This window comes from Malus domestica, chromosome 08, assembly GCF_042453785.1.
Source record: "Malus domestica chromosome 08, GDT2T_hap1".
In the NCBI taxonomy this organism is placed as follows: domain Eukaryota; kingdom Viridiplantae; phylum Streptophyta; class Magnoliopsida; order Rosales; family Rosaceae; genus Malus; species Malus domestica.
The window spans coordinates 21560524-21632612 of record NC_091668.1 but is presented as its reverse complement, the minus strand read 5'-3'; the positions used below and the strand labels follow the sequence as shown (position 1 = coordinate 21632612).

Genomic DNA, 72089 nt, shown 5'->3' with positions numbered 1-72089 from the left:
GTGGTGGTGGTGGTGGGCTTGATGGGTTGGATCAACGGCTTATGATGAAGTTGCCTTCACCATCATCAGCATCGCCAAGAAACCACAGAAGAAGTTCTGCTGATTTTGGAGAAACTGCCCACTTCTTGAAGGCTTGTGGTCTCTGCAAACGCCGACTTATTCCCGGCCGCGATATTTACATGTACAGGTATTCTTCTTCTTCATTAGAAATTTACTAGTAATTTTTTCTAGTGATATTTCTACATATTTTGTCTCCATTAATTTTTCGAATTTACCTTTATTGGTCTAGTGATATTTTTATCTATTTTGTTTGACGAAATAAGGTCATGTTCAATTCCTCGCATAATAATCATGAGGTTGCTTTTATGAGAAACTTTTGTGTACCTAACGGCTTTTCCTCATAATTTGCTCTTAGAAGTTTAGAAAGAAATATTTTAGATAATATGCTATTAATTAATTCTCGAAATCCAGTTAATATTTTTTGGACAAATTGAGGGTTTTGTCAACTGTATGCCAGACAAGGTTGACATGGATTTGTTTTCACTTTTCTGTCAAATTAATTATTTTTCATGAACATTTCTTTCTTCTTGCTTTTTTACCATTTTTAGTGTTGATCTAATAATCTCCCCGGATATTTATTTTTCTTGTTTTACTGGGATACGCAGTAAATATGCCCAAATTAGGAAATCGTATTTAATTAATTGTGACTATATATATAATTTTTTTTTCTTTTGCAGAGGTGACACAGCTTTCTGCAGTCTAGAGTGCCGGCAGCAACAGATGAATCTTGATGAGAGGAAGGACAAGTGTTCTTCCATCGCTGGACACCAAGTCTCCGCCAAAGGCGAAACCATGGTCGCCTTGTAGGGTTGTCGACCCGAACACAGAACCATCTTTGCGAGCTTTGCTCGTATGAATATATAAGTATAGGGTTGGTGATGGAGGGGGGAGGGGGGAGGGGGGAGGGGGCATGGGGCGGGGCGGGGGCGGGGGCGGGGGCAGATGTTGGGGGAAGTTGTTAATTAGGTACGTTGCATGAAAATTGGGGAAAGATTTTGAAGCCCTGTAGTCTTGATTATATATATGGATTAACCTCAAGTGTGTACTTATCATCTTCATGGTTTGCTCCCTCTTGTTTTCATATAGGTAGTACCGGAAGAAAATTGAAAATTTACAGGGTTAATTGAATCTTCCATATATTATACATCTTTTTGTTTTATTTATTTACTGGGATTTGGATTCCATTTTCAGTGGCATATATATATATATATATATATATATATATATATATATATAATTGCTATTAACACTTTAAAAATCGTATTTTGTACTTCAAACTTTCTATAAATAAAGAACAAAACATATTTGTGAAGAGTCTATAATGAAATATTTAGAGTGTCAATAACAGTTTCATATATATATATATATATATATATATGTTACTATTTGAGTGGTACCAAAGCCAATTAGTGAGAGAATCGATGCATATCTGGGTCGGGCGAGGCCTAAGTTGGATGGTAATTTTATTTTTGGTAAAGAGTAGAATGGTATTTTACAGTGATGGAAATGTGTTGTGCTCTTATATGACGGCGTGGGCTTGAAATCGATCGGTGGCTAATCTAACATCTAACATTAACTTACTAATACTATCGCTTGACTCAAAAGAAAAATAAAAAAGTAGAATGGTATTGGATTCCAATAGATTCACTTTGTTTTGTAACTTTTGTAATAGTAGTACCCCCTCGATTTTCTAGTTTTTTGTTTTGTTAAGTTTATGTTTTTTGCAAACAAGATAATTACAATAAATTTAACTAAATTACAAAAAGGATATTCGAACTTACCTGCTGAGATGAAACATTCTAGCAAACTTGATTAAGGGGGTGTATTCAATTGAGATTTTGATGGATTTTAATTCTTTTAATGAATCTAGGGGTATTCAATTAGGATTTTAAGTGATTCTCTGAAATTCAAAATGTATTCAATTAGAATTTTAAGAGAGTTTATTAAAATCCTTAGAAATCCGGGGGTATTCAATTAAGATTTTAAAGAAGTTTATAACATTCTAGGTTTATTTAATTAGAAATTGATTTTAAAGAATTTGATAAAGTTGAGGAATTAGAGGGAATTGAAGAGATTTCATAAGGTATTTTAAGCATCCACAAATCTCACATCTTCTCATGAGATTTCGAGGGAATTATATCAAAATTTTATATGAAATCTCTACAAATCAATTACACTCCATAAAAATCCATAGATTTATAAATCCATTAAAGTCACCTAAGTTAAAGAAAAACAGAAAAAGCTTCACAAAATTTCTATTTAATTCATTGAATAAAAAAGGTTAAAAGAAATAGGTAGTCCAACTCAGAATGGAGAACAAATTTAATAAAAAAAACTCAATCAAGTTTATGAATATTTTTTTCTTTAGTCTAATGGTTATTTAAATTATGAATTGGTCAACATGCTAAAATCAGACCGAATGGCTATCGTAATTTGTTGTTGGAGGAAATTTTTCAATGGATACACTAGTTTTCACCACATAACGCACTTCAAAAAGTTAGTCTATGTATGAACTAAACTAATTAAATCAAGACGTGTGTTCGTCGTTATACATAGTTGAATCATTGGAAATTCGACAAAAAAAAAAAGAATCGTTGGAAATTAAGTAATCAAATCCTTTAGTTGCTCTATATGATCTTCATAGAGAGATGAATGATTTCTTACTAACAACAATTTTCATCCAAAAATGATTTTCTCACCACTAACATATGTAGGGTCACATATATAATATCATTGTCGAGTTTTTAGTGGGAATTGTGTGGAGTTGGGTGAAATTTGATCACCCCATTATTCATATTTAAGAAGATTCTGTTGCATGACATAAGAATCCATGATTAGTGCTTACGTACGAGGGGAGGGAACTAGATCCCTTCCTGAGCATGGGAACCGAAGTGTGTTGAGCAACCTATTCAAGTTCTTAAAATGTGATTTCTCTAAAAATTATAATAATTGTAGTTTTTGAATCAAATTTCAATAATTCGAATTGATTGCTCAGGTTCCGATCGCTATGCTCAGGAAAGGATCCCGTGCCTGAGGGGAGGAATCTGTGTCCGAGTCAGCTTTGCATGTGGAACGGCCCCCACTTTACAAAATAATAGAGAATTAACAAACTGAAGGAGAGATTCATTTCGAAATTAATTGGAGACATTGGAAGGTGCACTTCTGCGGCCTGCCCACTGATTTGATCTGCACTCGAGAGAGACCAAAGCCAAGGTGGGACCACCCTGTAAATACAGGTGTCCCCACATCTTTTGTCTCGTGGGCCCTAACTATTGGCTCCACATGATTTCTGATCTAACAACATCAGCCATGTGAGCTGGGTGATCGATCTCCAAACCCTACAGTGGCTGATATCTTGGGTGTTCTACTACCTCTTGCTAAGCACAGAAATGTTTGATCCAGAAAAACAAGCAAAGAAGCAGCATGTATGCGGAATATGAAGAGTAGAAACGAGAGAAGTTTACTTACAACGAAATGTCATTACGATAATATCTCAAATCAATAACATGTTGGAAAAGAAAATAATTCTTGAATAAAATTGAATGAGTGAAATACAATGATATGTTTGATGTGAACAACTTACCCACATTATTTTCTATGGGACCATACACAGCTGTTTTTTGTTCTCCAACTCCCTTATTTTTTTTGTTTAATAGAAGATGGATTACGTGAAAATCAGTAGTTTTGGCATTTTCAGCTGCAACAAGAGGCATTGCTCTCAGGTGTATATTGGCTGATTCAAGGGTTTAAGGTTGTACGTTATAACAAAAAATTAACTCATGTAAAGGCATTTGACAAAAAAAAAATCTCGCTAGTTCAAGGCACTTTACTCAATGAAAAAAAAATTAACAGGACAAACCTGGTCAACACTTAGGTTTTTGTTATAGACTTTGTGTGAAATATACTCAAAGGGCAACTCGTCAGGCAACGTTTTGACGCCAAGCTAAAAAATTGGCACGTAATCAGCTTTTGGATCGTTGTCTGACGAATGATTTCATCAAGTAAAGTGTTGTACTTGTCAGGTAAAGTTCCACTATGGCCTGTAAAAAAACTTTTTGACACATTTTTTGCTCGACAATGTTTTTATTGGAAGCAGGTTGTCTGGTCTCCTATTTGGATGTCTTTTTCATTCTTTTCTATTTTGTGCGATCATGGTTAAGGCACATTAATATTTTATATTAATTTTTTTTATAGAGATAGTAATAAGAATATAAAATGTTGACATAACTTAACTGTAACCACACAAATAAGAGAGGATGAGATGGGCACCAAAATAGGAGGGCAGACAATCTGCCTCTGTTTTTGTCGGGCAAAACCAAATTAATTAAAACAAGGCGTGCAACCTTCTCTTTCTCCTTCTCTTTTCCCTTCTTCCTTCTTGCACACTGCTGCTCTTTGTCCTCTACAATATGCACCTCTCACTTTCCCAACGGAAAAATAGTGTTTCGTCTGGCAATGTGTATATTATGATTTAGGGTTTAGGGTTTAGGATGTTGGAAAATTTAATAATAATATGATTATATTAAATTTATTAATTGAATGGAAATTAGAAGTGAAACATTTTGGTAGAAAGATGTGCCTACTCGAATGAAGAGTTGCAACTTTTGACTTTTCATGAATAGTCATATGTTTTCCAATGAGGTATCTTACATTCTATAAATAGGGAAACCCCTTATAATCACAAATAATTTTTCATTGTTTTACATAGCCATACATAGAGTGTACTAAATATTAGAGAGTCTCATTGAGTCCATATGAGAGAGTTTTCAACACAATCGTGGTTTATGGAGCCTTGTGATTTGGAGTGCTACTATTACAAGGACGTGGTCGTTGTATCTTGGAAGACATGCGCCGATCAACCATGAGCACCGTAATGGGGCGTAAACTTGTCTTAAGGACAAAGTGTTCAACACTTGCCTCGATCGTATTTTCTAGGTTTTTCTAATCCATTATGTCATGTTCATTTAGCATTGGTTACTCATGTACATGCATTAATTTTGATATATAATTGCATGAATTATTTCTTAAATTTTTATGTGATTTAATATAGCAATTAGAACCAATTATTCCAACAATCTTAAGACAAGTTTACGGTTTAGTTTGCTATAATGTTATGTGAAATGGTTTTCTCATTCTGGTCTGATCATTTTCAAGCAAACAGAACTTGATTAGTTTTGTTTTGTAGTTTTGATTCACATATTGACGTATGCCATGTTAAACCCCATGATGCATATAATATTGATGCCCAATTTCTATGTGTGGGATGTCCGATTGTATATTATGAAATATTAGAAACAATTAACGTTGGTTCCATATTGGTGATTTGCATATATGTCTATATAACTGATGAAATGACTCACATATTCATAGAAAACTCGTGTGGTGTGTATACACTTGTTTGTTTCAATTTTATTTTTATATTTTAATGGATCTATTAACTAACTCATGCATTAAGATTTGGACCCTGGCTGACAGTAAGTGATGGTGTTCACACCCTTCTGTGAATGCACAGTCTCATGTTCCTTATTGGCAAGCTAATAGATGCAACGATTCGAAGCATGGAATTGAAGAGATCCTTGGTCCTGCCTGAAGTCAATACTTCTTTCGAGTGGAAAAAAGACGAAATTTCCAAGATTGGATGTAGAGGACCAAAGGACACAACTGACGTTTTTAAATTTGGTAGAAAGACATGATCACTTTGCATGGATCATTTGGTCCTTTTTCAGGCTGCAACTAATCGTTACAAAGATGGTGTTGTTTGGGTAGAGCTCTGTTGTTTCAAAGTTCTGTGAACATCCACTAGAGCAAGCAGTGCAATTAAATATGCAATGATGCATTCCTTACGAACAACCATTTTGTTTTCGAAATGAAAATTAAGTCGCTTTGTTATGCATATGTGTTACTTTAGATCATAGTGCCATCATTTGGCTTTGTTATTTGAGTAGATGCACCATATCTCTAGGTGAAAAGCCATGTGATGTTCGTTGCAGAAACTACAAAGACTTCCCCAAATGTTTGTAGTGGTGCTTCATGCATATTACTGTTTCATGTAAGATGATCAGAGTGATCACCATTTGGTGGTTGATAGCTATCACAAGTTGATGACTTGGCCAATATCACAGGCATATGCAACTCTTGGTAAAAATGTTACAGTGTTAATTGCCCATAAGGAAAGAAGCAGAGGTTGCATCTTTATTATAGACACTGTCTCCAGCAAAGGGAAGTAAGGTAATGACAACTACCTTCGAGAAGGGAAGTACATGGGAGAATAATGTTTTGACTTCAACGTACGACAACTGAAATGGTGTTGTCATTGATCAAGAGAGGTCCTAGCCATTTGAACTCGATAAGTTTATAGGTTAAAGGCAAAGTGCCAAGACATGTTTCTCCAAAAAGGCTATAGTGATACTTTAGGCCATAACAAGTGAAGATAGATAAAAACAAAATATCTTCCTTGATTCCTACTATTAAAAAAAATGATGAATGAGTAATTGATAGCATTAAAAAACAACTACAATGTAAGGGAATTGTGGGGGTGGCTTAGCTATTTTTGAAAAATGATATATACTTAAGAATACTAGAAAAGTAATTTGCTTCTAGAAAGAGATAAAAATTATCTCTTGCAATGGTATTTTAAGGTATTGAAAGGTTATAGAATTTTCGATAAATACCTTAAATGTGGGGGAGTTTACCTAAGCATAGACAAATTACTTAGTAAGTCCCCATATATGTTTGGAAGACTTAACATTGGAAAACAACTACTCTCAAAGGAAATAATTTCCATACATGGATATAAGGTTTGTGATAGCCATATAAGGAGTAGTCAACCTAGTGGTACCAATTTTTAAGGGTTTGACTAGAGAGTAAGTTGTATCATCAAGGGGAATAGGTTAAAAGCCCATGTCTTTAAGAATTGCCATAATGGCAACCCAACCTAGCTGACTGGAGATCCTAAGATCTAGGTTCAAAGTGACAACCGAATTGTAGATGATTCAATGGGAGCACAGGGGAAATTACCTCCTACCCATGTCCTATGATGAAACAGCGTTATCTGCAGCGTATTTAGGATAAGCTTTGCTTTTAATGATTCCTATACTGGGAAATAACAAGTGGGGTATTGCAGGATACTCTTAATCGGAAGTCACCTATCTTAAGTGAGGAATGGGGCCGTTCCTGTAAGAATTTTTTAAGGGCTTAGTTCTTTAAAAGCACTCATGAGAAACCAAGAATTGTTCAGGGCCAAAATGAACACAACCGAGCAACCACGAAGTGTCTAGAAGGGTATTGTGTGATCATTATTGCCTTGGTTTACACAAACGGCTAAGCAGTTTAAGACATTGCATTCACTGATTAGCCAAGTAAATCTGATAGCAATTCACTACAGAAGGTTCAAAGCCAAAAGCCACATATCCCGATAGGGTACTTTTCCTACTGAATTCTCTATGTAGTGTCTGCATTGTCATTTGCATGGTATTGAGTCAACTTCCGCTCATGTGGGGGATTGTTGGAAAATTTAATAATATTATTATTATATTAAATTTATTGATTGAATGGAAATTAGAAGTGAATCATTTTTGGTAGAAAGATGTGCCTACTCGAATGAAGAGTTGCAAATTTTGACTATTCATGAATAGCCATATGCTTTCCAATGAGGTATCTTACATTCTATAAATAGGGAAGCCCCCTATAATCACAAATAATTTTTCATTGTTTTACATAACCATACATTGAGTGTACTAAATATTAGAGAGTCTCATTGAGTCCATATGAGAGAGTTTTCAACACAATCGTAGTTCATGGAGCCTTGTGATTTGGAGTGCTACTATTACAAGGACATGGTCGTTGTATCTTGGGAGACATGTGCCAATCAACCATGAGCACCGTAATGGGGCGTAAACTTGTCTTAAAGACAAAGAGTTCAACACTTGCCTCGATCCATATGTCATGTTCATTTAGCATTGGTTACTCATGTACTTGCATTAATTTTGATATATAATTGCATGGATTATTTCTTAAATTTTTATGTGATTTAATATAGCAATTAGACCCAATTATTCCAACATAGGATTCTCAATTTGTCAGGCAAATTGAACAATTTCGTTGGGCAAAGTAGAATGATATTTTCGCATATTCAATTCCTTCGATGGATTTTGTAGTATGCGAAACTAATTTCAACGATCTAGCTGTCAAACTAGTGTGAATATAGTAAGAGATGAAAGGTTTGATGGTTACAAATGTACCATCACAATTTAACGGTTTTTTTAGTTCCGATTTTGATGATTTTCTTACAACTACACTCCTCAACCCTAGAAGAATACAACAAGCAGAACCAATCATCATTTTTAAACATTTACACTAGTGGCTACCACAAAATCTTATCTTCTACTTAGTAGAAGTATAAAATAAACTAAGTGTTTATTGAATCTATTGTTTTTACAGGATACGCAGACTATGAAACTAACTTCCACTAGTATGAGATCATATACGCCAAAAATCACCAAAAACAAACTTTTAGGGATTACGTAACGGCAATCTTTCGACGGTTAGAAAAGGAAATTCATGATTTAACAGGTATATCACCTTAGATTTTGATACTTATTTCAAGGACGCTAATTGAGGATAAAACTACACACTAAATTGATTTGATCGTCAAATTTTGATGATTTTTCATCGTTTTAAAATAAATAAAAAGAGAAATTAGGTTCTCATCCTTCCTTTTGCTACTCCATTGATTAAAATCTTATTCCTTTTCAAAGGTCCTTGGGTATTAATAACATCATTAATTATTTCAATAATAAAATATTTTTTATTTCTAAATATATTCATTTAATGTTAAAAATGTTACAATTAGTATATTTATATTTATGACAAAATTTTTTATCATATACTTTTAGTTTTAGTTTGTACCCATTTTTAATTTGCAACCCTTTTTTAATTTGTACCAATTTTCTTTTCAGTTTTAATTTATACCCATATATTAATTTCTTTTTGTGCCCATATTTTTTAAAGTTTTATTTGTATTTGTACCCATATTTTTTTTTTAAATTTATTTGTACCCATTTTTTTTGCCAAATGTACCCATGCTAATTATATGTACCCATTCATGTAATTTTTTCAAATTTTTAATCTTAAAATGTACTCATTCTTAAATATATCACATTAATTTCAGGAATTTCGATAAAAATTTGAAAACCAATAAGGTTTCAATCAAAAAATATTCATAGTTAAAGACCACATCCAAAGTCTCCCTAAATAAAATAAGTTGGGAAAAAACCAAGAGACCATTCATTATGTCTAATGGAGAAGGCCTTTTGATTCACTGCAAACCTTTGAACCTCATATGTTCCATCATAAAATTCCTTCTTAGGGCTAGTTCGGGATTGTTGTGCTTTAAAAAAAAAAAAAAATCTTCTGCTATGTTTTAAGAATAATCAGCTGTAAAATAAAGCAGATGAGCATTTGGTACATGGACATAGCCAATGAAGACTCATTGGGGGCAGATACCCCCACTCAAGTAATTCATTTGTTTAGTTGCAGACTACAATTATATAATATACACGGTTATCTTTGAAGAAAATATATGTATCTAATATCCAACATACATTCATTCTACTTATACTCCATATCAAATATTATATGAGCAATAATGGTCTTGTTCTGTCATTCAAACCGAAAAAACCCTCTCCCGCCTATCATGTACTTATATTTTTCTCATCATTTTGCCACTTTCCACTACTATATTGAAATTTTTGTAACATTAGAATTGTGATACATCATTATTTGAAATCATCCTTAATATCATATTGCGTATAACCATATTATAATAAGGTTTTTTTAGTTGTTTTCGGTTGCCCCCACTAAAAGAAATTTCTAGCTATGACATCCCACGTCGACCAACGGAGAGGGGGTGATGTGCCTTATATGTACATGCTCCCCTCCATATAGCACGAGGCCTTTTGGGAACTCACTGGCTTCGAGTTCCATCGGAACTCCAAAGTTAAACGAGTTCGAGTAAGAGCAATCCTATGATGCGTGACCCCCTGGGAAATTCTCCTGTGAGTTCCCAGAAACAAAATTGTGAGGGTGTGGCTGGGGCCCAAAGCAGACAATATCATGCTACGGCGAAGTCGAGACTGGGATGTGACAGAATGGTATCAGAACCACTCTGTTGTGTGGTGCGATTGTGAGGACGTCGGGCTGCTAAGGGGGGTGGATTATAACATCCCACATCGACAAACGGAGAGGAGGTGATATGCCTTATATGTACATGTCCACCTCCTTATTGCACAAGGCTTTTTGGGAGTTCACTGGCTTTAGATTCCATCGGAACTCTGAAGTTAAGCAAGTTTAGGCGAGAATAATCCTAGGATAGGTGACCCACTAGGAAGTTCTCGTCTGAGTTCCCATAAACAAAACTGTGAAGGCGGGGTCAGGGCCCAAAGCAGACAATATCGTGCTATGGCAGAGCCAAGACTAGGATGTGACATAATGGTATTAGAGCCACTCTACCTTGTGGTGCGAGTGTGTCGACGAGGACGTCAGCTCCCCTCCCAATAGCACAAGGCCTTTTGGGAGCTCACTGGCATCAGATTCCATCGGAACTCATAAGTTAAGTGAATTCAGGCTAATGCAATCCTATGATGGGTGATCCATTGGGAAGTTCTCGTTTGAGTTCTCAAAAACAAAACTGTGAGGGCGTGGTTGGGGCCCAAAGAGGACAATATCGTGCTACGGGGGAGTCAAGACTGGGATGTGACAGAATGGTATCAAAGCCACTCTGCCGTGTGGTGCGAGTGTGTCGACGAGGATGTTGGGCCTCTAAAGGGGGTGGATTGTAACATCCTACATCGACCAATGGAGTAGAGGTGATGTGCCTTATATGTACATGCCCACCTCCTATAACACGAGGCCTTTTGGGGACTCACTGACTTTAGATTCCATCAAAACTCTGAAGTTAAGCAAGTTCAGGCGAGAGCATTTATAGGATGGGTGACCTCCTTAGGAAGTTCTTGTGTGAGTTCCTAGAAATAAAACTGTGAAGGCTTGGCCAGGGCACAAAACCGACAATATCGTGCTACGACGGAGCCGAAACTGGGCTATGACATAATGGTATCAGAGCCACTCTGTCGTGTGGTACGAGTGTCTCGACAAGGACGTCGGGCCCCTAAGGGGGTGGATTGTGACATCCTACATCAACCAACGGAGAGGGGGTGATGTGCCTTATATGTACATGCTCCCCTCCATATAGCACAAGGTCTTTTGGAAACTCACTGGCTTCGAGTTCCATCGGAACTTTGACGTTAAGCAAGTTCGGACGAGAGCAATCCTAAGATGGGTGACCCCTTGGGAAGTTCTCGTGTGAGTTCCCAGAAACAAAACCGTGAGGGCGTGGCCAAGGCCCAAAGCTAACAACCTCATACTACGGCGGAGTCAAGACTAGGATGTGACACTGGCTCAGTCCCTGGTTTGGTAAATTGTATTTTAAAAGTGTTGTGAGTAAGAAAAGCAGGTGTAAAAGTGTATGGTAAATTTTAATGTAAAAGTAATATAATTGTATACAATAACAAAATGGATATAGTAGTAGGAGTGGACAATGGTGGTAATGGTGGTGGTGGTGGCAGTTGCGTTGATGGTGGTGATGATAATAGTAATGGTGGAGGTATGGTGGTGGTGTTAATAGCGGGATATGGTGTAGAGGTAACAATGCTGCTAGTGGCGGTGGTAATGTTGATGGTGGCAGTTGTGGTTGTAGCGGCAGTGGTGGCGGTTATGGTTATAGTGGAGGTATGGTTGTGGTGTTAATAGTAGGATGTGGTGGTTGGGGTGTAAAGGTAACAATGGTGCTATGGGCGGTGGTAGTGCTAATGGTGGCGATTGTGGTTGTGGTGGCAAAAATGATGGTGGTGACAATGGTGGTAGTGGCGGTTATGGTTGTGACGGCAGTGGTGGTAGTTGCAGTTAAGATTGTGGTGGTGACAACAATGGTGGTTGTAATGGCATTGATAGTGTAATGTTAGTGTTTGTAGTGGTAGGTCGTAATGATCACTTTATTCTCTAAGGGATAAAATGTGTGTGGAAGGCAACTAATGTCATCTTTAAAGTATTAATGAAGGTATTATAACAACTGAAATATGTATTACCTGCTCAACTCTACTTTTTATTAAAACAATTTTTAAAAGCAACCTACATAATAATTTTAAAAGCTGCTGTCTAGAGGCAATTGCTTTTAAAATAAGCAGCATATTTTACTTTTACCAATCATTTTTTTACTGCTTAACTTTAAAGTGAAACGGTTTTTGGTAAAAAAAATCAAATACCAAATGGGGCCTTGGTCCACTCCAAATTGCATGCACAAGCAAGTTTTAATTGGAGTTAACGTTTCATGATCTCCGGAGCCATAGACATAAGTAACCATCCATTTACTTTCTAATTAATTGTCTTCAAACCACACTTCTCATAGGTAGCATCTTCTTGGGCGGGATGTTGAGTTGGTTTGGGATCGTGGTGCTTAAAAATAAAAGAAAAAGGGCTTATTAAAAAATTTGGAACATTAAATGTGTTCGGTAAAACAAAAAACAATGGTTTTTTTTAAAAAAATGTTTTTTTTTTCAAAGCATAATAATCAATGCTCATTTAATGAAATTTTCAAATAGCAAGTATACCCCCCATGTTTTATAAAATTACAATCTTTGCCCCTACATTATTGTCTTTGACAATTATTATATTACATTAAATAATATATCCATTTTAGTTATTTAACATATTCAAAGCAATTTATATAAAAGTTTACCAAACACACAGACACTGTTTTTTTTATTATTAAAAGCACTTTTACAAAAAAAAAACAAAAAGTTTACCAAACATTGAATAAATTTACTTCACAATTGTTTATTCTCACAGGTAGCCGAAACATTTTTTTATTTTTTTTAAAGCACAACTATACCAAATTTGCCCTAAATTATTTCATGTCAAACCATGTGGCTTTCCATCATTTGAGACCACACATCACGGTTCGATTCGTTCAGGGTGCTTCCGGCATTAAATTCAGAATTACCCGATTGGACGAAAATGGGAGCAACCTCATTCCGAAAGATGTTCTTGACATCGCATGTGGTGATGAAGTAGAGAAGATCCACTAGTGCAGGAGCACGACGAGGAGGACAGCGGCGGCAGCGACAAGCGAGCACACCTGTCTGAGATTGAGCGACGGCTCACCAAAATTTTCGATGATCCAACCTAAGGTTTTTTTTTTTTTTTTTTTTTTTAACCTAGGCTTATGATACCAAGTTGAAATTCTTCGTTGAATTGTATTCTTCTCATAGAGGAGGAAATTAATATGTGTGTGTGTATATATATATATATAATATATACGTATATTTGTATAATAATACAACCCTAATTACAATGAACATAAAAATTTTAGGAAACCTATTAAGGATAGAAATCACTAATTACAATAACTAAGTGTTCCAACCGTATCTTTAATCTCAGATCCAAGCAAGAAAATTATAATTTCACACAATTAAATCTCTATGTAGCTAGTTAGCTAAAATATCCAGATATATCAATCTTACATATACATCACTCGTAAGTTATGAGAGAAAATATTAATTCATTATTCTCTCATAATTAAGAGAGGATGTTGCCCTTTTGTTTAGGCCCGATTTTACACTATCGGTTCGTGCGATCAAAGCCGTTGATGAACATGGCTCTCAACCGTTGGATGACAGAATAATAAAAAGATAATTATTATTGAAAGATAAAATCTGCCCGATTTTACACTATCGGTTCGTGCGATCAAAGCCGTTGATGAACATGGCTCTCAACCGTTGGATGACAGAATAGTTGAGATAATTATTATTGAAAGATACATTGTGGTTTTAATCATGATTTTATCTTTTAATGGTGAATTATCTTTTTATTATGCATGCACGACAGTAGAGATTGATGACTTGTGGTGTTGGTGTTGTCAGATCATAAAAATTGATGATGGGGTTAGTGTCCATGCCCTGTGAAAGACTACCAATTATATATATATAAAGCGGATTGATGGAGGACGTGATATCTGATGGCCTAGACCACATACAATATTATATATATATATATATATAATGGATGGTTGTTTAGATAAATATTATTCAAAGCCTAGCATGTAGGTTATCTTGGGAATCTTAATGGGATAAAGCATGGCTACGGATAGGTTTTTGATAATGTGATGTGATAAGCCTAGATGGACTGATAAGTTTGAAAAGTCTTGGAACAAATCTTACGGCTCAGTTTGAAGGATAGCCCTGGTTTCTGGGTTTTGATACGGATCAACTTCAGGAATTAAAATTGCAATTAAACTCTGCAACATCATCTGACCGTGCAGAGCAAGTACTTCAGTGCTATAAATACAGATGCGGTGGCAACGGAAAAAGCCCCACAAAATCAATACAAAATTGCCCTGCGCAAACTCTCACAACTTGAGATCTTTTTCTTTTCCTTTTTCGCTGACACATCTTCCGTTGGCATCAACAGCACTGTGGAAGCAACCGGTGATATCTTAAGTCGGCATAGATAGCTCTGTCACCGTAGAGTCGGTCGGTCTCGCAGTATCTTCCGTTGGCATCAACAGCACTGCGGCGAGAACGGTCGATTACCTATCCAAGTCTCGGTCGAGAAGGGTTTTCGAATCCTTGTTGGTCGAGGTCATCTCATTAGCCTTCTCGGCGAGGTGAGGTGTCACAGTTATTACATTCGGCACATTGCAAGCCGAATTCGGTTCGTGAACTTTGTAAGAAATAGCAGCCTTGTCTTCAGGCTCGAGAACCCAAGAGGCCGAGACGTGTTCCTTTCTCGGCCGCAATCGCAAGACGCAGAAGTCAGTAGCGCGACCCAACGCAGCATCATCAAATTTACTCCTCGGCCGAGCCCCGGCCGACGAGTTAGCACGCCCGCAATCACCGAAGGACGTAGTTAGCTTAGAATATACTTGGCCTGCGCGCCACGTAGGCTTTGTAATTTCTAGGGTCAACATTTTGGCACGCCCGGTGGGATCAAGTGCTAAAACTACGAAGTTCATATGATATATCAAGAATCCGATCTGGCTCAACGTAGCCGATTATACGAGCTCCTAGAGGAATTGAAAAAACACAATGAGGAACGTAAAAGATCTTTTGAAGTGGAAAAAATTCTTCGTGGCCATAGAGATATGCAAAAGTCATTCGCTGGCATGTTGAGAATAAAAGCTCCTGTTACCCTGCAAGAGCAATGGGTAAATGAAGACAGGGCTCGATTTAATGCCTGGCTAGATGAAGAACATTTTCCTTACGTTTCTGATTACAGATCAATTCCATTTGAAAAATGGTTAGGTCCAAAGGCCGGGGGGCAATTTTTCTCTCCGGCCACAATTAAAATTCGGCCTCAAAAAATTGTCGAGACGGCCGAAGAAGAACATGGGCCACCTGTTTTTTTGGCTGAGACTGAAAGTGTGGTGGGTCTAGAAGAAAAAGTTCAAGTTTCTGAGCCACAACTTGACTTAGAAAATGATTCGTCAAGAAAGTGCTCCAATGACGAACAAGGCCGAGACATAGGCCTAATCGAAAAAATCACGCCAATCGACATGATTATTGGTGATAAGGCCGATATGAAGAAGTCCCGTTCGGCTAAGTTGTTTGAATTAAAAGCCGAAATTATGCATGGGGGGCATAATAATTGTTCAACACATTCGGCGGTCGAAAATGAAAAATATTTCTCCGAATCAAAATTATTTGGAGGAAATTCTTTATTCGGCTTAAGATCTTGGCTTGGAGTAAAGCATCGTTGGCCTCCTCCTCTTTATTAGTTCGGCCACTTTCGTTTTATTTTTAAGAATAAATTATTTTCTTAAACCATTCGGCTGCTTAGCCAATGCTTAAAAAAAAAAAAAAAAAAGGGGCACGGGTGCACGGGTGATATAATCGGCGGATCAGACTTAATCTTGCCGAGGATGAGTATATATAAAAGAGCTGCTTGCCGAGATTTGATACTCGGTGCAGAAGAGAGACAAAGGATGAATCATGGTTTGCTTCTCGATGATCATGGTCTTTGATGCACTGACTGAAAAAAAAAAAAATATATATATATATATATATATTCGGTTGTCTAGGCCGAGGCCGAGCTGTCAAGAATGGTCTGTTTCACCTCGGCCTAAATTTTTTTCGACCTCCAAATTTTTTCATGGCCTCGGCAGTTGAGAGTTGCAGCAACTTTTAGGTGGAGTCCTCCAGAGTGTGACGTGAGGGCTCAAGAAGTACATGACAGAAGATAACAATGCCAAGTAAAAGAAATTTGGCCGAGTGTTGTGTCAAAGTCAGACTACTTTTCAGGCTACTTTTATATAAGATATGTACGGCATATAGCTTTAGTGTTGAAGTCACCTTACATCAGTACCTATATATATATATATATATATATATATATATGGAGTGGATGGTTGAATGACAGGCCAAGCTTGGGCCGAGCTCTAGGAACAGTTTTTTCTCGACCTCGGCAGTCGAGAGCTGCGGTAGCTCTCTCTTTTTCTGCTCTCTGCAGAGGAAGATCACAATATTGCCAGAACAGAGGTGACTTTAATGCCGAGAAACAAGATTTGTTTCGGCGATGCGACGAGATGTTGTTGGCTATGAACCAGTTAATTTCCTTAATCATTCGGCTTACAGGCCGAAGCTCAAGGAAACTGGGGGGCAATGTTTAGGCCCGATTTTACACTATCGGTTCGTGCGATCAAAGCCGTTGATGAACATGGCTCTCAACCGTTGGATGACAGAATAATAAAAAGATAATTATTATTGAAAGATAAAATCTGCCCGATTTTACACTATCGGTTCGTGCGATCAAAGCCGTTGATGAACATGGCTCTCAACCGTTGGATGACAGAATAGTTGAGATAATTATTATTGAAAGATACATTGTGGTTTTAATCAAGGAAGAAAATATCGGTAATATCGGAAATATCGGTAGTTCGAAAACACGGAAATATCGATGGAAATATCGGGATAATATCGATATCGATAAAAATTACATGGAAACCACGGAAATTGTAAGAAAAACTTGGAAATTTTTATTGAAACTTTGCAGGATGTTTATTTAGTCAATTATCTATTAGTTTATCACAAAAAATTGGAAGGAAATGCATTGCATGATGGATTTAACTGATTTAAGTTGATTATATAGCGAGCTGGCAAACATTATGAGTGTAGAAAATATGTAGTAATTAATGAAAGAAGTTTAAACACACCATAATCATTTATATATAATGAATTAGTACAATATTTTACACTCATTTAAGCAAGGGATTAAGCAATGTGAGTTGTTGAGCCGAACCAATAACAATTGGCCAGCCTGTTTCTAACGGGCAGCTGCCCGACCTGCCCGCCACTACCCACAAAAAACCCCAGCTATAAATACCAAGGTTCTAAAAAACGCTAAGCGCTAGTCGGACGGTGGGCTGGCGCCTAGCGCCTAGGTGGCTAGGTGGGATCTAGGCGGGCACCTAGACGGTCTAGGCGGATTTAGGTAAATTTCTTATATATTATATGAATTAATTAAATTTACTATATCAGATGTAAATAATTATTGAATAATATGTTATTTCTTATAAAAGAACATACATATGTCAATGTTTTATGTACATATCTAATATGCTTGCCTAAGAAAAAAAAAATCTAATAATTTATAATTTATATAACATTTATATACATATAATAATATAATATACCTCCCAAACTTTTAAAATATAAAAATCCCACGCCCATGCAAGTGGGTGGTTTTCATAATAACCCATCTGATGTAAATAGCTGTCCACCTTACCCCATCACCAATTTTTGACCTTTCAGAAACCCAAAACTGAATCTTTTACTCTCTCTCTCTCTCTCTTCCCTCATCTGCGTTCTTCTTCGCCCTTTCACTTTCAGAACCTCAAAATTGGATCTTAAATCCAACCCCACTTTGTGCTTTCAGTCTCTCCGGCTCCCATCCCAACCTCCCCCGCCGCATCCATCTCCCCCTCGTTCGTATCCACCCTCGTCGCCACCGCCGTCACCGCTCTGGCCTTCGGATCTGCGCTCAGGGTGGCGCCTCTGAGGAGTCTCCGGCTCCCAGCCTAATATATCGAGATAATATCGGTAATATCGATAGTATCGCGATATTATCGATATTATCTCGATATATTGACGATAATCAAGTGGATAGGTGTAAAAATATCGGACTCTCACCAAAACGATAATATCGGCGAAATATCGCCGATATTATCGATATTTTAATCCATGGTTTTAATCATGATTTTATCTTTTAATGGTGAATTATCTTTTTATTATGCATGCACGACAGTAGAGATTGATGACTTGTGGTGTTGGTGTTGTCAGATCATAAAAATTGATGATGGGGTTAGTGTCCATGCCCTGTGAAAGACTACCAATTATATATATATATATATATATATATATATATATATATAATGGATGGTTGTTTAGATAAATATTATTCAAAGCCTAGCATGTAGGTTATCTTGGGAATCTTAATGGGATAAAGCATGGCTACGGATAGGTTTTTGACAATGTGATGTGATAAGCCTAGATGGACTGATAAGTTTGAAAAGTCTTGGAACAAATCTTACGGCTCAGTTTGAAGGATAGCCCTGGTTTCTGGGTTTTGATACGGATCAACTTCAGGAATTAAAATTGCAATTAAACTCTGCAACATCATCTGACCGTGCAGAGCAAGTACTTCAGTGCTATAAATACAGATGCGGTGGCAACGGAAAAAGCCCCACAAAATCAATACAAAATTGCCCTGCGCAAACTCTCACAACTTGAGATCTTTTTCTTTTCCTTTTTCGCTGACACATCTTCCGTTGGCATCAACAGCACTGTGGAAGCAACCGGTGATATCTTAAGTCGGCATAGATAGCTCTGTCACCGTAGAGTCGGTCGGTCTCGCAGTATCTTCCGTTGGCATCAACAGCACTGCGGCGAGAACGGTCGATTACCTATCCAAGTCTCGGTCGAGAAGGGTTTTCGAATCCTTGTTGGTCGAGGTCATCTCATTAGCCTTCTCGGCGAGGTGAGGTGTCACAGTTATTACATTCGGCACATTGCAAGCCGAATTCGGTTCGTGAACTTTGTAAGAAATAGCAGCCTTGTCTTCAGGCTCGAGAACCCAAGAGGCCGAGACGTGTTCCTTTCTCGGCCGCAATCGCAAGACGCAGAAGTCAGTAGCGCGACCCAACGCAGCATCATCAAATTTACTCCTCGGCCGAGCCCCGGCCGACGAGTTGGCACGCCCGCAATCACCGAAGGACGTAGTTAGCTTAGAATATACTTGGCCTGCGCGCCACGTAGGCTTTGTAATTTCTAGGGTCAACACCTTTATACTCATATGAAAGGCACATTAGCAAATATGATGACTTGGGTAGATTGTTTATATGGTGTGGCAGTGTCATAGTTGCAATTTTCTATGTAATACATATTTACACAACTTAAGACTTTTTAAGGAAACATTGCAAAACTCTACAAAGTGATATGTATCGAATTATTCATGGATCAAAACGTGAGTTCATAACACAAAAAAGGTAGATGCACTCGCAATTAAAATCGATGGTCTAATATTTGCAATTGTTCCTTGTTCCCTATATTCTTCACTCTTGCATATATTCACTTCCCGAACCTATCAAATTGGTCAACAAAGCAAATCCCACAAAAAATATTAAGGACATTCGGTAGACCAGCTTTATTAATTTTGTTCCCCTCGAATATTAATTTATTTCTGTTGAGATTAAGTCAATTGGTAAAATAAAAAGGAGTTGATATATAGTTTGCTTACGTGCTAGCAAATTTTACAGGTAGCAATATGAAATGCACAAACATACACAGGTTAATCGAAAAATAGAAAAATATTACCGAACAAGGTTATAAGATCTATAACAACTGAACAAGGTTACAAGGTTAAGGGAAGATAAAGTACTATAATTATTTTAAAGGGTCAATGGCCCTCAAATTGGCCAGGTGGGGAACAAATTATTGGGATCGAATAATAGCAAATGCCTTTCATAGATATTTTTAATGTTCTTTCTCTTTCCTCGTACACATAAAACAATTGCTCGGCACTCAAGGATGTGCGACACCAAGCTATACATACCTGTACTTCGATAATTTGATTATATTATTTGTTTCCCAAATGTGCGGTTTTGTGTGCATCGTCACATGCCAAATCTTGAAATACAAAAGTGAAGTAGTTAATTAACAAAAACGGAGTGGCATTGTAACTTGTCGATGCCTTCCTTGGCCGATCTAGCTACCTTATGATCCTTCAGAGAATCTAACATTTAAAACAACAGGGATTTTAATTTCTTTATATGGCAAGTTGTGCCTAGTAGCCCATGAGTTTACCACTTTGGTTTTAAGCTTTAAAAAATTATTTTACAAACAAACAAAGTTCCGACAAAGCAACTTTTGAATACGTGCAATCACTTGAGAAGCACATATATGAAGTATTCGGATGTTTATTGTGATTGTGGGAATTTATATTTACCACATATATTATAATTTGTTTCATATCCACATGTTTTATTAACTGACAACCGTGCAGTTAAGCTTTAAGATTGATTTCATACATTCTGACAAGATTTTACGAATTTTGTGGCTATAGCATGACAAATGAAATGGATTTATTATATGTTTTTTTTAGTACATCAATATTTTTACACTAAGGAGAGAGAATTCGGCTAAATCACATGATGAGCAGCCTAATTTGGTACAAATAAGGATTGTGGATGCAAATTTCCACCGTCTTCTCCTTTGACAAAAATGCACCTGTAAAATAATAATACCTAAGATTAAGACCAAAAGTCTCACGCGCCAGTGATGAATGGGAGGCTTTGGCCAAATAATCTCTAATGTCAAAGTTAGAATTTGAAAAAAAATGTGTTTGGAAATTTTTGGGAGAGAATTTTTAGTGGGGAAAATTGGACTATTTATAGGGGTGTGGTTGACCATTTTTGGAGAATAGTGGCCGGCCATACATGGTGTATCTGTAGAATAATTGTAAGATATTATGTGAAATAATATCTTACAATTAACATGGTAATTAATCTGAAATTAAATAAGAAGTTTTGGAAGTTACCTTTTGAATAAAATAAAAAAGGAATTGATGAGGAGGGATGAGAAGAATTTGAATAAATACTATATTGATCATCTTTGACTCTTCCTTAATTGAGCCGGTTATTGTCCGTTGCATGCGCATGAGAATCCCGGTGTATTTCGAAACTAATTTTGTCATTCTTACCCAAAAGTCTACGTGTTGCTTCCATAATTTTTTTTGATTATTTTTTACTCTACAAGAATCATATTGGGATTTAGTTTGATTTTGGACAAAATTTAATATAAATCAATACATTTTTGTTACCACAAGATATCTTGACAGTTGGGGATCATTAGATTGGGATGAAACTTTTTTTAAGTCATTATTGGGTTAAGTCCACGCACTAATAATTTATTAAAATATTCTTATCTTTCTTTGTGCTCTTAATTTTGATTTAAAATTTTTGCTCTACATACACCACAAATTAATTGTGTTAAATAATTTATGTTGTAGGTACTATCACTGTTTTAAAAAGCTTTCTAGGCGATAGGCGGAGATTGGGCGCCTCGGTTAGGGCTTAAGCGTACAGACTACAGACAGTTATTAAAGTCTCTAGGTGACAATTAGCATTAGGTGTGCCTAGGCGGTGCTCCTACGGGAGAGTTAAGGTAATTAAAAGGGATTGGTTCAAATCCCCTATAGTTAGTTAAGGGATTAGTCCATAGTCAATGACAATAAATTTTATAAATAAATAAAAAATTAATCCTATAATTAAGGGATTATGTGTATTTACATATTTAGTACAATTTATAAGGGTATATGTGGTATGAAAATAAAATAAGCTAACATGTAATCTCAATCATTGGTCGACCTATTTCAAGAAAAACAGAAAAGAGGACTATTTTTAATTATGGCTCATAAAATTGGACTTATTTCAAGTTTACTCCTATATATCAACATATATACTTATATATACTAGTATGAATTTATAAATGGATGAAGATGAACTTTCTTTAAGCTATTTTATAGACGATAGGTAGATCCAATTTTATTCATTTTCGTATATTGTACCTCCATTATTCCATCGCAAGTTAAACATATTTTACAAAACCTATGGTGTAAGTATCATATATGATGCCATATAATTTTTTTTAAACTTTTACCACAAAAGTGATTAGATCTTTATATTAGAATTAAAAAGTTTTAAAATTTGAGTAAAGATGCATAAGTTAAGAAATTTGATTAATTAAGGTAAAAAACATAGAAAATTGAACTTAATTTAATAAAAGCTCAAATTTTTAGACCTAGATCAGAGTTTTTTATTTTTTTTTATTTTTTTATTTTTTTTATTTAACAAATTGAAGTTACAATGATGATATTTTTACTGCAAGTACATGTATGTTTTTAAGAGAATGGAGTATTGTCAAGTCAAGTATATATATTTCGTTCCTTTCAAATATCAATATGCTAACAAATTGCACCTTCCTCTTTCCCGACAAACAGGAAACCATATGCACGCTTTAATGCTCCATCGAGTGCAGTTCTTACAAAGAAACTACATACTTTTGGAACAAGTTTGGTGAATAAGTAACTGGGCTCTGAATTTCTTTCATCAAACAGTATCGCAGTCCAACGTTCAAGCAAAATAATTTGAGGTCATTTGTGCAAATGGGCATGTGTCTCCATCTAAGTAATTAATAATTCGACGTAATTTACACCAATGTATACTTTGAAATCTCATAATATTTTATTTGACATCATATATGAATCAAAGGTGGAGGTAGAGTATGGGTAGGGTGGGCTACAGTCTAGGGTAAGTTTGAAATTTTAAAACATAGCATGTAGTTTTATAAGCCAAAGTTGTCTAATTTGAAATTGTTGGGGACTTTTAGGTCAAGGTGGACTTGGGTTTTGAGAATGTCATCTTGCCTCTTTTGGTTCGGTTTCGTACCAAGTCCCGAAATATCTCGAAAGAATTAGCACGTCGTAGGAAATATCCTTGTTGGACCAATAACTTGAAGATAGCTTGATTAAACAAATAATGGCTTGCACAAATGAGGCATGGTGTAAAATTTAAAAGTTCATCAGTTTAGCATGAGAGAGAGAAGTAGTTGACATGGTTGCATAGTGTTCTAGGCTAGATACTCTGGGCTTCCTAGGTTGTAAAGAGGTTTTCCCTAACTGAAATGATTGAAAGAGGTATGGGAGAGAACTCTAAGGTTGCAGAAAGATGGTTTTGTGTTTCTCTCCCTAACTTTTGAACCCCTCCTCTGTTATGGTGTCCCCCCCTCCCCTTAATGGCTTCTAATACCTCTTTTGTAAGTGAATGATTTCTTTCTAGGGTTCCTAAGGAATCTTTAATTTTGGCTTGGTCTTCTCACCCCTTTCTCCTGACCTAACTGTAACATTCCATTTTGGTGTAAGACAACTAAACGTAGCTTCTCACGTGAAGCTGCGCCTCCTTCCCGAGGCGCTACTTTCCCGGGTCAGTTTTCCACATGCATTACTTTTGGTAACGCATCTCCTGGCTTTCATGCGTTGGTCTTCTGCGTGAGCTAAGAATGGTCTTTTACGTGACTCTAAGGCTCAAGGCTTGGTTCCTTCCTAACTAAGTTGGTTAGCTTGCTAGGGAACACTGGCGGAGCCACATTAAGGGCTACCTGGGCTGTAGCCCAAGTAGCTTTCGGTAGAAAATAAAATTTTACATGTAATTTTTAGGGATTTTCAAATGTAGCCCACCATATATTTAGTCACTGATTCGAATTCTCTCGTTTTAATTATATAATACAGCTTACAAACCATTTTTTTTCTCACATCTTTTTTCTCATCACTTCTTGTACATGTAGAAGTCTGAATTTATTTGAATAATGAAAGTTTGTGGCTCACCTTGTGAAAATTTCCTTAAACTAACTGATACTGTAAAAAATATAGTATCACAATTCTTTGTTTATAAAGATTTAAATCTTTAAGCTAGCTCACCCGGTGAAAAATTTCTAACTCTCATTGCTAGGGAAATGAGGAAACTAGGTTGGTTCTCTCTCAAACTTACCCACATGGAATACAAAGTTTATGGACTTAGACTCCTGGGCTCCCAAACAACCCATATTCTTCCACAATATCCTTTGCTGAGTTTTAGTACAAGCAGCCAAAGTTTCTAAATCCCGATCCTTTGCCGAGTTTTTTTCCTCTATCAATATCCTTTGCTGAGTGTTTTTTCTTTGTGGTCCAACCTTTGATGAGTGTTAGAAAACAAGATGAATGTAAATTTTCCACGCAAATGATTTTTCATTATTGCTCCAAGAATGATTATGAAAATGACACCTGTTAGGACAGAGTACTCGTTGGCCTTTGCGAGTCACAAACAACCATTAATAGCTTTACGCCTAAGCACCGCAGTTGCAAGAGTTGGTCGATGCCCAACGTCAACCACTGTTTTCTATTGGTATATTTATGGTTTTGGGGTTTCCTACCTGTTTGGGTGCGGCCCACTTTTCGGACAGCAACTACCCATGGGGGGATGCATGGACTTCTGAATCCGAAGAGTTCTCTCACCAGCTTCCAATTCTCAGTTTTAAATCCACCACTATTTTGTAGGGATGAATCGATTTCTTTCTTTGGGCGCGTTTCTGTACATAATTATCAGTTTTTGTTAGGAGAAAAATATATCAAACTGAATGTAGTATTCAAATCACAATAAAAATTGACCCAAATAATTATTATATTTCAAATATTTTTACACCGTAATACTAGAAAGATAATTTATTTAAATTATATTTTGTAAACTATATGACGTGATTGTTGATGACTGAATTATTACTTCAATGTTGATTAACGTGCTCATTTCCTATTGGTGACACATCAAATGATTTGCAAATGTAGTCTAAAAAGTTGATCTCAGTCGTTCAAAGTTTAAATTCAAACATGCAAAAACATCCTGAGATTACCTATACAAATGTTTTACCTTAAACTTTAGTCCATAGCTTTTCCTCATTAATAGCCAGAAAATATATTTTGCATGGAGACCATTTCCCGCATGATTGGCTGATTTGTCGTCTTAATTTGAAGTTATCACTATCATTTATATGTATTACTGATGCATATATCAAATAATGGGGAATTGAACAAAAATGAGTGCAAACACCAAGATCTGTAAAAAAAGTAATATAGATTAAGTAATAATTTAATCTCCGTAAACAACTGATGGAGTGATGGGTGTAGCCATATTTCAAGAGGTGGTGACAATACTTCAGAAGAGAACTTCTGTTTCTGGATTGGCAATGAAATACGAGTGGAGGCGAGGAAAGTCATTAGATTTGGAAGTAGGGTTGGGGACAAGGGGTGGTTAGGGAATTATTGGCTTTGTGCTTGGTCCAAGCAATAATTTGGTGACCCAACCACATAATAATATGTTCATGAAGTTTATGTTAAGGCCCATGCTTCATAGAGAAAAATCAGCCACATGAAATGGAGACGAGCTGCAGTTATTATTGGTCCTATAAGATCAACAAACAAAAGGCTTGTCCTTTACATTTATATTGATGGGCAATCCATTGGCTTCTACTCAGAATTGTATGAAATATTTGAGTTTCCAGTTGCTTCTCTTCATATAATATAATACTAGCATATGGGCACACACAGAGTGTGTGAGAATATTTTTTATTTTTGTTTTTCAAATAGAAGGAGAGAAGAAGAGAGTGATAGAGAATGTGGGAGGGGGAATTATTTTATTTTATTTTTATTTTTATTAGTTAGAGATATGTTAGGATTACATGCATATGAGGCTTTGAAAAAAAAAACAGCAAAATTTGGTTGTGTGAAATTACATTTCTGCCCCATATTTCTTATTCATGTTCTGTTTTAATTAGAGGGTTAAACTGATAATTTCATAGGATTTTTGTTGTTGACAATGAGTGTTTTATTAATTAGTAGAGATAATATATAAATACTGTAGGTATATTTTGTTGATGCACAAAATCAGTGGGGACTTTGGTACAACATAAAATGTTAAGTTTGTGACATTCGCTAGATTGCTCCAGTCACTAGTGTGGATAAGTATATAAATGGATAGAGACACAGAAGTAAACACAAGATGTACGTGGTTCATCTAGATTGGCTACGTCCACGGAGTAGAAGAGTTCTCATTAATTGTGAAGGGTTTACACAAGTACATAGGTTCAAGCTCTCTTTCAGTGAGTACAAATGAATGATTTAGTACAAATGACATTAGGAAATATTGTGGGAGAATGATCTCCTTTTATAGAAGAGAGTTTCTAGCTTTGTTTTGACATTGACACGTGTCGTGTTACGATTGGTTTCTAATGTTGACACATGTCGCGCTATGATTGGCTTCTGATGTCGACACATGTCGCGCTGTGATTAGCTTTCTGGTTAGAGGGAAACTCTTCTGGGTTCTTGACGGTATAACGTTGACCGGTCCTCAGTAGTTTCGGGATTGGTCAAGTATAGTACAAACAGTGCTCCCCTAAGTTCCTGAGTGAGGGAAGTTCTTCAGTTGGGGACTTGCAAGATCCAAGCCGCTGAGTAATCACAAAACTTCTAAGTACCGAAGTGTGGTATTGTCTTCACTTGCCTTATCTATCTCATAAGTAGATGTGACATCTTCTTTGGAAGTACTTTTCCTCCATCTAGGGATGGTATCTTTAACCGGTGGAGATGCACAAGGTAATGTATCAATTTGACTTGAAGCTTACTTGCAATTTCAGGCTTGGTCAAGCGTGATACAAACCATGTAGTAGGAGTCCCCCAAGTCGTCGAGCTAGAAGATTTGCCGAAAGAGGTGACAGACAAGGTAAGCAATCAGAGTTCCAAGCAATCAGTCCCATATCAGAAGTTTGATTTCGAGTTCCGGCTGATTGTTTTCATTCTCCCTATCTTGCAGGCAGCACGAAGGATAAAGAGAAGAAAAAGGAAAAGAGATAATATGAGATACTTTTGCTTTTGAAGAAATAATTTTCTATAGGATTATTCTTGAATTGGGTTGGAGGGTTTTCTGGTTTCCTCAAGAGTATAAGGCCGACTTAAGAATTTGAGGGTAAAAAAAGTCCATCAAATCTAGAGTACGTTCGACCCTGATGATATGGGATACTTTTGCTGTTGACAAAGTAATGGATGTATCGGTATGTGTTTTGTTAAGCTTGTCCCCATATGCTTCCTTGTATCCTTTTCACTTGCCCTATATGTTCCTCATGCATATGTGGTATCTTCTCTAGAAGCATAAGATGTTGAAGATGAGTACTCGAGAGCAATGCCAGGTAAGTAATCAGGCAAGGGGTTCTAGGCAGTCAGTTCCTGGCTGGAAGCTTAATTCCAATTGTTGACTGATTGCTCTCTTTCTGCTTATCTTGCAGGTAAGAACAAGCCAAAAGAAAAGACAGGGAAAAAGCATGATATGGGATACTCTTGCTTTTAACCCTGATGATATGAGATACTCTTGCTCTGGTGTTGCTTGTTTGCAGAGGTATTATCGGGGGGAAAAGAAACTGAGTATTTCGAGAGACTCTGCTGAAAGTGCCCTTTCAGATGTGAAGAAAAGTTGAACATTTTTTTTTTTGCAGGTCTGCCTGGCTGTGGAGGATGAAGGTCGACATATATAGGAATTGTCCCAACAGCGAGTGGTAACGCTGTTCCTTTACCCTTCTCGATCATAGCAATGTAGTGGGAGCTGCAAGATTCACGTGTTTTAACTTTGTCATAGCACTTTGAAAAAGAAGTATGTGGTATCTGGAAAACTGATGTTGCGTGTGAAGATTGCAGACAAGCTTTATCCAAGGAAATCTGGCTCTTGAAGTTCGGAGAGCGTTGCCTCTTCGGTTTTCGAACAAGTAATCCTGTTGGGGATTTGGCTCTCGAGATTCAGAGAATGGTGCCTCTTCGATTTTTGAGAAAGCAATCCTGTTGGAAGTCTGACTCTTGAGATTCGGAGAACGGTGCCTCTTCGATTTTTGAGCAAGTAATCCTGTCGAGAGTCTGGCTCTCGAGATTTAAAGGGCGGTGCCTATTCGATTTTTGAGCAAGTAATCCTGTTGGGAGTCTGGCTTTCGAGATTCGAAGAGCGGTGCCTCTTCGATTTTGAGCAAGCAATCTTGTTGGGAGTTTGGCTCTTGAGATTCGGATAGCGGTGCCTCTTCGATTTTCGAGCAAGCAATCTTGTTGGGAGTGTTTTCTCGAATGTGAGTAAAGGTTGAGCATTTTTGCTAGTTTGCCTTACCACAGAGCACGGAGGTTGACACACATATGGACTTTCAGTTATCAAGCAGTGGTGCTGTTCCTTTACCCTTGTGGGTAATAGTAGGGTAGCTGGACCTTCAAATTTTATGTGTCTAAACTTTGTCAGAGATCTTTGGCAAAGTTATCTATGGTACCCGAGGAGCTGATGTTATGTATGGGGATTGTTGACATATTTTTCTCAGGAAAATCTACTTCTCGAAATCCGGATAGTGGTGCCTCTTCGATTTTTGAACCAACGACCATGTTGCCCTTTCTTTTATAGGGGCACCAATTGTGTGCAAGAAGTACGTTCAGAGAGTTATTGCTTATAGGAATTTTCCCCTCATTTTTGTACTTCAGAGATTTATTGCACCTCATTTCTCCTTCATCATTTCTGAGAATGTCTGGCCCATCTGACCGTCGTTTTGACTTGAACTTTGGTGAAGAGGCAGCCATGCCTTCTCAAGACAACATATGGCGCCCATCCTTCTTATCCTCTACTGGTCCTCTTACCGTTGGGAACTCTGTGATGAAGAATGATATGATCGCTATGGTGGTAGCCAGGAACATTCTCACTCTCAAAGATAACAGACTACTTTCCAAACGGTTTGATGAATTGGCTGTTAAGGATTCTCTAGCTCTTAGTGTTCAATGTGCAGGTTCTGTGTCTAATATGGCCCAACCTCTATTTGCTCGAGCCCGCCAAGTTGAATCAATGGCGGCTGAAGTGACAAGTCTCAAATAGGAGATCAGAGGGCTCAAGCATAAGAATAAACATTTGCATAGGCTCGCACATGACTATGCTACAAACATGAAGAGGAAGCTCGACCAGCTGCAGGAATCTGATGGTCAGATTTTACTTGATCATCAGAGGTTTGTGGGTTTGTTCCAAAGACATCTATTGCCTTCGTGTTCTGGGGCTGTACCGCGTAATGAAGTTCCAAATGATCAATCTCAGGTGCCTCCTCCTTCTGGGGTTCTGCCCAGTACTGAGGCTTCGAATGATCACCCTTCGATGCCTTCTCTTTCTAGGACTTTGCCAACTGCGGAGACTTCTACTGAGCAACCTTTGTGAAGGCTCCCTCTTGTTTGTTTATTTTGATTCATGTATATGTACATATTTGTAACTTATCGGAGATATCAATAAATGAGCTTTGCTTCATTTCAACGTATTGTGTTAAATACACCAAAGCCTTCTTCACTAAGTTATTTGAATTTTTCCTTTTGTTGAAGCTTGTATGTTGAAGATTTTGTGAGTGAAGCATGTAGGTTGAGGTAGTGCTCCCTTAATTTCTTGAGTGAGGAAAACTTCTCGGTTGGAGACTTGAAAAAATCCAAGTCACTGAATGGTCATGAGACTTTCGAGTATCAAGGTGCAGTAGCATATGGTAGGAGTCCCCCAAGTCTAAGGTCGAGGGAGTTGACGAATGAGGTGTCTTACTAGTAGCCAAGTTTCCAAAGTAACAAAACTTCACCATTTTCCTTTCTAAGTGGTAGCCCAAAACTCCTCATTCATATACATTTGTTATAAAAGTTGTTAGGCCCAAAGAAGAGGAGGCCTAGGTAATTTTTTTTTTCTTTGAAGCTTTGTTGGGTACCATGAATTGATTTTGCTTCACACTATCTTGATCAAGATAATGTGAAGTTTTTGTAGGTGAAGCTTTTGTGTTGAAGCTTTGTAGGTGAAGCTTTTGTGTTGAAGCTTTGTAGGTGAAGCTTTTGTGGGTGAAGCTTTTGTGGTGGGTGAAGCTTTTGTTAGTGAAGCTTTTATGGGTGAAGCTTTTGTAGGTGAAGCTTTTGTAGGTGAAGCTTTTGTGGTGGGTGAAGTTTTTGTGGGTGAAGCTTTTGTTGTGAAGCTTTTGTTGTGAAGCTTTTATAGGTGAAGCTTTTGTAGTTGAAACTTTTGTGGTGGGTGAAGCTTTTGTTGGTGAAGCTTTTATGGGTGAAGCTTTTGTAGGTGAAGTTTTTGTGGGTGAAGCTTTTGTGTTGAAGCTTTGTAGGTGAAGCTTTGGAGTTGAAGCTTTATAGGTGAAGCTTTTGTGTTGAAGCTTTTGTAGGTGAAGCTTTGGAGTTGAAGCTTTGTAGGTGAAGCTTTGGAGTTAAAGCTTTTGTTGGGTACCATGAATTGATTTTGCTTCACACAATCTTGATCAAGATAGTGTGAAACTTTGGAGAATTCATAGTTGTCCTCCATTGATGAAGCTTTTGTTGGTAAAGCTTTTATGGTGAAGCTTTGTTGGGTACCATAAATTGATTTTGCTTCACACTATCTTGATCAGGATAATGTGAAGCTTTTGAGAATTTGTAGTTGTCCTCCATTGATGAAGCTTTGTTGAATTTCCCAATTTTTTTTTTTTTTTAGGAAAACTAGAAATTTGTTGAATTTCCCAATTTCCCATTTTTTTTTTGGGAAACTATAAATTTGAAAATGTGGGAGAGACAACATATACAAATTTTGCTTCCACACTGTTGAGCAAGAGATTGTGATGCAAGCCACACCTTGTAGTAGTCGAAAGTTTGGATGAACCATATAAATTGAATTTGCTTCGAACAGTCTTAATCAAGAGTGTGAATCTTTCTACGAGTTGTAGTTGCCCTCCATTGATGAAACTTTTGTTGGCACCATAAATTGGTTTTTCTTCACACTGTCTTGATCAAGAGTGTGTGAAGCTTTTGGGAATTATGGTTAAACTACTTTGATAAAACTCTTGTTAGCACCATAAATTGGTTTTGCTTCACACTGTCTTAATCAAGAGTGTGTGAAGTTTTTGAGAATTGTGGTTGAACTCCTTTGATGAAGCTCTTGTTGGCACTATAAATTGGTTTTGCTTCACACTGTCTTGATCAAGAGTGTGTGAAGCTTTTGAGAATTGTGGTTACCCTCCATTGATGAAGCTCTTGTTGACACCATAAATTGGTTTTGCTTCACACTGTCTTGATCAAGAGTGTGTGAAACTTTTGAGAATTGTGATTGAACTCCTTTGATGAAGCTCTTGTTGACACCATAAATTGGTTTTGCTTCACATTGTCTTGATTAAGAGTGTATGAAGCTTTTGAGAATTGTGGTTGAACTCCTTTGATGAAGCCCTTGTTGGCACCATAAATTGGTTTTGCTTCAGACTGTCTTGATCAAGAGTGTGTGAAGCTTTCTACGAGTTGTAGTGTTTGCATTGTTACAGAGGAGAAATGTCTGAAGTAGATGCAAGAGGGCTGAATAGCTTGATCTTCGTATGCCATGCACTGAAGTTGTTGTTGGCTTGAAATAAGACTTTGCTAGTGACTATAACTCTTTTTAGGCATAAGTGTTCCCCTAGTTGAGTTGTCAGGCTTTAGGGTTTTTGATTATTTGTGAATGCTAGGAGTTCACATGTACAAGTTGTACCACTCGTCTTCTAGTAAGTGGAATGAATGGTGAGTTGCTTTCATCACTTGGTTGGTGGTACGAAGGTGACTTCCTTCATCACCTTTCATCACATTTCATCACCTGGTTGGTGGCACGAAGATGAGTTCCTTCTTCACCTGGTTGGTGGCATGAATGGCAAGTTGCCAAATGATATTAGAGTACGGGTTGTACATTTCATTACCTAGTTGGTGGCATGAAGGAGAATACGGGTTGTACATTTCAGCACCTGGTTGGTGGCATGAAGATGAGTTCATTATTCACCTGGTTGGTGGCATGAGTGGCAAGTTGCCAAATGATATTAGAGTACGGGTTGTACATTTCATCACTTGGTTGGTGGCATGAAGAAGAGTACGGGTTGTACATTTTATCACCTGGTTGGTGGCATGAAGATAAGTTCCTTCTTCACATTTCATCACCTGGTTAGTGAGAATAAGGGCAAGGTGTCGAGGCACATTATAGCAAGTGTTGAATGATACAAAGTACGTTGAACCCTTTCGAAGCACAGTTGGCTTATGTATGAATGTGTTGGAATGTATGATTAAACGAATATACTGTGAAGCTATTCGTTTATTTGTATAGTCTTGTTGACATATACTTAGACTTTGTTTCATGTTGGAAACATTCATGTTGAAACTTTGAACCCAAGTGTTTCATTGCTAGGAATGTAAGAGGATTAGGACCAAGTTATCTAAATCACCTCTTTATTGAATTCATGCCAAATAGTCTTCGTTACATAGGATGCCGAACGGTTGAAGCTTAATACTTGTACAATGTGAGTTTATTTGTAATAGTACTTTAAGTGATTAGCGTTCCATGGATGGCCAATGGTCTTTCTATTGGAGCTTCTAAGCTTGTAGGAGCCAGGACGACTGATGCCAACAACTTCAAACGGTCCATTCTAGTTTGGACTAAGTGTTCATTCACTTAGGATTCTATTGCAGAGTAATCTTTTCTTCAATACCCAGTCCCCCACTTTGAAAGAATGAGGTTTGACCCTTGAGTCATAGTAGTTGGAGATGCGCTACTTATAGGCAACATTCCTCAAGTGAGCCTGGTTTCTGTGTTCCTCGACTAGGTCTAAGTTGAGGGTAAATTTTTTGTCATTTTTGCTTTGCACGTAGTTCTGGACTTGGAACGTTGCTTGCTCAAGCTCAACTGGGACAACTGCCTCTGTACCAAAGGCAAGTGAGAATGGGGTTTCTCCTGTTGATGTCCGATACGAAGTGCGGTATGACAAAAGAACTTGGGGTACAAATTCTGGCCAACAACCTTTAACCTTGTCCAAGCTGGTTTTCAAAGTTCGCTTGATTATTTTATTGATGGCTTCAACTTGTCCATTAGATTGGGGATGAGATGGGGAGGCAAAACATAAGTTGATATTGAACTTAGAGCAGAACATCCTGAACTTATTGTTGTCGAACTGTTGCCCGTTGTCAGTGACTATAGCATTGGGAATGCCGAATCTACAAAGGATGTTCTTCCATACGAAGTCTTCTATTTTTACCTAAGTAATGGTTGCCAAGGGTTCTACTTCAGCCCACTTTGTGAAGTAGTCAACTGCAACAATTGCATAGCAGACCTTACCCTTCCCTGCAGGCATTAGGCCAATCAAATCAAGTCCCCATTGGGCGAAGGGCCAAAGGCTGATCGTAGGAGTGAGTGGCTCGGGAGGGGAGTGGGGAATAGTTGCGTAGCGTTGACACTTATCACATGAGTGAGATATTCTGATGGCATCTTGGTGGAGTGTTGGCTAGTAATATCCTTGGCGAAAAGCCCTATGTGCTAGGGATCGAGATCCAGTATGATCTCCGCAGACTTTTTCATGTATTTCTTGAAGGACAATTTCCGCCTCTGCGGGCATAAGACATCTTAGGTATGGTAGGTTAAAACCCCGCTTGTAAAGTTGGTCATTAATGATCAAGTAACGGGTAACCTTGTATCGAATCTGCTTAGCTTGGACTTTGTCATTTGGAAGGGTGCCATGAGCAAGGAATCTATAAATCAGGGTAATCCAAATATCCCCCTGTTGTAAGTTGCACACTTCCACAGCCATGATGCTTGGTGCTGCTAACAATTCAACCTGAATTTTTCTCCCAATCTTGTCTTCCACCGCTGAGGCGAGGCAAGCCAAAGCATCTGCATGACTGTTTGCCGCTAGAGGAATTTGGGTGATCTGGTAATGGAAGTGTTTAAGCAACAATTGTGTTTGTGCCAGATATGCTGCCATGGAGCAATCTTTAGCGTCAAAGTTGTTGGTGACCTAGTTAACCACCAATTGGGAGTCACTAAAGATATCAATTTGTTTAACCCAAAAGTGTTTGGCCAAACGTAAGCCTGCTAGGAGGGCTTCATATTCAACCTTATTGTTCAACGCCTTGAATTTGAAACGAAGAGCATACTACATCGCCACTTTGTCAGAGGTCGTAAGGACTAGTCCTGCTCTACAACCCTGTTGGTTGGACGAGCCATCAACATATAGACTCCATGTTGGGGTTGTTGGTTCTATTTTCTTAGCTTCCGAAGGTAATGAAACCACTTCTTTAGGCATAGAAGCAATGTCAACAGGATATGTGAAGTCGGCGATGAAGTCTGCCATTGCTTGGCCCTTCTTAGCTGGCTTTGGTTGGTTGGAGATGTCAAACTCACTCAATGCTATCGCCCATTTGATCATTCACCCCGAAGTGTCAGGACTTTGGAGTATCTGTCGAAGATGATAATCGGTAAGCACAATGATGGAGTGTGCTTGGAGTATCGTGTCTCCGCATATTGTAAGGCCTTGCTAGTGTAGTAGACAGGCCGTTCGACATTACCATCATTTCGAATAAGAACGGAACTTACTACTGAAGTCGATACTGACAGATAGATAATGAGAGTGTCACCAACCTCAAGTTTGGAGAGCAGAGAGGCTTTACTCATGTAGTCTTTGAGGTTCTTGAATGCCTCAGCACATTCATCAGTCCATGTAATGTACTTCTTACTTCCTTTAAGTGCTTTGAAGAAATGAGCACATCTATCTGTGGCCTTAGAGATAAACCTAGTTAAGGCTGCCACCTTGCCAGCAAGGCTCTGGATGTCTTTTGAAGTTACCGGTCCCTTCATGTCGAGGATTACTTTGATCTTCTTGGGATTAGCCTCAATGCCTCGTTGGCTTATCATGAAGCCTAAGAATTTGCTAGAGCCTACGCCGAAGGCACATTTGTTGGGGTTTAACCTCATTCGATACCTCTTCAGAATGGTGAAAGTTTTAGATAGGTTAACGATGTGTTGGTCAGCATGTTTGCTCTTGACTAGCATATCATCAACGTAAACTTTCATGCTCTTCCCAATTTGTTCGGTAAACATTGAATTGACTAGTCTCTGATAAGTCGCTTCTGCATTATTTAGGCCGAAGGGCATGACTTTATAGCAATATAGTCCCCTGTCAGTAGTGAAGGCTGTGTGTTTTTGGTCCGGAGGGTTTATAAGGATTTGGTTGTATCCTGAGTAAGCATCCATAAAGCTCAAGAGTTCACACCCTGCCGCAAGCATCCATAAAGCTCAAGAGTTCACACCCTGCCGCAGAGTCTATAAGTCTGTCAATGAGAGGAAGAGGAAAGCTATCATTCGGGCATCCTTTGTTTAGGTTGGTGTAGTCGACACACATTCTCCAGAAGACCTTTTGGAGCAAGAGACTTTCTTTGGTCGGATTTTCTTAACAATGACCACATTTGCTACCCATGTTGGGTAATTAACTTCGCGGACAAAGCCTATCCCTTTGAATTTTTCAACTTCTGCCTTCATTGCTTCGAATCGTTCAGTGTCATAAGATCTTCGCTTCTGTCTTAATGGCTTGGTCTTGGGGTCAATACTCAAGCGATGACATATGATATCGGGAGAGATGCCTGGCATGTCCTCGTATGACCAGGCGAAGACCTCAGTGTTCTCTTGCAAAAAAGAGATCAATGCCAACCGAATGGGTGGTGACAAGGTGGTGTCAATCTTCACCATGTGATATGGATAATCTTTTGATATAGAAACCTTCTTTAGCTCTTTAGCTGGCTATGCTTGCTGGGTGAAAGTGTCATCTCGAGGATCGTCGGGTTGACTGTTGCCACCGTGAAGATCCAAGTTGGCTTCGTCTGGGCTGGTCTTTATGACTTGGTCATGTATAGAAAAGGTTTCCTTGGGCACATGCAGGTGTTGTTGCTTGATCGAAGTGTTGTAACATGACCATGCACTAAGTTGATCTCCTCTAATGTAACCATTGCCATAAGGGGTTGGAAATTTCATCAATAACATATATGTGGATACCATGGCCTTGAGATCATTGATGCATGTGCATCCAAAGATGACATTGTATGCCGTTGGGCAATCAACTACCAGGAAGTTAGTGGTAATGGTAACTGTGTAAGAGCATGTACCAATGGTGAAAGGTAAGTGTATGCTCCTTATAGGTTGCACGATATCACCGGAGAAGCTTATTAGAGGAGAAATCGAGCGATCGAGCAAGTGTTCAGCTACATTAAGTGCCCTGAAAGCTTCAACAAACATGATATTGACCGAAGCCCCCGTGTCTACCAGGATTCGTCTTACTTCAAAGTTGGCTATATGAGCCTCCATGATCAGTGGGTCGTTGTGAGGGTAAATGATACCTCTTTCTTCCTCAGGGTAGAAACATATTGGATCCCAGTTAGGCTTTTGATACTTGCCTCCCCTGATATCTTCCACGTGAAACGCTTGGTTGCCAAGCCTTAAAGCTCGTTTGCTGTTTTTCATGGCCCTATTGGAAGATTCAGATATGGGTGTGCCGCCGCTTATGGAATATATCACATTCACTTGGCGTTGGTTACGGTTATCCCTTGAAGGGTGAATGAGAAATCGATCAATTTTTCCTTCACACACCAAAGCTTCAATATGATCATGAAAGGTTGTACACTTCTCGCTGTCATGGTCGTTATGTTCGTGGTAGCAGCAAAACGTGCCCTTGTTCTTCGTGGGCTTTTAACCTGACTGCCTCGGCATTGGCTTCGGTATCAAGTGTGCTATGCTGGGGTAAATGGCCACGCATGTGGCGTTCAAAGACGTGTATGTCTCATACCTCAAGGTAGGGCTTATCCTGACACGTGCTTGGCTCACTGTATTGACTGCCTGGGGGCAGGCATTATCGTGGCGATACCCTTGGTTATCGCAATAGTGTCCCTTACTCCTTTTACTAAAATGGGACTGGTGAGGATGGAAATCTTTCCTTTTGCCCTCAGATTGATATGTCTGTTGACTTAGCGAAGTATTAAGTAAGGCAAGAGGAGGCAATGTTACCGTTTGGAAGGTCGAGGTCTTCTCATTTGGTTGGATCTGGCTTCCACTCCCTACTTGCTGATAAGGGGTGGCTGTGGGGGGTTTCCCTTGATATGTCCTTGCCTCAGCGAAGGCATGGTTGTAAGCATGTGCCATCACCTTATAGTAAGTCTTCCAAGTGTTGGCATTGATCATGTACTTAAAGAAACAATCACGTAGGCCTGCCGTGAAGGCTTTAAGGGCAGTCTTGTCGTCTGCCTCGGCACAACGGGCATACTCATGGCTGAAGTGGCCAACATACATACGTAATGACTCGTCTGGCTTCTGGCGAATAGTGTACAAGTCATCCGTAGAGTGCAAGCGATCGGTCTAAAAAATGTGTTGAGAAATAAACAGTTTCCTCAATTCCTCAAATGAGTCTACCGTCTCAGGTGGAAGACGGCAATACCAGTTTAGAGCTCCGCCAGAGAGGGTGGAGGGGAAGAGAAGACATTGCTCTTCGTCGGTATGTATCCGGTATGTCATGGTGGACTCAAAGAGGTTAAGGTGTTCAATCGGGTCCTCCTTTCCAGTATAGAGTTGCAAGCCAAGCTTTTGCTTTGTCTTTGCTTTGAGGGGGGTGTCGAAGATCTTCCTTGTAAGAGGGCCAGGCCTAGGTTGGTTCCAATCAGGTATCTCAGCTTGTCGTTCGACCTTCAACTTGTTTACTTCCTTAAGGAGTTGTAGGACAAGAGGGTCCTAAGTAGATTCATGTACCACTGGAGCTTTCTTTCGTAAATCTCCATCTCCTCTTGAAAGTAGGAAGGTTTGATTAAGAGCATGTGATTTTTCCTTGGACTCGCCGTACTGACTTCCAAGGTATGTCTGTCGGAACATCTCTAAGTCCCTTATGCCTTCGTGTTTCTCTAGGACTTGTTGCCCCTTCCCCAAATTGGTAGCCAGCTTGGGACATGGGAGGGGACTGAGTCTTTTAGAGACTCTTGGGTCATTGATCTTCGAGCTTACATGGATGAGATTGTCTCGACGTTACTTTAGGAAGTCTTGACAGTCACAAAAGACGGCTTTCGATCTTTCCACTATAAAGAGGTGCCTTCCTCCACTTCTCTTACTTCGGGTTGAAGCAGCTGGGTTGAGAGAAGTCTCATGTTGGTCGCCATTTCGATGAGTAGCTCGCTCTTCAACAGGAATACCCATGTCGAAGGTAAATGACCCTCTGTGTTGGGGGGCACCCAGTTGATGGTTGACTTCCACAGGGGTAATGAGCTCGTGTGTTTTAGTATATCTAGCCTGGTGGAGCATCTCAAAGACCTTCTCATACTGCTCTTGGAAGATCTTATTCTTCATCGCTATCTTGTTGTTCTGAGCCTCCAGCTCATCGACTTTAGCCTGAAGAGCAAACTTCTTTTGTTCCTTCTTTCATTGCTTTGCACCAGGTGCAAGAGGGGTGTCATTCTGTGTGTTGTGGCTTCCTTCGCTCCCCATGTTGGAAAGGGATGCCTGATCAAAAGACAGTGTGCGAATGGTGGAAACTAGCTTAACAAAGCTGAAGAGAGTGGGAATAAGTGTCGTTCCACAGACGGCGCCAAATGTTGATGCACAAAATAAATGGGGACTTTGGTACAACAAAAAATGTTAAGTTGGTAACCTTCGCTAGATTGCTCCGGTCACTAGTGTAGATAAGTATGTAAATGGATAAAGACAGGGAAGCAAACACAAGATGTACGTGGTTCACCCAGATTGGCTACATCCACGGAGTAGATGAGTTCTCATTAATTGTGAAGGGTTTACACAAGTACATAGGTTCAAGCTGAGTTTCTAGCTTTGTTTTGACATTGACACGTGTCGTGTTGTGATTGGTTTCTGATGTTGACATGTGTCACGCTATGATTGGCTTCTGATGTCGACACGTGTCATGCTGTGATTGGCCTCCTAGTTGGAGGGAAACTCTTCTAGGTCCTTGACGGTATAACGTTGATCGATGCTCAGTAGTTTTGGGATTTGTCAAGTATGGTACAAACATATTTAACTGAATAATTATAGAGAGGAAGAGAGATGATCCATCGGTAACACAGAAATTGGATGAATTATGAGATGTGTATTATCTCATCTCATTGTGTCTTTATTTATATATATATAAAAGGTAATTTTCTTACCCTTTAGATATTACAATACAATAAGAAAACTATATAAAAGATATTGTAAGATTTATATAATTGCATTCCTAACTAGGACTTCAACAATGAAGAGATTTTAGATTGTGGCTAATCAAATTCAAAGAAAATGCAGGTACTATCAATATGCCGTTATTATTGTATTGTGGAATTATAGTTGTCAAAATGTGTTTGATAATAAGGGTAAATTACACAAAATTACTTTAATTTTGGGTCAAATTACAATCTCATATCTCATGTTTTAAACATTACAATATTATACCTTAACTTATAAATTCGTTGCAATGTCAAACACAATGTTATACATTAACTTATAAATTTGTTACAATGTCAGACATCTATTAAATTTTCTGTCAATTTAACTGTTAAATGATGACATGGCAGGAGTGGGGCCCAATCATTCTCCGACAGAAATAAAAAATTAATATATTTTTTATTTTTTTATTTAACAATTGAAATGAATTATTAAAAAAATATTAATATTTTATCCTCTCCTGATCCTTCCCTTGGATCTGTTGGGATCAATGTTCACACCAAATCGTGCGGCCAGGAATCTCTACCAATATTTTGTTCCTTTTGGTACCGTTTGGTATGCAGACGGGACGGGATGGGACAGAACGTGACAGAACGGAAGGAAATGGAGGTTTGTGTTATGTTTGGTATGCATAGGACGGAACGGTTCAGATTTCGTGTTAAATGACTAACTTAGCCTTGTTTGTACACCTTCTTCCCTCCGACCCACCAAATTGTTTCACTCTCTCTCTCCCCAACCTCCCTCTCCAAATCGGGCAACTCCGTCCTAATCCAATGGTTCGGCATCGACTTGCCCTTTCGACTCGACTAGGTCGGCATCTACTCGCCCCCTTCCTCCCACCACAACAACTTTATAAACTATAAGTTCCTCTCCTCCGCCCCCACATGAAAATCTGGGTCGGGTTTCATTTCCCTCCATCTGGTCAATCTCCGATTCAACTACTCCTTCCTGATTTTCCACTGAAACAAGTCTGAGGTCGACCCCAACCACCTCGACTAGGACCACAACCCCCTCCCTGGCACCGACCACCTGCTCGCCACCTCAGATGACGAGCTTAGCTTCTAATCGGGTCGTGTTCCGGATCAGATCCACCTCGCTTACACGGACGGAGATGACGAGATGCGGGTCATGTTCGTGACGCCAGACGGCGCCGGAGAAGAAGAGGGTTTGCTATGGTGACGTCGTCGTCGTCAGATGGGTTTGGTGGGATTGGGTTAGCAGTTGGGTTACTGGGTTTATGGTGGAGGAAGAGGAGGGCTACGGGAGAGACAAGGGTAGAAGAGATAGAGGTTACAAGAGAGAAGGGGAGGTAGACAATGTAATTAATGAAAAATAAGAGGGGTATTGTTGTCCAAAAAAATATAATTTTGTGTCCCACGGGATGGAAAAATCTGTTCCAGGGGGGAGGGGAGCCAAAATCTAACCCATTTTCGTTTCGTGGGACGCGCGTTCCACATAATTTTAGCACACCAAACGTGGGACGGAATGCGTTCGTCCCACTCTATTCCGTCCCATCCCACGTACTAAACGCACCCTTTTCGCACCAACCGATGCATCTCTTTCTGTCCTTTTTCCTTCCCTACATTTTTTTTCCTTCCCCGTTCAGCATCTTTTATCTTATCCCTGCCTATTCAACAAGCATCTTTTATCTTCTTTCCCGTCATAATTAAAAATTTCTTGTGAGAGGAGAGAGGGTAAGTGAATGTGGAAGAGAGATTTTTAATAATCAATTTAATAATTAAATAAAATATTATTAATTAATTAATTTTTTATTTCTTTGGAGTAAGTGAGTGTGGAAGGGAGATTTTTACATCATCATTTAACAACTAAATTGACAGAAATTTTAACGGAGGTTTGACATTACAACGAATTTATAAGTTGAGGTATGATGTTATAATGTTTAAAATATGAAGTATGAAATTATGGTTCAACCTATAGTCGAAGTAGTTTTGTGTAATTTACCTTTGATATAGTGATCACTATTGTGTTACTAGTGTAGTTATTTGTATGACTAAATTAAGGGCAAGGCATTTAAGAGGTAAAGAGCTACCTCGGGTTTTATTTTATTATTTTTTTAACAAATGATATTATTTACATTAAAAGGGTGGATTTACCCTTATGATGGGTTAGTAATAAATGTGGTTCCAATTCGCCATTGACGAGAATCAAACCTAAGACTTCTCATTTATAAGTGAAAATGAATACCACTAGATCGTAATATTAATTGACGTGTTTTATTAACATATGGTATTATAGCGGGATTAAATCTTTATAAGAAACTACCTCAAGTTTAGGACATTCAATTTTTGAAGAGCACATGGACATTACAACCCAAAACCCTTAACTTGTCCCCGTATTTTCCATGGATTACAAAGTCCAGCTCTCCCCAGTCCATATTCAATGAGATGAGCTTAATGCTAAAAGCCCAAACATAACAGAGCAACATGCGTGTTAGGTAGATAGACTGCTGTATGTTTTTATTTTATTTTTGTATGTTACTGTATATTGGGTGGGGTTTTTTTCTTTTCCTTTGTTTTTTTCTTTTCATTCTGTATAGTTGGGTTGTGTTAGGATTTTCACAATTGAGATTAGCATTATCACAACGGACCCCGGCGTGCATATAAGGGAGTTTCGGAAATTTCAAAATGTATTCATGTGAGAACATATCACCTAGAAAATAGTTGTATTTTTAAAATTGGAAAAATTTAAAAGATACGCTTAACAATAAGACTAATGTAAGTTATAACTAATCTTCCAATTCTAGTGAAATTCGAACTTTGTTCAAACTGTATAGAGAGATTTTAGGAATTTCAATTCGAACAAACTCTTACCGCTATAAGTTTATATAAAACTAAAAAAACACAACAAACAATGGTAAACTTGTGCAATTTTTCAAGCTAGGCTCTCAATTCTTCCGGAGAATAGAATGGAGAGATTGATCTATGTTTCATTCATTTTGACCACATGTTTTATGTTGGCAAATTGTGCACGAATCCATGTTGTTAATCCACTGTCGTATGCACCATCACCGGAACCAAGCTCACCCGACGTACCAACAACAGCAGGCTCACCCAGCTTAGATGATTGCGACGATGTGATATACGGAATGGCCGATTGCATTCCCTTTTTAAGCGATGGGAACACAAACACAAAGCCGGAAGGTTCTTGTTGTTCTGGATTGGAGATGGTCCTAAAAGCCAGTGATGACTGCATATGTGAAGCCATAGAGAGTAGCACTGATATGGGTATTCCTATAAATATGACAAAGGCTATGACATTGCCTTCTGCTTGTGAAATCTCTGCACCTTCTTTTCTTAGTGAATGTAACCGTGAGTAATCTCATCTCTCACTAGTATTGCACATCTGATTAATTTTTTTTCGACGAAATAAGAATATGTTGATGTATATTGCTCATTAAAAATGATTTCCTCCTTTGTTTTGCAGTCCCATTACCCCCTGGTGCAAGTCCTCATGGTGTGTTCTAATTGTTTACTGCATGTTTTAGTTTCGCTTTTTTCCATTTAAAAAAAGATAATCCTATACTTGATGAAATGAACCCTTGAATGACCACTAAACAGGTAAAACTCGACTGACAAAATGGTGATTAACATAATTAATCTTTCCTGTTATCTTAGAAAAAAAAAATTGTATCCTAATATGGTTACATTTGTATTATTATGTAGTACAGTGAAGTTTCTGTTTTGTTTTTAATATTGAAAACAAAAATGATGAGAGATGAATGATAGATGTGAACAAGAAAATAGAACTGTGCGAACTGAATTGATTTTAGATTTATGTATTCTCGTTATTTCTTCCTCTTTATTTTATTATTGCCGTAAGACCTGATCATTGCTCCAAAGGATAAATCTCATATCTCAGTAACAAATTTTCGTTGCAGTTCATCCAACTCCAAAATCATCACCAAAGAGTCCATCTCCAGAACCGAGCCAGGCACCAACAAGTTCCATCAACGTAGTTCCAGCACCCGTCACTGCTCCACATGCCGGAACATACTCATTATCTGCCTCTCTAGCGCTCATTCTTAGCATGCTTTCTGCGTCATTCTACTGTATTTCATTTAACTAGGCGGTAGTTTTCATTGTTTGTTTTTATCATCCTACGGCTGCTAATATTAGTCATGCTTGTGATTTAGCTGGACTAGACCACGCTTGTGTTTTTAGGTTTTGATTTCTAATTATTTTTCGTTTTCTTTTCATGAATGACTTAGCATCCTTTTTTTTTTACTTCAGAACTGTGCGCCAACCCTTACATATATAGAAGAAAAACCGTACAATAGTAATCCACTAAACGTAGTTCCAGTCACCTTTAGATCTTCTCTAAATCGTACGAAAAAATCATTAAATTTTCTGAGATTTCTTTAGGAACTAACCATTCTGAAAACAAAACTAAAAACCGAGAAACCATGAATCCCCTTCTGTGATGACATAACAAGCAATCATTGGATGATCAAAGTTGAAGAAAAGATTAGGTGCAATGATATTTTTGGTAACAGAAGTGAAATGAGAAACCTATTTTGATAATTGCTCTCCTCTAACAAAAAGACCAAAAACTATTCTGCTTTTCGGCTCGCCTTATGATATCGACCAAATTTTTTGGCCCGCTAAAAAGGAAAAGAAATGGAACAAACATGTATTCATTGTTGAGGGTTTGAGTGTATCTCCATTTCATTGGTCAAGGCCCTTAAAAGTGGGAACGACGACACTTGAGCTTTAAGAAGTAATTGATGATACTTGTGTGTTGTTAAACCAATTCTCAAGGGCTAGGTTTACTTATGTTTGTCGAGAAGTCAATATTGTGACACTAGATCAGCTAGTTTTGATTTTTTCTAGATAATGCTACCTTGTAGATTCAAGATGATATTATAGAGGATTAATAGATTATCGCCTTTTATCATGAAAAGTGTCGAGTGATGAGTAATCTTCAACGTTGGTAGTGATTCTCCACAAACTTGATGAAGAGCCTAGATGAAATTGGGTTAGTAACCACTTATTATCTTTAGGGTGGTTCTTATTATATCCCTTCTTGACACAAAAATGAAGTGAAGATTGAAAGAGATAGAAGAAAGAACAAGACTTTGAAGTATCCAAGGACTGGATGATGGAATCTAAAAGGAGAAAAATAAGTCAATTTTCAAGAGAAAGTAGTCACCCAATGCGCTTGGGATACAAAGGGGGACGCTAGCCAAATGTGGGATTCTATGGCTATCTGTATCCGAAAAGTTGCAAAAAGGGTATTAGGAGATTCCAAGGGTTTTGCTCCACATCAAAAGGAATCTTGGTGGTGGAAGGAGGATGTATATGCAAAGGTTAAGGCTAAAAAGGAATGTTGTAAAACCTTATACAAGGATATAATTGATGAAAATGTGAAAGGTATAAAATAGCGAAGAAGGAGGCAAAGAAAGTTGTGAGAGAAATGTAGCTAGCAGCTTTTGACAATATGTATAAGCGATTAGATACCAAATTATGAGAGTTTGATATCTATAAACTAGCTAGAGCAAGGGAAAAGAATACAAGAGACTTGAACCAAGGAAGGTGCATCAAGGATAAGAATGGAAATGTTCTAGCTACAGAGAACATGGTTAAAGACATACGGAGAGATTATTTTCATAATCATTTCAATTAAGGACATGAAAGAGTACTTCGTTGGGGGAGTTGAACTCAGAACAGTGTAGAATTACTCATTCTATTGCCGAATCAGAAAGGAAGAAGTGGTTAGCTTTGAAGAAGATGAAGCATAGAAAAGCAGTGAGCCAAGATGATATACTCAAGGTGTGGAAAGTCTTGGGAGAGACGGGTATAACATGGGTCACAAAAGTTTTCAATAGGATTTTGAAAACGAAGAAGATGTCAAATGAGTGGTACAAAAGACTGAGTATTTGGATCTAACAAAATACTTGGTACAAAATCGAGCGCATTGGCGTTCTAAGATTCATACAGCCGACCCCACTTAATGAGGTAAGATTTTTTTTATTTTTTTTGACAGAAGCAATAGAGTGTTTCATTAATAAGAATAACTAAATACAAGAGGTGTCAAATGGGTACAATTTCTCCTGTGACCAATTTATTGATCTAAAGATGGTTTGTACAATATACAAATAATTTTAAACTCATATATGCGTACCACAATAAACCATCACAAACAAGAATTCCGGATAGGACTATCACAAAGAGGACAAACGCAATAGTCCGAACACCGGTACCCTGACATAAATCCATTGACAGCAAGACTACATAAATTCCATAAATGACACAAACAGATCACTAGAACAACACAAAATTACTAACCTAACCCGCTCAAGGCGCTACAACGAAACTTAAAACTAAACTAAAACCAATGACATGTCCACAGAAAAGACACAATCACAGCTGCAGCCTTGCAGGACCATGTGAGTGTGTCGGTGCCAAGGACAAGAAAAGGTATTGTTGTTGTAGTTGATTATTAGAAGTTGGGACCGGTAGTTCTAAAATATATACGAGGCATATTCTTTGCCTTCTTATTTTTCGTGCTCTCTTGTTTTGTATGATCACGGTTAAGTTACGTTAATATTTTATATTATTTTTTTATAAAGATAATAAGACAAAATGAAATAGTAATATAAAATATTGACGTAGCTTAATCGTGACTACACAAATAAAAGGGCAAGGGAAGGCACATGAAGTGAGAGGGCAGAGAATCTGCTTCCAAATATATAAACAACCACATAGTACGTATAATATCGCTTCTCAAGTACTTAAAAGGGACAGAGGCTGCGACGCCCTTTTCTAATTCTCCAACAAATAAACAAAAAGCAAAGAATACAGAGTAATTTTGGAGATAGGTTGAATCGTACGTCGCTGACCAGGAACACGAAAATAGAAAGAACATTTGAGGGTTTTTATATTTGACAAAGTTGATCTACGTCAAAGATAACTCCAGTTCAAATATATAATTAAGGACAAAGAATCGACAGATACACGAGTTAACTAACTGACTTAATCGAAAATTGAGGAAGCCTTCTATTTTAATTCAAGAAAATGATCAAGGGGTATCTATGAGCCATGCAAAGTCTGGTGGGTGCCAGGCACTCTGTTTACAACCACACATGTTTACGTAGACAATGAAGTAGGGTTTTCTTCAAACCCCAGTGGTAGTTGACATGTCCTAACCAAAACAATCGTCCAGGGTCGGCCCAGGGCCAATGCAGGTAGGACAATCGTTCGGAGTCTAAAAAAATCGAAAACATCAAAATTATTAAGGTGATATATTTATATGTGTTTCATAAGAGTATAAACTTATAAAATTTGGTTTAGTGACAAAGAAATTTAACTCGAACCGGTGGTTTTGTTGTTTGAAATTAATGAGGAGGTATTGGGTTCAGAACACCATGTATAAATTTATAAAATTTTGGCTAAATGATCAAGAAGTTTAATTAGAAGCAATTGTTTTTGTTGTTTAAAATTAACGAGAGGTCTTAAGTTCGAATTTTTCTTTAAATTTTTTATGAACAAATAATTTCATTAAAGACGAAAACCTCTAGTACAACCTTTAGGCAACCAATCAAATCTAAGAGCAACCATGGCCTCACTAAGCAGACAATAGTCCCAAAAATGAGGATTAACAAGGGAAAGTCCAACATGGGCTAAAACGTCTGTAATGAAGTTAGCTTCCCTAAAAATATGGTTCGACTTGATCACTGAAAACTCTGAAGCCAAGCCCTTGATATCATTAATAGGTTGCCAAATATGCCAAGGAGGCTTCCACTCTCCGCTCGCCAGTTGAATGACCAGCAAAGAGTCATCTTCCACCATCAACTTCCTAAGACCCTTCCTCTTGACAAGCAACAAGCCTTCCTTCAAAGCAGTGGCTTCCGCATAAGTGATAATGGTGTCCTCCCAATTCATGGCCCCGGCACCCATAGGGAGACCCTCCTAGTTTCTCAAAACATAAGCCGCCAAACTTTTCTCCATAGAAACGGATCCATCAAAATTTAGTTTAATAAAGTAATAAGGGGGAGGAGGCCACTTGATGTGTTTTGGGGGGGGGGCAAGAATCCTTGGTCTCTAAGGTACCGTTTGGTATGTGGGATGGGACGGGGCAAGAATCTTTGGTCTCTGAGGTACCGTTTGGTACGTGGGATGAGACGGAACGGAATGGGATGAGACGGAAACATGGGACGGGAAGGAACGGAGTGGGACGAGGCGTTCCGTCCCATGTTTGGTGCGCCTAAAATGGGTGGAACACGCTGTTCCACGAGATGAATTTTGGGTGAATTTTCGTTCCGCCTCATCCCCTGGAACGACTCGTTCCACATCCGTGGAATACAAAATTATAACCTCTCCGTCTTCTTCTTGTTCCTTCTTGTTTCCATCCGAGGGCATCTTTGTTCCCTCTCCTTTCCGTCCCGTCATGTCTCGTCCCGTCTATATACCAAACGATACCTAAGTAATCTTGTAATTTGCTTGAAAATAAGAAACGCCCACATTTGTCGCAACAATAATACTTTTGTTTGCATTAGAATTTTATTTTTAACAAACGATATTATCTATATTAAAGCAAGATGATGAGTTTAGCCTCACAATAAGTTAGCAATATCCAATCAGTCAATTATATTACTTACTTGGTGTCCTTTACTTCCCCAAGGACTAACACATGAGAGATTCCATGTTTGCATAGCATGTTGACACTTGAGGAAAAGGTGATTCTGACTTTCCTCTTCACCACCACATATAGGACATAATTTATTTATATTCTGAATATGTTTACTTAACCGAACTCTAGTATGCAATTTTTCCAGAATAAAAAGTCAAGCAAAATTTTTTAAGAAAAACTAATGAAAATGACTTGAAAACTTTAAGTTTTAACGATAAAGACAAAATAAAAAGTAAAGTGAATAGTATCGAGATTGACTTTTTAGTGTAAAAATATGATTTTTTGTTAAAATAAACAGTACTACCGGCTTTTCGTTAAAACTCTCAAATTTTTACCTGTAGAGGAATTTTTAACCTCCACATCTTCTTGAGTAAATTTTTCCTGTTTACTTGGTTATTGCTTCTCTAGATCTAAGTGGTTGACTTGATTGAGAACTCCCATTTCGAGGAATGTTCCCAAACAAAGAAATCTTTATTATTATACCGGGGGACAGGGATTATACAAATCTTTCTTACTATGTCATTATCTACAACTTGCAAAAGACGTCCTCTATCTCAACAATTACCACCAATAAAATCACTAACTCTTAAATTTCAGTGTAAGTTTCCACGATTATCTTCTGGAATCAGATGGACAAGTGGGTAAGCAAAATTGCAATGATGGTCCAGAAAAGGATATCCTTGCCATTACTCACAATCCATCTCATTTTTTACGGACAACATCTCTACTTCTCAAGATTCCTTTCTAGGCTAGAGAGTGATTTTGTTTGAAATGCTATGTGCATATTTATTTTTTTTCAATTTTTACGAATTTTTGTTTGGTTGTTAAATTATTACTCGGCACAGGTTTCCTCGACAATCAGTGGTTGACCATCTGCAACAGTCTCGGCAGGAAAGGACCGAAACTCTGCTACATCCCTCGACATGGCATTGTCATGATCATGGTGCACTCCCCCTGAAGCAATTACATCTTGTACATCCAACAACCCAAAAACACCATCAAGATCACAAATAGCAATCTTCCCCTTGGGATCGGAAGGTGATGATACTGGACTATAAAAATATTCCGATTCAGAGAAAAGCACATCCATGGTTACATACATGTGGTGGGTTTCAGGGTGGTAGCACTTATAACCTTTCTGTTGGGATGCAAAGTCAACAAAGATCGAAGAGCACAGGGATCCAATTTACTACGATGAATCTTGTGGATATGAACATAAGCAACACATCCAAACACCTGAGGAGTAAGAGTGTTGGTAGAGACAATAGGAACATGTTCCTTTAGTACTTGGAGTGGAGTACAAAATTCCACAACCCGCGATGACATGCGATTGATGACATACATTGCCTAAGTGACAACGTCCGGCCAAAAACTCTTAGGTACGAATGCATCAATAAGCTATGCACAAGCAATTTCCAAAATATTGGGGTTTTTTTTTTTCTCTCAGCCACCCCATTTTGTTGTGGGATATAAGGACAAGTGGTCTCATGGAGGATTCCTTGATCACGAAAAAAAGAAGATAGCTTAGAGTTAACATATTCACCCCCGTTATCAGAACGGAGAACCTTAATAACGGAGGAATATTGTATAGCCACCATCTGAGAGAAAGATTGAATAATCATACTAACGTCACTTTTATGTTTCAACATATATACCCATGTCATACGAGTGCAATCATCAACAAACGTAACAAACCACTTAACCCCTGAAACGGTATTAACGGGTGAAGGCCCCTAAACATCTGAATGCACAAGCTCAAATGGAAGCAATCTTTTATTCATACTATGAGAAAATCAAGCACGATGGCTCTTAGCTAGAATACATACGTCACAGTGTTAGTCTGATTCTTTTATTTCATGAAACAAACTAGGCAACATACACCTTAATAACCAAAAAAAGCATGTCCTAACCAACGATGCAACAAACAAACTTCTTGCAGATTACTAGTACGAGATGCTCGAACTGCATTAGCTCTGCCAGGAATGACGTCATACATATAGTACAACCCTTCTCTCTTAGTGCCACGCCCAATTATCTCCTTGGTCTGAATATCTTGAAGTAAACAAAAAAATGGATACATAAGTACAACACAGTCCAATCGCTTAGTAACTTAGGGAATAGATAATAAATGATGAGACAACGACAGAACAAGCAAACAGTGGTGAAGAGACAAAGACGGCATGAGGTCCACTGTGTCGACCCCAGTCACCATGGCAGTGGTGCCATTCGTTGTTGCTACACACTTTTGATGAGTCGTTGTCATACATGTAAATATTTTTTTATCGAATATCATATGATCAGTTGCACCAGAGTCTAGAATCCAACCTATATGGTGCTTAGTACCAGAGGCTAAAAGAACAAGTCCAACAACACCTGTATTGGACAAGAACTCACTAGGATTAGTCTTAGTCAACAAGGTTTGACTCGGATCCCCTTAAGTAGGCACGACCTCCTTATTTCTAGGCATTGCGGTGGTTACAGATGCACGACTCCCACTGGTTCTATTAGCAACACGCTCCTTGGCATGCAATTTATTCTTCAATTCCAGGAACCATTCAGATACTATGTTTTTTAAAACAAGTATCTTCCGTATGACGGGTTTGGCCACATAAAGTACACTTCAAATCATCCTTATTTTTGTGAGTAAATGGGCGAGAATTTATTGATGACGATGAGCTATAGGATCGGCCAGAAGATGGTGGCCGTGACACCATAGCCACGAGGAAGAGGGCTCCTCCTTGGTTCCCAACGTCACTACTTCCCATCATAGTAGCATGGCGTTGTGCTTCCCGCCTAACAACAGAAAACACTTCATCCACGGATGGTAAAGGTTGAGTTCTCAAAATATCGCTACGTACTTTATCAAATATATCATCAAGCCCTGATAGAAGAGATCCAATTGGACCTTGTGTATAACTTTCTAGCAGAGCTTGATGAATCTTTGATAATGTATGTAGTGATATTTTGAGAACTTAATCTTTACCATCCGTGGATGAAGTTTTTTCTGTTGTTAGGCGGGAAGCACAATGCCATGCTACTATGATGGGAAGTAGTGCCGTTGGGAACCAAGGAGGAGCCCCCTTGGTGACACCATAGCCACATGGGGGCTCCTTCTTGGTTCCCAACAAATGGTAAAGGTTGAGTTCTCAAAATATCACTACGTATATTATCAAAGATATCATCAAGCCCTGCTAGAAAGGTATGCACACGGTCTAGTTGGATCTCTTCTCGAAGTATCTTCAAGTCAATAGCACATTCCATCTTGATTGGTCTTCTTTGATCCAGTTTTTGCTAGACAACTTTGAGATCGACATTGTACACATCAATAGGCCGCCCTTCTTATCGAAGTCGGAATGATTTTACCTTCAACTCATAAATCTGAGAGATATCAGACCCATCATAATACGTTCGAGCAACTTCTTCCCATACTTCTTTAGCGGTACGAAGATGGATGAAAAATCCCATGATGGTAGGATCCATGGAATTAATCAACCACCATTTCACAATTGCATTCCCAGTTTTCCAAGCTTCATACTCAACATTGTCTTCCTTGGGCTCCTTAATGCTCTCTGTCACGAACCTTTTCTTACCATGCCTAGCAATATGCATCTCCAATACTTTGGACCAAAGAGGATAATTTAATCCATTGAGTTTTACGGTATTTGGTACGTTTGAAGCATCGCTTTGAATTACAACCGGACTCAAAATTGAGTTGTTGGCCGAGCCATAAGACCCACCCTCCAATTTGAGCCCTAATCCTTCCTGACCACTCGCCATGGATCACGCACAAGTACACATGCTGATCACAGTAGACACTACTCTTGCAGCTCTCGGTTTGCTGCAAAGAACGCAGCACAAACACAAGACTGCAGACTTGAACATGCAGTAGCAGTACAGTATAAGTTTTTTAAGGGTACGGTTAGGCTCCCATGCCAAATAGAATTTTATAGCTTAATTTCCATGTATTGCATAATTTGGTATATAATACATACAATCTTTGTTCTCAAAGGAAAACTAAAAATGACACAAGAGATATCCTTCCTAATAAAGGACTCTAATATTTACACAATATTTACATTCCTATTTTAAAGATTACTCACGGCAACACAAAGTGTGTTAAAATGTGTGCGGGTATCCCGATCCTAACCCATAATTAAATTGGTAAATCATGGTTAGACCACTAACATGTGGCGTGCTTTTAAGATGATAGTAATGCTTACCATTTAGTAAGGATGATGATCAAACTCATACTCTCAGGAGAGGACATAACTATTCATATACACCAAGATATCATTATGATATTCTCTGATTTTCTTCTAATTATATCATCAAATAATAAAGACAATCGTGGAATTCAACACGCTTAACGTGGGTGAATCGCAATTAAATATTGTCTAATTTAATACATCATAATTTCACCTTTTTTTCAAATGCATATGGTCCTCTCTGAAGTGGTAATCCCTTGTGATAAGAACCAACATATACGCAAGAAGATTATGTCCATATGTATCTTACATTGACTGTATAAAGAAGCAAAACTCTCTCTTGCCTAAAATAAATTCAATGTTGAAGGCTTAGATATGGCAGCCTTATATGCGAAGTCTACTTCGCGCACTCTTATTAATTTTGTTATCTTCAAATGGTTATTATGCTTAACCACTACTCTCACCGCCGCTAGCACCACCAAGTCCACCCCCACAAAGCCAAGGCGTTTTGTCACAAAACTTATTCACCATGATTATGCTTTGTCTCCTTACTACAATCATAATTCAACTATCACAGACCGAGCTATAAGCATGATGAAACGCTCCATGTCACACTTAACATACTTGGAAGCAAAGGCCCATTATTTCACCGACGATGACATCCGTGTTGGTCTTGTTCCTAGAAACACTGCAGAATTATGGCAAATATTTCAATTAGAGAGCCACAAGTTCCTCAGCTCATATCCATAGACTTAGGAAGCAACGTCGTGTGGGTTCAATGTCTTCCTTGTACAAAGTGCTTTGAACAAACAAGTCTAATTTTTTACCCTTCCAAGTCTTTAACATACACCCAATTTCCATGCTCATCCTCCAATTGCACAATTAACGATGACAAATGTGACCCCTCAAATAATTACAAATTCTCTCGCAGGTATGGTGGTGGTAGCATTGTAGACGGACTTGTTGGGACTGAAAAGTTCACCTTCGAGACGTCTGACGAAGGCATTAGCACTGTACCAGATGTTGTTTTTGGTTGTGCCAGTCATACTGATCCTCACTATGGGAAAGCTAGTGGAATACTTGGTCTAGGCCCTTTAAAAATATCTTTGGCAAACCAAATAAGGTCAAAATTCTCTCATTGCATCGGTAGCATAAGAGATCTTAATTACCCTTGTTGATGCATAAAATCAGTGAGAACTTTGGTACAACAGAAAGTGTTAAGTTTATGACCTTCGCTAGATTGCTCCGGTCACTAGTGTGGATAAGTATGTAAATGGATAGAGATAGGGAAGCAAACACAAGATGTACGTGGTTCACCCAGATTGGCTACGTCCACGGAGTAGAGGAGTTCTCATTAATTGTGAAGGGTTTACATAAGTATATAGGTTCAAGCTCTCCTTTTGTGAGTACTAGTGAATGATTTAGTACAAATGATATTAGGAAATATTGTGAGAGAATGATCTCTATTTATAGAAGAGAGTTTATAGTTTCATTATGACATTGACATGTGTCGTGTTGTGATTGGCTTCTGATGTTGACACATGTTGCGCTATGATTGGCTTCTGATGTCGACATGTGTCACGCTGTGATTGGCCTCCTGGTTGAAGGGAAACTTTTCTGGGTCCTTGACGGTATAACGTTGACCGGTGTTCAGTAGTTTCGGGATTGGTCAAGTATGGTACAAACAGTGCTCTCCTAAGTTCCCGAGTGAGGGAAGCTCCTCGGTTGGGGACTTGCAAGATCCAAGCTATTGAGTAATCACGAAACTTATAAGTACCGAAGTGTGGTATCATTTTCACTTGCCTTATCTGTCTCATATGTAGATGTGGCATCTTCACTAGAAGTATTTTTCCTCCATCCAGAGGTGGTATCTTTAACCGATGAAGATGCACAAGGTAATGTATCAATTTCACTTGAAGCTTACTTGTAGTTTCGGGCTTGGTCAAGTGCGATACAAACCCTATAGTAGGAGTCCCCCAAGTCGCCGAGTTAGGAGATTTGCCGAAGAAGGTAACAGACAAGGTAAGCAATCAGACTTCCAAGCAAGCAACTTGGATCAGAGGTTCGACTTCGGCTTCCGGTTGATTGTTCTCCTTCTCATTGTGTCGTAAACAGCAACAAGGATAAGGAGAAGCAAATGGAGAAGAGATGATATGAGATACTTTTGCTTTTGAAAAAGTAACTTTCCACAAGCTTATTCTTGAACTGGGCTGGAAGGTTTTCTGGTTTCCTTCAGAGTATAAGACCGACTCAAGAATTTGAGGGTCAAAACAAGTCCATCAAATCTAGAGTACGTTCAACCCTGATGATATGGGATACTTTTGCTGTTGACAAAGTAGTGGATGTATCGGCATGTGTTCTGTTACGCTTGTCTCCACATGTTTCCTTGTATCCTTCTCACTTGCCCTATTTGTTCCTCAGGCAGATGTGGTATCTTCTCTGGAAGCATAAGATGTTGAAGATGAGTACTCGAGAGCAATGCCAGTAAGTAATCAGGCAAGGGGTTCCAGGCAGTCAGTTCCTGACTAGAAGCTTGATTCCAAGTGCTGCTGATTGCTCTCTTTCTCATTGTCTTGCAGGTAAGAACAAGGCTAAAGGAAAAGACAGGGAAAAAGCATGATATGGGATACTCTTGCTTTTAACCCTGATGATATGAGATACTCTTGCTCTGGTGTAGCTTGTTTGCAGAGGTATTATCGGGAGGAAAAGAAGCTGAGTATTTCGAGAGACTCTGCTGAGAGTGCCCTCTCGGATGTGAATAATAGTTGAACATTTTTTTTTATTTGTAGGTCTACCTAGCTGTGGAGCATGGAAGTCGACATATACAGGAGTTTCCTTAACAACAAGTAGTAGTGCTATTCCTTTACCCTTCTTAGTCATAGCAATGTAGTAGGAACTGCAAGCTTCACGTGTTTTAACTTTGTCAGAGCACTTTGAGAAAGTGGTATGTGGTATCTGGAAAGTTGATATTGCGTGTGAAGATTGCAGACAAGTTTTATCCAAGGAAATCTGGCTCTCGAAGTTTGGAGAGCGGTGCCTCTTCGGTTTTCGAAACAAGCAATCCTGTTGGGGATCTGGCTCTTGAGATTCAGAGAACGGTGCCTCTTTGATTTTTGAGAAAACAATCATGTTGGGAGTCTGATTGTTGAGATTCGGAAAGTAGTGTCTCTTCGATTTTTGAGAAAGTAATCTTATTGGGAGTCTGGCTCTCGAGATTCGGAGGGCGATACCTCTTCGATTTTTAAGCATGTAATCCTGTTGGGAGTCTGGCTCTCGAGATTCGAGGAGTGGTGCCTCTTTGATTTTTTAGAAAACAATCATGTTGGGAGTCTGATTCTTGAGATTCGGATAGCAGTGTCTCTTTGATTTTTTAGAAAGTAATCCTGTTGAGAGTCTGGCTCTCGAGATTCAGAGGGCGATGCCTCTTCGATTTTTGAGCAATCAATCTTGTTGGAAGTGTTTTCTCAAATGTGAGTAAAGGTTGGGAATATTTGCCAGTCTGCCTTGCCATGGAGCACGGAGGTTGACACACATTGGGACTTTCTAGTTATCAAGCAGTGGTGCTCTTCCTTTACCCTTGTGGGTAATAGTAAGGTAGCTGGACCTTCAAAATTTATGCGTCTAAACTTTGTCAGAAATCTTTGGCAAAGTTATATGTGGTACCCGAGGAGCTGACGTTATGTGTGGAAAGTGGTGCCTCTTCAGAATCCGGAGAGTGGTGCCTCTTCGATTTTTAAACCAACGGCCCTGTTGCCCTTTCTTTTATAAGGGTACCAATTGTGTGCAAGAAGTACATTTAGAGATTTATTACTTGTAGGAATTTTCCCCTTACTTCAGAGATTTATTACACCTCATTTCTCTTTCATCATTTCTGAAAATGTCTGGCCCATCCGACCGTCGTTTTGACTTGAACTTTGGTGAAGAGGTAGCCATGCCTTCTTAAGACAACATATGGCGCCCATCCTTCTTATCCCCTACTGGTTATTTGACCGTTGGGGACTCTGTGATGAAGAATGATATGATTGCTGCGGTGGTGGCCAGGAACCTTCTCATTCCCAAAGATAACATACTACTTTCCAAACGGTCTAATGAGTTGGCTGTTAAGGATTCTCTAACTCTCAGTGTTCAGTGTGTAGGTTCTGTGTCTAATATGGTCCAACATCTATTTTCCCGAACCCGCCAAGTTGAATCAATGGCGACTGAAGTGATAGGTCTCAAATAGGAGATCAGAGGGCTCAAGCATGAGAATGAACAGTTGCACAGGCTCGCACATGACTATGCTATAAACATAAAGAGGAAGCTCGACCAACTGTAGGAATTTGATGGTCAGATTTTACTTGATAATCAGAGGTTTGTAGGTTTGTTCCAAAGGCATTTATTGCCTTCATCTTCTGGGGCTGTACCGCGTAATGAAGCTCCAAATGATCAACCTTCGGTGCCTCGTCCTTCTGGGGTTCTGCCTAGTACCAAGGCTTTGAATAATCACCCTCTGGTGCCTTCTCTTTTTGGGGCTCTGCCGACTGCTGAGACTTCTCCTGAGCAACCTCTGTGAAGACTCCCTCTTGTTTGTTTATTTTGATTCATGTATATGTACATATTTGTAACTTATCGGAGATATCAATAAATGAACTTTGCTTCATTTCAACGTATTGTGTTAAATGCACCAAGACTTTCTTCACTAAGTTCTTTGAATTTTTCCTTTTGTTGAATCTTGTATGTTGAAGCTTTGTGAGTGAAGCATGTAGGTTGAGGTAGTGCTCCCTTAATTTCCCGAGTGAGGAAAACTTCTCAGTTGGAGACTTGAAAAAATCCAAGTCACTAAGTGGTCGTGAGACTTCTGAGTATCAAGGTTTGTAGGTGAAGCTTTGGAGTTGAAGCTTTGTAGGTGAAGCTTTTGTTGGGTACCATGAATTGATTTTGCTTCACACTATCTTAATCAAGATAGTGTGAAGCTTTTGAGAATTTGTAGTTGTCCTCCATTGATGAAGCTTTTGTTGGTGAAGCTTTGGAGTTGAAGCTTTTGTTGGTGAAGCTTTTGTTGGGTACATGAATTGATTTTGCTTCACACTATCTTGATCAAGATAGTGTGAAGCTTTTGAGAATTTTTAGTTGTCCTCCATTGATGAAGCTTTGTTGAATTTCCCTTTTTTTTTTTTTTTTTTTGGGAAACTAGAAATTTGAAAATGTGGGAGTGACATATACAAATTTTGCTTCCATACTGTTGAGCAAGCGATTGTGATGCAAGGCACACCTTGTAGTAGTCGAAGGTTTGAATGAACCATATAAATTGAATTTGCTTCAAACAGTCTTGAATTTGCTTCGAATGTTTAAGAATTGTAGTTGCCCTCCATTGATGAAGCTTTTGTTGGCACCACAAATTGGTTTTGCTTCACACTGTCTTGATCAAGAGTGTGTGAAGCTTTTGAGAATTATGGTTGAACTCCTTTGATGAAGCTTTTGTTGGCACCATAAATTGGTTTTGCTTCACATTGTTTTGATCAAGAGTGTGAAGTTTTTGAGAATTGTGGTTGCTCTCTATTGATGAAGCTCTTGTTGGCACCATAAATTGGTTTTGCTTCACACTGTCTTGATCAAGAGTGTGTGAAGCTTCTGAGAATTGTGGTTGAACTCCTTTGATGAAGCTCTTGTTGGCATCATACATTGGTTTTGCTTCATACTATCTTGATCAAGAGTGTGTGAAGCTTTTGAGAATTGTGGTTGCCCTCTATTGATGAAGCTCTTGTTGGCACCATAAATTGGTTTTGCTTCACACTGTCTTGATCAAGAGTGTGTGAAGCTTTTGAGAATTGTGGTTGAACTCATTTGATGAAGCTCTTATTGGCACCATAAATTGGTTTTGCTTCACACTATCTTGATCAAAAGTGTGTGAAGCTTTCTACGAGTTGTAGTGTTTGCATTATTATAGAGGGGAAATGTTTGAAGCAGATGCAAGAGGGCTGAATAGTTTGATCTTCGTATGCCATGTACTGAAGTTGTTGTTGGCTTGCAATAAGACTTTGTTGGTGACTATAACTCTTGTTGGGCATAAATGTTCCCCTGGTTGAGTTGTCAAGCTTGAGAGTTTTTTATTATTTGTGAATGCTAGGAGTTCACATGTACAAGTTGTACCACTCGTCTTCTGGTAGGTGGAATAAATAGTGAGTTGCTTCCATCACTTGGTTGGTGGTACGAAGGTGAGTTCCTTCATCGCCTTTCATTACATTTCATCACCTGGTTGGTGGCACGAAGATGAGTTCCTTCTTCACCTGGTTGGTGGCATAAGTGGCACGTTGCCAAATGATATTAGAGTACGGGTTGTACATTTCATCACCTGGTTGATGGCATGAATGAGAGTACGGGTTATACAGTTCATCACCTGGTTGGTGGCATGAAGATGAGTACCTTCTTCACCTGGTTGGTGGCATAAGTGGCAAGCTGCCAAATGATATTAGAGTACGAGTTGTACATTTCATCAACTAGTTGGTGGCGTGAAAGAGAGTACGGGTTGTACATTTCATCACCTGGTTGGTGGCATGAAGATGAGTTCCTTCTTCACCTATTTGGTGGCATGAGTGGCATGTTGCCAAATGATATTAGAGTACGGGTTGTACATTTCATCACCTGGTTGGTGGCATGAAGGAAAGTACGGGTTGTACATTTCATCACCTGGTTGGTGGCATGAAGATGAGTTTCTTCTTCACATTTCATCACCTGGTTGGTGAGAATAAGGGCAAGGTGTCGAGGCACATTGTAGCAAGTGTCGAAGACACAAAGTATGTTGAACCCTTTCGAAGCACAGTTGGCTTATGTATGGATGTGTTGGAATGTATGTTGTTTATGTATGAATGTGTTAGAATGTATGATGTTTATGTTGATTGATATGAGTGATGCTTATAAATGTTTTGTTATGCATGAAGGGATCTATGTTTTTGATATGTGAATCATGTTGGTTATAAGACTTAGTATTACATATTTTGTGTCAAAGTATGCATGTTGAAGCTCTGAGTTTGAGTATAAGGGTAGGTCAGCGTAGACCAAGTGTTTCAGTGCTAGGAACGCAAAAGACTCAAAAGAAGTTGTTTGAATTCCCTCTTCTTTAAATATTTGCCGAATGGCTTGGGTGAAAAAAGATCTCAAGTGGTTGAGAGTAAAAAAATTTGTAATGTGTATGCCTTTTTATAATAGCATTTCCTTCAGTACCCAGTCCTCCACTTTGAAAGAGTGAGGCTTGGCCCCATAGTCATAATAGTCGACGGTACGTTCACCCCTGGTTGTCTTGATACGAACTTTTATCCCTCTTGTTGTAATGTTCTTGCTAAGAGTAAAAATCCTTCCTTTTACCAAGTGACAGATACGTTTGGTGACTTAGCGAGTAGCTAAATGAGGCATGAGATGATAAAATGGATGTTTGAATGGCCAATAACTCCTCACTTGGTAGAACTTGACTTCCACTTCCCACTTGTTGATAGGGGTTGGGGATTATCATGGTGATACCCTTGGTTATCGCTGTAGTGTCCCTTACTCATTTTACTAAAATGATATTGGTGAGGATGGAAATCTTTCCTTTTGCCCTGAGATTGATATGTCTGTTGACTTGGCAAAGTATTAAGTAAGGCAGTGGGAGGCACCAATACCGTTTAGAAGGTCGAGGTCTTCTCATTCGGTTGGATCTGGCTTCCACTCCCTACTTGCTGATAAGGGGTGGTTGTGGGGGGTTTCCCTTGATATGTCATTGCCTCGGCGGAGGCATGGTTGTAAGCCTGTGCCATCACCTCAGAGTAAGTCTTCCAAGTGTTGGCATTGATCGTGTACTTGAAGAAACAATCACGTAGGCTTGCCGTGAAGGCCTTGAGGGCGGTCTTGTCATCTACCTCAGCGCAGCGAGAATACTCATGGCTGAAGCGACCGGCATACTCTCATAGTGACTCATCCAGCTTCTGGCAAATAGTGTAAAAGCCAACTGTAGAATGCAAGTGATCAGTCTGGAAGATGTGTTGAGAGACAAACAGTTTCCTCAATTCCTCAAACGAGTCTACTATCTCAGGTGGAAGACGGCAATACCAGTTTAAAGCTCCGCTAGAGAGGGTGGAGGGGAAGAAAAGACATCGCTCTTCGTCGATGTGCATCCGATATGCCATGGTGGACTCAAAGAGGTTAAGGTGTTCAATTGGGTCCTCCCTTCTAGTATAGAGTTGTAAACCAAGCTTTTGTTTTGTCTTCACTTGAAGATGGGTGTCAAAGATCCTTCTTGTGAGAAGGCCAGGCCTGGGTTGGTTCCAATCAAGTATCTCAGCTTGTCGTTCGGCCTTCAACTTGTTTACTTCCTTAAAAAGCTGTAGGATAAGAGGGTCTTGAATGGAGTCATGTACCACTGGAGCTTTCTTTTGTAAATCTTCATATCCTCTTGGAAGTATGAAGGTTTGATCAAGAGCATGTGATTTTTCCTTGAACTTGCCGTACTGACTTCCAAGGTATGTCTGTCGGAACATCTCTAAGTCCCTTATACCTTCGTGTTTCTCTAGGACTTGTTGTCCCTTCCCCAAATTGGTAGCCAGCCTGGGACATGGAAGGGGACCGAGTCTTTCAAAGACCCTTGGGTCATTGATCTTCAAGCTTACATGGATGAGATTGTCTCGACGTTGCTTTAGGAAATCTCGACAGTCGCAAAAGATGGCTTTCGATCCTTCCATTCCTTCTGTAAGGAAGTGTCTTCCTCTACTTCTCTTACTTTGGGTCGAAGCAGATGGGTTGAGAGAAGTCTCATGTTGATCAATGTTTTGATGATTAGCTCGCTCCTCATCAGGGATACCCATGTCAAAGGAAGGCGACCCTTCGTGTTGGGGGGCACCCAGATGATGGTTTATTCCACAGGGGTAACGAGCTCGTGTGTTTGAGTACGTCTAGTTTTGTGGAGCGTCTCAAAGAGCTTTTTATACTGCTCCTGGATGACCTCATTCTTCATTGCTATCTTGTTGTTCTAAGCTTCTAGCTCATCGACTTTAGCTTGAAGAGCAACCTTCTTTCCTTCTTTCTTTTGTTGCCTCGCACCAAGTACAAGAGGGGTGTCATTCTACGTGATGTGGTTTCCTTCGCTCCCCATGTTGGAAAGGGATGCCTGGTCAAAAGAGAGTGTACGAATGGTGGAAACCAGCTTAACAAAGCTGAAGAGAGTGGGAATAAGTGTCGTTCCCACGGTCAGTACCAAATGTTGATGCACAAAATCAGTGAGGACTTTGGTACAACAAAAAGTGTTAAGTTTATGACCTTCGCTAGATTGCTCTGGTCACTAGTGTAGATAAGTATGTAAATGGATAAAGACAAGGAAGCAAACACAAGATGTACGTGGTTCACCCAGATTAGCTACATCCACGGAATAGAGGAGTTCTCATTAATTATGATGGGTTTACACAAGTACATAGGCTCAAGCTCTCCTTTTGTGAGTACTAGTGAATGATTTAGTACAAATGACATTAGGAAATATTGTGAGAGAATTATCTATATTTATAGAAGAGAGTTTCTAGTTTCATTCTGACATTGACACGTGTCGTGTTGTGATTGGCTTATGATGTTGACACGTGTCGCGCTATGATTGGCTTCTGATGTCGACACGTGTCACGCTGTGATTGGCCTCCTGGTTGGAGAGAAACTCTTCTAGGTCCTTGACGGTATAACGTTGACAGGTGCTCAGTAGTTTCGGGATTGGTCAAGTATGGTACAAACAACCATCATAACCAATTAGTCTTAGGGGATGGTGTAATGATGGAAGGCTCTTCAACTCCACTTATACCCTACGATGACATTTACTATGTAGACCTAGAGAGCATTAGCCTCAGGGAAAGACAGCTTGAAATTGATCCAAAAATCTTGAAGCGAGATCAATAAGGTGGAACGGTCATTGACTTAGGAACAACGCTTACATTGTTAGTGAAAGAAGCATATGATGTGCTCAAATATGAAGTGCAAAAGTTGCTTAATGGAAAATTTGAAAAAGTGGAATCGCATTATATTCCTTCAGCCTTGTGCTATAAGGGGAACATAACCCAAGATTTAACTGGGTTTCCTGTTGTTGTATTGGAATTGGAAGAGGGGTTGAATTAGGTTAGATATACAGAGTTTTTTTCTTGACCATGCTGAGGGTAAGTTCTGCATGGCTGTGCAAGTGCCTCCTGACAACTTTAATATTGTTGGAAAGGGTGTGATATCCACACACCCTATTCTACTTCTCACACACCCTTCTAATTTTCGGCCGTTGGATCGGATGAATTGAAGAAGATCAACGGAGATAAATTAACAAGGGGTGTGTGAGAAGTAATTTGGGGTGTGTGGATAGCATATCCCTTGTTGGAATTATGGCTCAGCAATAATACAATGTTGCTATGATCTTGCTGCAAGCAAGCTTTATTTCCAGAGGATTGATTGTGATCTTCTTGATGATTAATTGAGGTTCATTGTGCATGTTCTTGAGAGAAAGTTTTTTTTACAACATTAATGTGTCATAAGTTTCCTTGGAATTCAAGTTCTATGAATTGGAAAATAGAAAGCACAATATTGGGACTAAATCACTCCATCACTAACATAAAAATAAACATAGCTCTATAGGGTTTCGCTAGGAGAGCGCAAGGGTTAGGTATTGCGGAGTCAATTGTTATTTTCCTGGTGATTTACACCGATAGTTGGGTCGATTAGTAATAAAGGTGACCTTCTATGATTAGATTACCAAGGGTGGACGTTCTCTCAAGCAGTAAGATTCTTGGGGGGAGTTGTCTGTGTTTTTTGGTGAAGCAATTTGGAAGAGGTGATTAAGGCGATGGAGAAGATGGTGATGAAGTTTGCAGATAGATTTGCCCTCACTTCTGAAGAACATAGGGTTGTGGTGATAGATGATCGTGATAATGCTCTTCTTAGGGCCATAAGGTTTTCCTAATAGGGCGGGTACTTACACGAAAGATCTTCAACAAAGAACGGTTCAAACAACAAATGATGAACCTCTGGCACCATAAGGCAAGAGTTACGATAATCAAGATGAATGAGGGGTTATTCTCATTTGGTTTTGATAGTCGAAGGGAAAGTGTGATGGTGCTGAAAGGAGGGACGTGGCTTTATGACAACGCTTTGCTGGTAATGGCGGAGGTAGACAATCTCACACATCCAGCAAGTATTTCAATGGTGTCTCAGGAGTTTTGGGTGCAAGTCAAGGGTTTACCTCTTTCGTATATGTCTCGCCACATGGGTGAGTTTATCATTAATCAGATTGAAGTTCATGTTTTAACCGATCAGAGTAGGAAAGGGGGAGCTATTTGGTAGTATTTTACGTATTAGAGTTGCTGTGAATGTTACTGCAATGTTGCGTCGAAGTTTGCTGCTCTCTATTCAGGGAACATATGTTCAGGTTAATTTGCGGTATGAGAAATTACCAATAACCTGCTTCTTGTGCGGGATTATTGGTCATATGGAAGAACAGTATGTCCAGTTCAAAGGGGAGAAGAATGAGGACGACCTATCAAAGCTGTATAGCCGTTGGTTCCATAATGATATTTTGGGAGATGATTATTATCGTCCGCATGGTAAGTGTTTTGGGTTGGAGTCGTCGTATGAGTGGTATATGAAAGCTCATGTGCATGATGAGAAAGTTGAGTGTTTGTTCAGTAATGAAATGGACGCTGGGAACTCGGTGGAAGAAGGTGTAACTGTGGCTATAGAGGCACGGCCAGATGGTGAACGGCAAAACGTGGTGCAGGAGGATCATAACATTAATGGCACCATTATTCATAACATTAATGGCGCCATTATTCTGCCAGATTTGAACATTGTCATTAGTCTTGATAAGGAGATGATTGAGGAATTAGCCATTATTCGTTTCCAGTTAACTCTTACAAATCAGGAAGGATGTGATTTGGAGTTATTTGGAGTCAATTTAATTGACTCGCCAGCTATAGGTGGGGAGTTTCCTTCAGATCCACTAACTGAGTCAATGGGTGGGACAATTAATGCACACGAGGATGATTTCATTGGGCCTCCAGGCGGACATAAGGTTTAAATGGGCCAACAGATGGTTAGTGGGGGGTCCAATGTAAAATGTGCATAGATTGGGGTAGACTCGGGCTACTCGCAATAGGAGTGTCGAGCTTAGGCTTAAATCCTTTCAATTTAATGCCTATCATTGAGAAACTTTAGAAGAGTGGAAGGAAGAAGCAACATAGGAAGTACTGTGCCAGTAGGGGGAGTGAAATCCCGTAGCATACAGGCTAATATCCATATAGGGGTGCTGCAATATTGCCTGAAATTAGGAAAAGATTGGTACGAGAGAATGATGATGTGGCGTCAAGGCCAGGAGTCCGAAGGAAAGTGGTGCCCAGTTTGGAGTTAGTTAGTTCATCGGCAGAGGTTGATGGAGATTAACCCCGCCGTTAGCCATGAGTTGTTTAAGTTGGAACTGTCGGGGTCTTGGGAACCCTCGTGCAGTTCATGCACTTCAACGCTTAATTTCTAGTCAAGATCACATTGTAGTGTTCTTGTGCGAGACCAAAAGTAATACTCGTCACATGGACTATTTACGTTTAAAGTTAAATTTTGATTGTAGTTTTTCAGTTGATAGTAGAGGTAGCTCTGGAGGTTTGTGCATTTTATGGAAGGAAGAAATAAATTTATGTTTACGGTCAGGGCTTGATAAATCTTTGATAATGTATGTAGTGATATTTTGAGAACTCAACCTTTACCATCCGTGGAGGAAGTGTTTTCTGTTGTTAGGTGGGAAGCACAATGCCATGCTACTATGATGGGAAGTAGTGTCGTTAGGAACCAAGGAGGAGCCCCCCTGGTGACACCATAGCCACATGGGGGCTCCTTCTTGGTTCCCAACAAATGGTAAAGGTTGAGTTCTCAAAATATCACCATGTATAGCCAATGATGGTTGATGGTTTACCAATGATTGTAATTATTATGTTAGTATTTGTCTAACCAATAGTAGATGTGATTTGATAATTTAGTAATTATTTTAAGTTATGAAGACTATGGCTTGATGTCTGATAAATATTTTGCCAATGTGTATGGCTAGAATTTCTAATATTTATTCTGCCAATAAATGTAGTTGGGAATCTGAGTATATGGGTGAGAATCAAGATGATCTATCCGTTAATTTATTTGTTTTGAGTTGAATAAACTTGTAGATTGAGGTTATGATCTTATTCACCATAAATGAAATAATGGGAAATGCTTGTAATTACAAAATTTGTTGGTATGGTTGCCAGGATTATGAGTATATTGATGAATTCTTGTTAGTAGTGCCATTCTTTGTGATTGTGCAAAGATTGGTGGTGAAGTTGTGCTGAGACGATGATAATTGTATTTGTGAGTTGTGATTCGATATTGTCGAGCTTGATGTTAATTAAATTCGATTATAATTAAAGAGTAAATGCCATTTCGAAATTTTTATTCAGTTGAATTGTGGCAGTGGTGGATATGTAATTGATACTAAAATTTTGAGGACGAAATTTAAGGGGGGAAGAATGTGAAATCCTGTTCCTGGATTTCATTATTATAATCTACATATTGGTATTATAGAGATTTTATATTATTTTTTGGGAAATTAATTATTTAAAATCCATAGACCATTCGAGGTCACAATTTATATTGTTGAATAGATATCGAGATCACGAACGCACAGGCAAAAGCCGTTTGCGAGTCCGGATTATAATGGTATAGTTACAGACGTTTGAAGTTGTTGCTAAAATAAAAAAGAAATTAAAAACAATAAAAAAATAAAAAGATAAGAAAAAGCCACGGAAGTGGCTGAAAGAAAAAAAAAAGGAAAGAAAGCCACGGGAATGGCGAGACAAAGAAAAAAAAAGAACAGACCCCTTATCCTCCCAAAAAACCGTGGACCCGTGCACACACATACCATCCCATCGACCCAGTTAATTCCGGTGGATTTCTAGCCATTTTCAGGCGAATTTCACCCAATCATCACTTGAAATCACCACCACACTCCTTCTCATTCGATATTCATTCAAGATTGGACGAAAATTGGGTTGAATTTGGTAAAACTCGCACCAGTGGGTGCGAGGGTTCCTTGTCTTCAATCTTCCATTTTGGAAATGATTTCCTTCGATCTCCACTGCCATTGGACTCCCCTTGAGCTCTGGAACAAAGCCCAATTAGTTGTAGGGGTGACGAAACACCGAGGAGGTCGAATTGAAACACATCCAATTTCTAGGGTTTCAACGGGTTCGTCGTGAATTGAGGTGTTTCTCGGCCAAATTGACCTTAGTCACATGTATGAAACTTACTCTACTCATTCAAATCTTCAATTTTGTAAATTTTGGTAATTTTTAAAAATAGTGGAATTTTCCGAGTCGGGGCCACCGACCGCCACCCGCGGTGCCGCGTGCGGCGGTGGCCTGGCCAGTGGGCTGACAATGTCCTTATAAGTTCAATTAGATGCTCTGATTTCATAATTGATATTCGTATGATGTGGTTTGATTGTTTGAACTTAGTTTCATTACGATACATCACTTGACCTTTATATGAATCGATGATTCGTCCGTTGGATCATCACTAAACTTTAATACATTATAGTAGGTAATATTTGAGGATAACTGGAACTGACAGATCGGAAATCCGACATATGGATCTTCTCGAATTAGATTTCTAAGTTAGTAAAATTAATTGTTAACCGCCAACCAATTCTAGTAATTGGCGGAGATCCAACCGTCAGATCGTGTTGAGATTTTAGTATGTTGTTCTTTGAGCATAATGTGGACCTTAGAAAGTTACGGATCTGGAATCCGATATGCGGATCTACTGGATCAAATGATGTAGTGTTGTGGATCCTATTGTTGATCGAGAATTGACTTTTGGTCAACATGTCTCGAAACGTTCTAAATAATAAAATTAGTTCTATGGAAGGCTAAGTAAAATCTAGTGGGACCACATTGGTTTGAGAGTGACTTGAATATATGTGATATAGCTATTACCTTGATTTGTTATATTAATATCATTTGTGAATATGATATGGGTTATAAATGAAATTATATTGAAATGTGATTTATACACACACACACACACACACACACACACATATACCATAGACCTATGTTTATTGAATGTGATCCGACATACGGATCTTCCCGAATTAGATTTCTAAGTTAGTAAAATTAATTGTTAACCGCTAACCAATTCTAGTAATTGGCGGAGATCCGACCGTCGAATTGTGTTGAAAGTTTAGAATGTTGTTCTTTGAGCATAATGTGGACCTTAGGAAGTTACGGATCGGGAATCCGTTGTGCGGATTTACTGGATCAAATGATGTAGCGTTATGGATCCTACTGTTGATCAAGAATTGATTTTTGGTCAACATGTCTCGAAACGTTCTAAATAATAAAATTAGTTCTATAGAAAGGTAAGTAAAATCTAGTGGGACCACATTGGTTTGAGAGTGACTGCAATATATGTGATATAGCTATTACCTTGATTTGTTATATTAATATCATATGTGAATATGATATGGGTTATAAATGAAATTCTATTGAAATATGAATTATATATATATATACACACACATACCATAGACCTATGTTTATTGAATGTGAATTCTGTTAAAGTGTTATTTTTATTTCTGGCCATCGATCTATTTTCATTAAGTATGATTTAACTTGTGCTGCTTTGTATTGTATGATTGGATTGATGTGATGAAATGTGAGGACTAGTAGTGGACCGTTAACCTATTGTCATGGGGTTTGTTACTTAGACACTTGTTTCACATCTTGTTTCCTTATTTCACTTTTTGTGTCATCCAGCCCTTCTAAGTTAAGTACTTGGTTCTTGTATTATTTCTTCAAACCGTTGTTGTATCACTTGGTTTTCCACTCAATTCCATTAAGTAATGGTCCGGAATCGTATCCTGGTTCGGATTCCGTTGAGTGATGGTTTGGAATCCTTTCAATTCTGCGATTCCGTTGAGTGATGGTCTGGAATCGTACCCTGACTCGGATTCTGTTGAGTGATGGTCCGGAATCCCTTCTATTCTGCGATTCCGTTGAGTGATGGTCCGTAATCATATCCAGCTTGTATTCCATTGGGTGGTTCTATATGCATGGTACTCCCCAATTCCGTTGAGTGATGGTCTGGAATCCCTTCTACTCCGCGATTTCGTTGAGTGATGATCCGAAATCGTATCCTGAGTTTGATTTCGTTAAGTGGTCCGGAATTCCTTTGGTGACTTGGTTCATTGGATTTGATTTCAGCTTTAGAGATGTAGGTTTCAGCCGAACTATGTCGCTCTAGCCTTGCATGTTAGTGTGTTGTATGAGTTATTATTTGGTGTGATTATTGGATGTTATTGGATGTAATTGTTATGATTATGATATACCGTTAACCAATATGGCTATAAATTATTATTGTGCCTCGTCGATTGTTCCTTGAGATGTTGCACGCTCTGAATTGTGCATTATGTTGAAATATGGCAATTTATGTGATGCATATTCGAGTGTAGTGAAAAGTTGAACTACAAATGGCTTGATCTCTATTGAGGGTATGTAGGCAGTCTAACGAAGAGGTTAGATCAATCATAAAGTATACGCAAAATTATTATGCATCTGGATCCTGAATTATATTTTATGCATATCCAAAAGGCGGGGTATGTTGAGTTACGGGCATTTAGGGACATCATGTGTTGATCTTGGACGTATGTCGGGATCGGGACGTGACAGGTAGAATGTTTCTGCCACATGAGGTTGTGATTACAGCGGAGGGTTGATTGGTTGAGTTTCAAAAGTGGCATAAGGAGGCAACTAAAAAGACTCACCGAGAGGTGCAGAAGTGGTAGAAACCCGAAGTTGGGTGGATAAAGTGCAACTTCGATGAGGCATAGAGTTGAAATGGATGTCGAGGGGGCTTTGGGATTATAGTTCGTAATCACTTGGGGGATTTTTTGGCGGCTTCTGCAGGTCCAATTGTGTTGACTAAATCTACATTTCATGCAGAATTATTAGCTCTCTGACATGCAGTTTTATTGGTTCAAAAATTCTAGCTTGGTGTTAGCGGCAATGAAGTATCAAGAAGAAGATCGCTCACCTTTGGGTCCTGTAATAAATGATATCCAATTCTTCCTAAGAGAGATAGCTCACTTGAGGTTTAATCATGTGCAGAAGGAAGGTAATTTAGGTACTTATCACCTTGCTCGTATGGGTGTTGGGATTCTTAGGAGATTATATGGTTTGAGGAGCCTCTGGACTTACTTCAACATGTCTTAGTAGAGGAGGGATTGTAATTTCTTTATTGTTCAGTTGAGGATAGGTTTATTGTTGTGCAGGACACTCTTTTTCCCTTAGACCGGGTTGAAAGCCCCGACAAGGTTTTTATCGAGACCCAGTATGCATAGTATCCTCAAGTTGTACGTATTCTTTGTCTTTTAATGAATATCGTACCGTTTCTCAAAAAAAAAAAAAATTGTTACTGCTAGTACCCATGTGGGTTACTATTTTTAAACATCCGTTCCAATTCAAGTCCAATTTTCAACAAAGAGTAATGCGTTGAACAAATTTGTAAATCATATAACGTGTCATCAAAAAGTTTAATTTAGTGTTCATTCATCAATTAAACACTCGAAAATATTATTACTCTTTTAGTCTCATATTGACAAAGTTAGTAAATAAGAAAAAAACCTCACGATTTATATAAAAACACTTTAAATTTTCAGATGGAAAACAAAACTCGTCATCTATCTACTTTTAAGCCCAGAGTTTTTTGGTTTCCTTCTCTCGATAAAAATAAATTAGTTTTTCTGAGTTTCTAAATTATTAAGTTTGAAGTGTCTTTCTAAGTATAATTTTAGTGATGTCTTATGTGTGAAAACAAATAATTTTTTTATATGAAGTGAGGGCACATTTTTTAGCGTCACCCTGCACTCAAAAATCTCTAGACCAGATCCTGAGCACTTTGGTATTTAAGGATACCCTCGTCCATACAGATGCATGGCTTCATCCATGTCCTAAGTGTTGGTAAATGCAAATATTAGGAAAAGAAAACTAATGAAAATAACTTTAAAACTTTAAATTCTAACAAAAAGTCATCTACTAACTTATATTTAATAATAGAACAAGAGAAAGAAAGAAAGAAAAAAAATCTGACTAAAGTACATGACATTACAAGTGCTTTGGATTTTATGGCTAAACATTACCGTTGTACAGTGTGCCCCCATGTTTCAATTTATATGTTTCACGAATATGTGACTTTTAAAAGAAAATTAAAAATACGAGTAAATTGTAGCAATGCTCTCTCAACTTTAACTCAATTGGAGTACTGGTCCCTCAACTAAAAATCTATTACCATTGGTCCCTCAACTTATCAAAACGTGCAGCTATGGTCTCTCAACTAAAATTTCATTATCAATGGTTCCTCAACTTTAACTCAATTGTAGCAATGGTTTTTCCAACATAACTCATTTTGACAAAATTCTGACGAAGTTGACGAAAATGATCATAACACACGTTTTGATGAGTTGAGGGACCAATAATCAAAGCAATGGTTTTTCCAACATAACTCATTTTGACAAAATTCTGATGAAGTTGACGAAAATGATCATAGCTACACGTTTTGATGAATTGTGCATATTTAATTTAAAATACACAAAAATAATCCATTCTTTTAATCTTAGGACATAAATAGGACAATTCGAATATGCACATGTTATGCACAACAATTGGACAAAAATATGAATTATCCTACACCTTAACATGACCTTTTTGCCTATGTATTTAAATGGGTTAATTTTTCAAACCCATTCAACATTTTGACCTCCTTGTTCAAAAATTTGTGGCGCCCAACCATTAGCTCTAAGAATCCTAACCCCAAATGGCGCGACCATTTTCCACCTCATTTTCGACCGACGCAACCTTTTCTACCCTATTTTTGGCCGATGCTGCCATTTTCACCCCAGTTTCCAACAGATGAAAAGTTTGGAATCCGCTCTATATATATCGGAGGTTTTGTGCTGTGCATTTGCATATCCTTCCAAAAATTTAAAATGAAAAGAATTTGTTTCCACCCCAACATTTGCAAATCCTTTCAAAAAATTTCAATGGAAAAATAAAAAAAGAGGTACGCTTTGAAATGAATTTTCATTATTTGAACATAGGTTTTGTACTGTTAAGTTGATTGATGTTAATTTGTGTTATGCATGCGTTGATGTTGGGCATACTTGATTGTATTTGGTTGATGAACTGGTTTAATTTGGACATATGATATGCATATAATGTGTGCATGTTTATCTTATTTAATTGATTTGCTTATGTTGAAAATCTTGCAGGTCGAAAGTTAAATCTTCGTCTCCATCGAAACTTGTGTCTCCAGCAGATGAGATATTTCTTGCTACCATCTCCTATCTGTCATATGCCTTGGGGTGTCTGGTAATCTTAAAGGCTAATTTAAAAGAATCTACTGAAGAAATTAGAAGATTCGTGTTTCCGTCATTTGGTTGATGTGGGCAGCATTGACTGGTTTGGGCAGCTTACTCACTATGTTATCCTTAAGGGTATAAGGATAGAGTGAGTGATGTTTCCATCTCCTTCCTTTTTGGGAAACATGTCGTAACTTTTGGGGGGTTGTGAATTCTGTTTGGTGACTAGACTCAATTTTGGAGAATTTCCCTTCAAGAGAAGAAAGATGAATGTCGTCTTAAAGACATCTATTTTAGGTGGAAGAAGAAGATAACCCTGAAAAAATTGGAGCATCAATTCAACTTGTGCTAAAATTCAGAAGATATGTACAAGGTCGGCCTATTGTACTTCGTCCACTATGTTGTTTTGGGCAAGGAGAAGGACTCAGCCATTGACTACCACCTGGTTAAGTTGGTAGATAATGAAAAAAAAATGGGAGACATGTCCACAGGGATCTGCATCATTCCAAGTGTTGATGCTAAGCATATCCGCGACCACTTTGACCTGCCACAAGGATGTAAAAGATTTTTTTTT

The 72089-nt window shown here is 38.5% G+C and overlaps 2 protein-coding genes across 3 annotated transcripts in view; one reads left to right on the top strand and one right to left on the bottom strand.

The window, feature by feature from the left end:
• The window catches only part of LOC114826295 (FCS-Like Zinc finger 6-like), a 1658-nt gene extending 435 nt beyond the window's left edge, over nucleotides 1-1223 (top strand). Inside the window, exons 1-3 of one of the 2 annotated variants that reach the window (XR_011583481.1) lie at nucleotides 1-187; nucleotides 738-935; nucleotides 1016-1223. The exon at nucleotides 1-187 is cut by the window's left edge and continues 435 nt beyond it. Coding sequence is in view for 1 of the 2 variants with exons in the window: in XM_070826481.1 (XP_070682582.1) it covers nucleotides 1-187; nucleotides 738-867 (317 nt within the window). In the remaining variant the exon portion in view is untranslated. Of the gene's footprint in view, nucleotides 188-737 lie in introns of both variants that reach the window. The other variant, XM_070826481.1, reaches the window with a different exon arrangement.
• Nucleotides 1224-18038: 16815 nt separating this feature from the next.
• LOC139198101 (glycine-rich RNA-binding, abscisic acid-inducible protein-like) lies at nucleotides 18039-43308 on the bottom strand. Its single transcript, XM_070826362.1, has 3 exons — nucleotides 43177-43308; nucleotides 42292-42475; nucleotides 18039-18184 (listed from the first exon to the last, which is right to left on the bottom strand). The coding sequence occupies exons 1-3, from the start codon at nucleotides 43306-43308 to the stop codon at nucleotides 18039-18041; spliced, it is 462 nt and encodes a 153-aa protein (XP_070682463.1).
• Nucleotides 43309-72089: the final 28781 nt, after the last annotated feature.

Coding starts and splice junctions, on each gene's coding strand:
- LOC139198101 (XM_070826362.1), bottom strand. CDS start 43,308: ATGAGCGCTAGAGAGGCAGATAATGAGTATGTTCCGGCATGTGGAGCA. Junction 42,476..43,176: donor TCTTTGGTGATGATTTTGGA/GTTGGATGAACT, acceptor TCACATATGCAG/TCATCACTGGCTTTTAGGAC. Junction 18,185..42,291: donor TGAGCTTGGTTCCGGTGATG/GTGCATACGACA, acceptor TCGATATATTAG/GCTGGGAGCCGGAGACTCCT.